Source organism: Dipodomys spectabilis, unplaced genomic scaffold, assembly GCF_019054845.1.
Source record: "Dipodomys spectabilis isolate Male_0828 unplaced genomic scaffold, ASM1905484v1 ptg000140l, whole genome shotgun sequence".
Taxonomy (NCBI): Eukaryota; Metazoa; Chordata; class Mammalia; order Rodentia; family Heteromyidae; genus Dipodomys; species Dipodomys spectabilis.
In genome coordinates, this window is record NW_024870817.1 from 8,529,649 (window position 1) to 8,601,737 (window position 72,089).

A 72,089-nucleotide genomic window follows, 5' to 3' on the forward strand; every position below is an offset into this window, starting at 1 on the left:
AAAAAACCCTATTTCTTCTGTATTTTAATGTCTCATTTTTAAAGGGACCATTGTTTCAGAACAGAGCATTTCCTAAAAATTATATAGAGACATGAATATTGCTCATCTTTTAAGCTTCCACCTTACTTATAAAATGAATGTTGAGTTTATGATTAAAATGATCTTTGAAGATGATCTAGAAAGCTTTTACCTGTGAAGAACAGAGTTCAAGACCTCAGAAGGTTCTGTGTTTTTCCAAAACCAGATTATATTACCAATGATAAGCTAGAACATTAAGTCATGTAGGCTTTTCCTCTTCAATTTTGGTATTTTAGGTGAAATTTAGAAAGGATTGAAATAATGGAAAAAAATCTCAAGATTAATCTTGGGTTGTGGATATTGTAATTCAAATTTCATCTGTCGGACAAATGTTTCTAGTTTCTGGTTTTCTTTCCAGATCCCTATAGATAGATAGATAGATAGAGAGATAGAGAGAGAGAGAGAGAGAGAGAGAGAGAGAGAGAGATTTGTACATATATATATGCCATGAGTTATTATCCTATATGAGCTATATTTTTATAATCTTGGTTATATTGAAATATATAAGTATAACTCATTTTCAGAACATTTCCCCTTCATGCATATTTTAGTTCAATTGAGTATTCCTAAGGAAGAGTATAACTCATCTTTCAATGTTCCTGTTCATTCCAAGTTAGAGTTCTAAAAGTTGTTATGACTCAACATAGCAGTTACCAGCAGACAATGTCTTCAAGCAGACCATAAAAGTGGCAGTCCAGAACAGGTCAACTTGCTGAAGAGAAATTGATGTTGTCTCTGGCACTAATTGACTTTCTGGCTTTGGTATGACAAATCAAGAGATGAGTCATTTTCTTCTTTTTCTAAAGAACTTTACATGCTTAGGATCAGAAACTCTTCAAAGACAAAACTAGCTTTATAAGTACAAGCTGATGAGATGTCACAGTGATTCATTATAAAGGTGGTGGCTAATTTCAAACAACTGCTAAGAGTCCTTGCTGTTCCCTGAACTTGGAAGACTGGTTCTAGCACATGCACAAATTCAGCTTGCCATATGAGCAAAAGTGAGATCATACGAATTGATCCTGGTAGAGCCCCTGAGAGTGCAGTAATTCATGCTGTCAGTTACTGTTAGCAGCAATGTGCTTCTGGATTGGTTCCCATAAGCACTCATGTGTGCATTCTGCACAAAGGACTAGAGTGCAATATTCTCTTGGATTTCAGGGACTTAGTGTGGTTTCAATATAATCAAAAGTGCCATGTAGTTTACCACCTCATATTTTGTTTTAAAGAGACAAAGGTTTAAAAGCTGTATTCTTTTCTTCTCTCCCAATATAGGAAGTTACTTATAATTTGGAACTCATTTCTAGAGCAATCAGTGTTTCAGTGAAACTTACCCTGTTGGTAAAACACACAGTAGTTTTTTAAAGCTAAATGTAATTGTACCATCTCAATAATAATAGTAATACAACTTTTTAGGTTCAACTCATTCATATATGTGAGCAACTCTGAATTATTACAAGGCAAACACTTAAAGAAGTGGCTATTGATCAAGATGCATTGATATTGAATTGAAACCCCTTTGTACAAATACTTAAAGATTATTAAAATAAGCAAATAACCAAAGAAGAAAAGTGCCTCAAATTCGTGTTATTATATTCCTGCAATTTTGGAAAAGCCCTATGGCAGAGAACTTTATGATCAATACATTAAAAAATATATGGAAAATACATATCTAAATATTTTTCATATATATTGGAATATCTAGTCAAAATGTACTATTTTCCTATTACTTGATAAGAAACCATCCATATCAATGTGCCTAGATAAATCTTAAATGAATAGAAAAGGAAGGTAATTCCTTAGAGAGGCAAAGTCAAAGTTCAGCATAGTAAAACACCAGGAAGCAGATGCTTGAAAGGGGTTGGATGGGGTCAAGGGAGAGGTGTAGGCTGATGAAGAGAAGAGAAGAGGGGAGAATTCAGTCAAGAATTCAATGTATATCCCATAAAATGAAGAAAAGCGAGAGAAGGGGTAGGTTGGGAGGGATGAGTGAGAATGTTTGAAGGGGTGGCATAGATTAAGATACAGTTTATTCATAAACTGCTTTGGTAAATGGCAACTCCTTTGTACACGTACTTCAAGATAATAAAAATAAATTTATAAAAAAGAAAAGGAAAGAAGAGATGAGGAGAAAAGCCTTTGAATTAACTAAAAAGTGAAGATAAGTGAGCATAGTCATTCAGTTCATTATTATGTTTCTAATGACTCAGGGCGGGGAGGTGAAGCAAAAGGCCAGCTCACAGACACAAAACGTTTGCAAGATCACATCTAAGAAAAGAAAAAAATGAAGAAAAAAGGAAAGGAAAGGAAAAGAAAGGAAGGAAAGGGGAAAAGAGGAGAGGGAGGAAAAGGGAAGGCAAGGAAAGAGAGAGGAGGGGAGGGGAGGGAAGGGAAGGGAAGGAAAGAGAAGGGGAGGGGAGGGGAGGAGAGGGGAGGGGGAAAAAGTGGGTGAGGTAGGGCATCCCTGTCCTCATATCCACAGTAGGAAACAAATCGAATGGTTGTCATCCAGGTGGGCTCCTGCAAAAAGTGAGACCCTAGCCCCAAGATCACCAGAGTAAAAAGAACTGGAGATGTGACTCATATGGTTAGCAAGTAAAGGCTCTGAGTTTAAATGTAAGTACTGCCAAAAATCTGAAAATAAACTATGTTTATACTTTGGTCAAATACTAAAATACCACACATTTACACAATCATGTAGAGACTGAATTCTCAGACCCTATTATTTCTATTGCAATCTATTATAGAGGTACAGTTTTTATCAGAATGAAATGAGAAGATGAATGCTATCATAAATAATGACCTGGAAATGAGAGGGGAAATGATAAAATTGTATTAGCTCTATAAATTATTTAACAAAGCAAACAGAAGGTTTTTTTTTAAGTCTTAATATGAAACTACTAACTCCTACAAGAGAAGGAAATACAGAAAACTAAAATTGATATGGGACTTTAAGTTAGAATATTAAGTAGATTTGCCATATAGATAATTGTGGCTTGAATTTAGATCACCTCACAAGCAAGAGGAAGAGTGACCTGCCACAAGTCTATGGAGGAGGAAGGATGGGTGATTGTGGCACCCACCTGGGATTCTGCTCACACCTCAACAAATATCTCCTGCTTGTTTCTTCCATGGTGACTTTCTAAATAGGAGGAGATCCTTCATGACTTGACCTAGATACACATGCTCCCAGAAGAATCAGAACTGATTTAATTTAGTGGAATAAGACCAGACAGTCAGCAAGGAGGAAACTGGCAAGTCTGGACAGCCCCAAAGGCTCCCAGGAATCTGCACAGATTTCTCAGTGCACACGTGATAGGATGCCCTTTCCCTAGATGGGCTGGAGTGACTATTTTGATTAAATTTAGAGTAAAATAAAAGCTCAAGATCTATATATCACTTGGTAGTCATATGACTAGAGTTCATCTAAGAGTCCTAGACTAATATAGCAATGAAGACAACATCCCTAGAACAAGAATGTTTTAGTTTTAGAATAACTAATATGTAACACTTTGGATATCAAAAACCTCCAGGTGATATAAATGACTGTTAAATGTGCCAAATAGTTACTTGCATCCTGTAGGTACTCTCATACAACTATTTTAAACACAGATATCATAACTTTAAGGATATTCTATCTGGGCTTCTGTACTATTTTATTACAAGTGATACACTTTCAAGTTCCAATAAAATTTCCTGTAAGTACCATTTTTCTGGTGATAATTCTTCCTGCAGTTTTGAGATTTATGCTCTATGCCACAGTACATAAAACCTTGGACAATCATGAGAACTATACCTAAATCCTTAAAATAAACCCAAATTGAAAATAGTATAAAATTCCTACTCATTTATAGGCAACATTACTATTAACTATGTAGTATAGGAGCACTGTGATGCTTTTTATACATATATTTTTTATTGTGAAAATACCGTACAGAGGGGTGACAATTACATGGGCAAGGTAATGAGTACATTTCTTATCAAACATTGTAGCCTCCTCCTTTGTTTTCCCTTGCCATCCCTTCCCATCTCCCCCTTCTCTCCCCACCCCTACCCCCCTCTCTGCGCCAAAGTTGTAAAGTTAGTTTTTCGATATAACGACTTGTACATCTCCTTGTTGCAATGGGTCCACCTGTATCCCGATTTAAACAATTTCGTTTTTCCCTTTCCCTCCCCAAATTATACCAAATCAAATACAGTAAAAACAAGGGTTATATTGTGGGGGAAGGACATACAAAGCCACAAAGAAATCATTTTATAAATATGTTAGAAACAATAGCAAGAAAGAAAAACCATTTGAGTCCTTACCTTGGGGTTCATTTCACCTGTGCTTTTTGTATAGATCTGCAATCTTTTGAATGTCTTTCCTCACCAGGCAACACTCAGTCTTTGTAGTCATATCTCCACAAAGCGAACGACAGAAACTCAATTTCCCAGCCAGATGATATTTATGCCATAGGTGCTAGGTCTATTAATGAGAAAATTTCATATGCAACTAAAAAGATCATATGCTGGCCAGCATTGTGCTACGTGTGTCTGGCCTTTGGTAACATCAGGGACATCCATTCTGCCACCCTTTGATTGAATCCAACAATGATACTATGGTACTTTTGTGGCACTGGGAATTTTGCTGGAGCAAAAATGACAATAGAAAAAAAGCATTATTCTTGGTTACATAGGTTCTAAGCCTGATAACCTGATTCTCATAGAGAATTTGTACTACATAGCATATGATAAGTTCCCTTTCTCCTAACACTTACAAGAGAGGGATCTGCTGTTTGCAACTCAAAACACTGTCTAATATAATGTCTTTCTATTTCATTATATATTCTGAAATATTTAAAATGCACAAACAGTACATTTCTTTCTCAGCCTGGTAACTTTCCCACATACATCCAACACTACTAGTTGCAGCTGGTGATCTTTGTGGAAAATAATTCACAATGTAGACAAACTGCTTATTATCACAACTGCATAGTGCCACACATCATCTTCATTTGGGATCACTACTGAATAATCTATAATATTATAGATAATGGCACTGGTCTTGGTGACTTTTAAATGCCTATCCTTATGTCTATTTTATTCAGCCATAAGAAATATTGATACATGCTGTGAAATGGAAGAATCTTGAAATCATCACACTAATAAAGGCAAACACAAAATGCTACATCTTGTATGAGTCCACATAAGTGTCCAGAAATGCAAATACATACAAGAGAAAGTCATTTAGTGGCTTACAAGGCTGAAGAGGTGAGAATGGATAGTACTAATATCTAGTTGATTTCTTATTGGAGGGTTTGAGATGTCCTCAAACTGATTTCTGGTGATGGTAATACAACTTGCAGAATATACTAAAAGTCCCTTTATACTTTGTATGGGAATTGAAGTCATTAAAAATATTTAAAAATTAAAAGAAGAGGAAGTTAGGCACCAGTGGTTCACAAATATAATCTAGGCTACTTAGGAGGCTGACATTTGAAGATCTGCATTCAAAGCCAGTCTGTGCAGGAAAGTCTGGACACCCTTACTGGAGACTCTTATTTCCAATTAAGTACTAAAAAAGCTGGAAGTGGAGCCACACTCAAGTGGTAGACCATGAGCCTTGAGCAAAATCAGAGCTCAAGGAAAGGAAACAGGCCCTAAGTTCAAGCCCTAAGAGTGGCACAGAAAAAAAAAAATTGGGGGGGGGGGGGGTCCGGTCATGGGACCTGAACTCTGGGCCTGGGCGCTGTCCCTCAGCTCTTCAGCTCAAGGCTAGCGCTCTACCATTTGAGCCATAGCACCACTTCTGGCTTTTTTTTTCTGCTTGTGGGGTGCTGAGGAATTGAACCCAGGGCCTCATGCATGCAAGGCAAGCGCTCTACCGCTGAGCCACCTTCCCAGCCTCATACACAGAAAATTTTTTTTAAAGCAATTTATTGTAAAGATGCTGTACAGGGGGTTACAGTTCCATGAGTAAGGCAATGAGTACATTACTTGTCCATCAATGTTACCCTTCCCTTCCTTGTTGTTGTCCCACTATCTCTTCCCTCCCCCACCTCCCACAGTCCTCCCCTCCCCCCACCCCAACCTTCCTCCCTTCACCCCTCATCACCCCCTATCCGAAGTTGTAAAGTTCCTTTCCCCAATATATTGTTCTGTGGGTATCCTTGTTGCAATGGGTCATCCTGTGTCCCTGTTTCAGGATTTTGTTATTCCCCTTCCCCTCCCCAGATTAGACATATGTATATACAAGATGCAGGATATACACCATAGGGGAAAGAACATACAAAGGAAACAAAACAACGAAAACTAAAATTTTTAAGAGTATAAAGTAAAATAAAAGGAAAAGGAAAAGAAACAAAAGCAACATTAGACAGATATTAAATAAATCCACCAAAAATTCTACCTAATGGCTTGTGTAAAGGTTATGTTTTGCCCCCTAAACTGCTATAGTGTATACACTATAGTGTATAAAATGTATTGCTGTGTTCATTATCTTGTACATTATCTTTTGTAAAATGCGAAATAAAAATCTGCGTGTGTATACATCTACTGTGTTTACACGAGTAGCAGAAAGTGCTGAATAAACAGCAGAACAGGGCACTGGCTTTCTCAAAGTACAATGCATGGAAGTTATTAGCTTGATCTTTACATATCTTTTCAATATTCTGTTTTATACAAATTGATATTGTTCTGCCCACTCTGGTACAATCCCCCCCCCATGTCAGGAAAGGGTGCTCAATGGTGTCTCCCAGGCATTCAACCTGCAGAGAGTTAGGATGGAAAAGACTAGACCATGTTCATATCCTCTCTGATTGCTTAGCCTTGAAGGTCTGTGGGCATTTCATTCAGCATGATAAGGACCATGTATTTCTGATGGTGGAATTTGATAGTTTAGCTTTTTTGTTATTATTAATTTAAAGGAAAATCTACCTCAGATTCCATCTGGCTTCCTAGACACTTGCCTTCTATCCAGTTTGGTCTCATCTGGCAAGCAAAAAGTTGTGTGGAACAACTTATGGGTCACAAAATACAAAATGAGTGGTGCTGTTAGGTCAGTGTAAGCATTACTCACCTTATCTGGGTAATTAACCTAACTCTTAGCATACAAACATGGCAGAAAATAAAAGCAAATGACATTTATTCTATATTCTTGTAAGGACAGGGAGCACTAGCCACTCAGAGAAGTGCTGGTGATGGTTTTCCTAAGTACATTGATCCATTTTTTTTCCAGGGAAATCTCCCTTTCTGTTTAACCGCAGCATCTATATCTGCTTATATATTTGCTGTCAACGTGGATGGCACATTAACACTTTCTGCATCACAAATATAGCATCTTTTACATCAAACGGGTTATTACCACGATGGTAATAATAGTCCTTTGGGAAAAGGACCTGCTGCATTGTATTGTAATCAACAATGTTTCCCTGAGCCTGAAGTAAAAGATTCTTGATTTTAATTTCATATGTAATTACTACCCCTCCCATTTTTAATTGTGTCATACAGATACAATGTATCACTAAATACAGTATCTGTGAGTAGAGAACTTTGGTACTGAAAGCACCACGGTGATGGTGAGGGAGGCTCAGAGATGCAGTTATTAAAAACTGGTTAAACAAGGGTCCTCCTCGCCTTTTGCTACAGTTGAAGAAGTCATCAAAGGCTATTGCTGACAGATACAGATTGCATGATTAAAAAAAGAAACAAAAGGCATTACAATAAGGCTTTCTGTAAGTCTCCTCTTAATCAGTCTGTGTTTATAAATTAAAGATCCATGACACAATGGAAAAACTTGGAAAAAATTATATTAAGTGAAGTAAGCCAGGTGCAAAGAAACATAGGTCCCATGGTTTCCCTCATTTGCAGTGATTAGTATATATCTGAGACAAGCAGAAAAGGTCAGATAAGATGATGTTAAATGAAATGAACCCCAAGATAAGACCACAGTTGGTTTTTTCTTTCTTGCTATTGTTTCTAATGTATTTATAAGGTATGACATGATTTTTTTTATTCCTTTGTATGTCCCTCCCCCATGGTATAACTCCTGTTTTCACTGTATTCATGTTGGTATAATTTGGGGAGCAGAAGGGAAAAAACAAATTGTTTAAATAGGGATACAGGTTGACCCATTGTAACAGTGAGATGTACAAGACACTATGTTGAAAAACAAACTTTACAATTTAGGCGAGGAGGGGGGCATGTAGTTGTGGAGATGGGAGGGAAGGGATGGCTGAGGAAAAACAAAGGAGGAGACAACAATGCTTGATAAGAAATGTACTCTTTACCTTGCTCATGTAACTGTAGACCCTCTGTATAGTATTTTCACAATAAACAACTTATTTAAAAAAATTAAAATAAAGATCCATGACACATTCTTTTTCATGATTTTTCCTCTTTGTTTAGTCATAAATCTTTCCAGGATAGAGTCTGGATATGAGTGGCTGCCTAGGTGTTATAAGATCTTCATAAATTGTAGTTTAGCTTGCTAGGCAAGTTCTTGTGTTAAGGTTTTGTTTGGTTTGTATTTTGTGTTTGCCTTTTGTTTTGTTTCACTAGCATTACATTTTGAATGCTGTGTGTTTGGGTTTGTTTGTTTTTTTTTTTTTTTTTTGCAATTTTGTCCCTGGGAAAACCAACAAAGTAAATATTATATACAGAATCCATGAGGGAGACTTCCCTAATCAAAATCTATTCTTCAAGATGAATGCTTATTATTACTATCATGTCTCAAATCTACATACCTGAATGAAGAAAACCCCTAGCACAAGTAGGCTATACTCTATTTCCATTATGTTTACATTTTATACATTTTATGTATTTCCATTTTGATTTCCATTTTATGCATTTTGACATTTTGATTTACATTTTTATGCATCTGTTTTTTCTAAACCTCATTGCTTACACACAAAGTTTCAGAAAATCAAATAAAGTGTTTTTTTTGGTTGGTTCTTTTTTTGGCATAATGTAACTGAGAAAAGTGAAAAGGCCAAATGCTAGCTAATTAAGCTAAAAATTACTGACCTCAGCTCTCAGCTAATGTCCTCTTTGTGAATAATGCTGTTGCTGACAGTTCCATGACTAATGTGTAACCAGCCCCCTGCTATAATGATGCCACTATGGGTGTGGCATTTTACAGTGGCACTCCTGACACACTATAAGGGAGAGCTGTTCTCCTCTTTGAGGAGTTTCCTAAAAAAGGTCTTTCCAGCCAGGTGCTGGTGGTTCAATGCCACCAGCAGAGATAGCCCCTCTGCCCTGAGTTCAAGCTCTATGACTGAGACAAAAAGAAAGAAAATTGTTCTAAATCCATAATTTCTGTGGTTAAATGAGGACAGACTTCTCAAACACAGAGAACAAAATTTTGGGAGATTTGCCAGATCTAATTCTGGCATCCAATTATAAAGCTCCAAGGTCTTAGAAATCATCTGGTCCAAACCCTTCTCTTTCCATGGCCCATAGAACTTAAGTGGCTTGCTAGTGAATACCAGTTAAAGGAAAACTAGTCAAGTTTGACCCCATATTATTCTAGACCAAAAATGTAAGTCACATAAGTGAAAGAGGATATTGCTTTAAAAAATAAAACAAAAGAAAATCTTGACCTTGTTGGGTTTCACTGGTTCTTGCCTGTAATCCTAGCTACTCAAAAATCTGAGATCTGAAAATTGTGATTCAAAGTCACCCTGGCAGAAAAGTCTGTGAGATTCTTATTTACACCAAAATAGATGGAAGTGGACCTATGGCTCAAGTGATAGAGCACTAGCCGTTAGCAAAAAAAGGTCAGAGACAGTACCCAGGCCCTGAGTTCAAGCTATAGGTCTCTCTCTCTCTCTCTCTCTCTCTGTCTCTCTCTCATTTCTTTCTCAATCTCTCACCCTCTTTCTCTCTCTCTCTTCCTCCCCCTCTCTCTGTCTCTCTGTCTCTCTTTTACACTCATGCACATACACACACACACACAAGGTCCAGACCCCGAGTTAAAGCCCCAGGAACAGAAACTTAACAGTTTAATAAATCCATTAACTATGAAAGTGAAAATCAAATTAGAAAATAATTCAAGATACAATGGAAGATTTTTCACAAGATAATATGCAAGAAATTTCCATATGAATGCTATAAACATTATTACAAGATACATATTACTTAAAAGTAAATGTATAAAATATGAGACTTAAGCAGTTGAACTATTTTATGGATAGAAAATTCTCATTTAAAAATTCTGGAAACCTTTGCAGGCAGTTTTAACATGTCCTAGAAACTAGGTTTAGAAGGGTTTTGCCCCATAATGGGAAGTTTTAAAAGAAAGTCTCTAAGAAACTCCAGTTAAGTCATCAAGTAACATAATAAGATAAGGAATAAACAATTTATTTATATAGTCCATCGTTATGTTTAATTTTTGGACTTGGAAAAAGAGACATTACCAAGATCAGAGGGAGATTTGAAATACTCATTTATTTAATGCCAACATGCTTAATTATTTCTCCCTAATTGGAGCTCAAATTCAGAGAGTTATTTGAAGATTATTCATCTTCTAAATTACATATAACGTTTTTTCCTCAGAAGATTGTACCATTTCTAACACATCCACATTATACTTTTAAGTGAGGTAGAAGAGATAGGATCTTCCATCTTATACCAAAGACATGCTTGTGATTGTAGGCAATGATGTCATAGACTGGAGAAGGATCAAGTGAGGTCCATAGAAGAGAAAATTTCCACTGGAAAAACTGAAGTAGGAGAAACTTTATTACAGGTATAATCCTATCCTTCAAGTCTTCACAATTCTGGGGTTGCCCAGACCTTGTATTGTCCTGAGCCCCAAATATTTTTGGATGGTAGACTTCATCAGTAATTTAATTATACCAATATTACATCACACTATTTATTTATGAAGTGATTGCCTCCTATGGTTTTACTGGGGCTTCCCATTCAATTTGGCTGATCATTGGTCCTTTTCTACCTGAACAAGGACTGCCTGGCAAAGTTCAGCCAGATTTCTAGGGCAGGGTGCTAGACACTTTCCCCTAGGTAGAAGCAAGTTGTAGAAGCCATGTAGAAGCCACAGAGGGGCTAGATTGAATAACAAAACTGCTGAGAGTCTCACGCAGTTGGAAGGGAAGTAGAGAGAGACGAGGTGAGGAAAAAAGGGACTGGGCATGTAACATGTGACAAATAGGGCTAGCTGCCCAAGGGTCAGGAGGGCCTTACAAAGGACAGTAGGAGAGTGGAATGGGAAAAGACTGTCAAAGTCCTGGACAAGGACTTCCTAAAGTTCTATGCATATACCTCTCTCAGTGCTGAATATTAATGTCATTTTTGAGAGGTTTTATGTATCTGGCATCCATGGTTCCTGCCTATATTCCTAACTATTAGGAAGATGATGGTTTGAGGCAAAACTGCCCCCTAAACAAAAACTTTATAAGGCCCTGTCTCAACCAATAGTTGGGCACAATGGGACATACTTATTGTAAGTATAGTAGCTATAAGAATTAGCATAAGGAGAAGAATTGCAGTCCAGGCCAGCCATGCAAAAATCAGACATAGCCAGAGAAAAAAAGGACTGGATATGTAACACAGAGATAAAGCACCTACTTAGCAACTGCAAACCCCTGAGTTCAAACCTTAATACTAAAATTAAAAAGTTTATGAAAATATGTAGTTGAAAATGCATGAAAAGTAAAAACTTGTCTTACCTTTTTAAGCTCTTCAATTTTCCATCCATCACCACCTTTCTTGTATTTCCCTCCAAGCCAAATGTATTTAAGAAGATGTGAAAGAAACCAAACCATGCATACACTGGGAACCATCTGAAACTCCTATAAGAGAAGTACATTCCAGACTTCATTATCTTGTCCTACTAGTCCTCTGTTATTCTCTTGATAAAGAATGGTCACTCAGTCCCTTCTTTCACCAGCAAAGAACAATGGATAGAATCTCTCTCTCTCTCTCTCTTTCTCTCTCTTTCTCTCTCTTTCTCTCTCTCTCTCTCTCTCTATATATATATATATCATATATATATATATATATATATATATATATATACTTTTAAGATCTAGATAGTATGATGGTTCTGGTAAATAGTCCTTTATCCACAAAATATGGAACTCTAAAAGAAAACAAAAAGATTTCTTACTTTCAGCAAAATGTGATCCATAGCAAGAAGAGATAGATCGGGATCTCTCATGAAGAACTCCAGTCTTCCACTGCCTATGATCAATGTGTGTCATGTACAATGACCCCAAAAATCTTCACTATGAAGAAGGAGAAAAAGAGAATGTTATAGTGGGGAAAGCTGACAGGTACCACCTCAGCCAGTGGATTAAAGTTACTATCAACACCATGTCATGTCAATAGCTTGTTCATTTCATATGTGATGAAAGTGGCTCTCATCTCTGCTGTCTTCCAGTCTAAAAACTATATTATCAGTCTAATCACAAGGAAAAAGAACATCAGGCATACTTCATTTGAGAGGCATTCTGTGAATTACCTGAACAGCATTCCGCAAATTGTCTAGGACATCAAAAACAAGAAACGTTTGAGAAACATAATAGCCAATCTCACTGTAACAATGTGACTACTAAATATAATGGGGTATCCTGGAGGGAAACCTGAAATAAGACATCTGGTAAAAATTAGTGAAATTTACTATTGACTTCAGGTAATATATTAGTGTTGGTTTATTGTAACAAATATATCTATTAAATGAAAGATATCAGTAGGAAAAACTGTATGTAGGATAGATGGAAACTGCATTTTTTTTGGCGGGGGGGGACGGGGGGGGAGGGGGTCCAGTCATGGGCTTAAACTCTTGGCCTGGGCGCTGTCCCTCAGCTCTTCAGCTCAAGGCAACTGCAGTTTTCTATACACCTAAAACTGTTAATTTTCTTTTTAAATACTACAATGCAGGGCTTGGAAGGTGGCTCAGTGGTAGAGCATTTGCCTTGCATGCATGAGGCCCTTGGTTCGATTCCCCAGCACCACATAAGCAAAAAGAAAAAAAGCCAGAAGTGGTGCTGTGGCTCAAGTGGTAGAGCACTAGCTTTGAGCTGAAAAGCTGAGGGACAGCGCCCAGGCCAAGAGTTCAGGCCCCACGACCAGACACCCCCCCCCCACACACAAAAAAATACTACAATGCAGAGAGGCAAGGATTGCAAATTGTGGCCAACCAACTTGGGCATAAAAGTTAGCAAGACTCTATCTCTAAAAGCAAGCCAAGAACATACATGTAATCTTAGCTATATGGGAAGCATTAGTAGGATAATCATGGTATAAAAGTGACCCAGACAAAAAAAAAAAAAACAGAAGACACTATCTGAAATTGATACCTAATGGAGTGGAATTGCTGGATAACAGGGTAGTTCTATATTTAAATTTTTGAGGAACCTCCAAAGTGCTTTCCAGAGTGCTTGAACAAACATACATTCACACCAACAGTGTATTAGAATTCCCTTTTGGCCACATCCTTACCATCATACTTATTATTTGTCATCTTAATTAATGGTCCTTCTAACTGGGGTTAGGTGGAATTGCAGTGTTTTTCCAATTTGCATTTCCTTTATGGCCAGAGATGTTGGGCATTTTTTCATGTGTCTATTGACCATTTTTACCACTTCTTCAAAGAAATTGATCCTTAAGTCATTAGCTCATTTATTAATTGGGTTGTTGTTTCTTTGAGGGTTTAATTTTTGAGGATTTAATTTTTTGAGCTCTAGATATATTCTGGATATTAGGGTCTTGTCAGATATATAGCTGGTAAAAATCTCCATTCTATGATCTTGCTATTTAACTTATTAGTTGTGTTCTTTGCCATGCAGAATTTGATATAATCCCAATTTATCAATTCTTTCTTTGATTTACTGTGTTCCTTTGTTTGTACTTAGAAAGTTTTGACTTGTGCCTAGGGTCCTAGTGTTTCCCCTATCTCTTCCCGTAATAGTTTCATGGTTTCCAGTCTTACATTGAGGAGACAGTAAAGCCATCAGCACACCAATGTTCACAGGTGAGCTGTTCACCATAGCTAAGATATGGAATCTTCCCAGATGCTCCTCAATAGGTGAATGGATTGAGAAAATGTGATATATACAAACATCGATTAGAAAGAATGATATTGGGGGCTGGGAAGGTGGCTCAGTGGTAGAGTGCTTGCCTTGCATGCATGAGGCCCTGGGTTCAATTCCTCAGCACCACATACACAGAAAAAACTGGAAGTGGGTGCTATGGCTCAAGTGGTAGAGTGCTAGCCTTGAGCTGAAGAGCTCAGAACAGTGCCCAGGCCCAGAGTTCAAGCTCCACAACCAGCAAAAAAAAAAAGAAAGAAAGAATGATATTGTACCTTACATAAGGAAATGGAAAGACTTGGAAAAAATATATTAAGTGAAGTAAGCCAGACCCATAGAAACAAAGGTTGAATGGTTTCCTTTATTTGTGGTAGATAGAATGTACCTATAAATCTAGAAGTAAACATGATGGAATGGGCCTTATGAAAATGGGGACAAATGAATTAACTGAAGTAGAATAGACTCTACAGAGAGCTCAAGTAGTATAATCTTTTAGAAAGACTAAGTTAAAGGTCAACACCAGGAAATGGGCACATCCAAGGGAGAGGAGAAGGGGAGAGGAGTAGACAAATGAAAAGGATAAAGTAAAAATTCATTGTATATACCACACAATTAAGAATAGTAAGGGAGGAAGTGGTGCTGTAGCTCAAGTGGTAGAGTGCTTGCTTTGAGCTGAAGAGCTGAGGGACAGCGCTCAGGCCCAGAGTTCAAGCCCCATGACCGACAAAAAAAAAAAAATAAAACAAAACAAAAAAAAAATAAAACAAAACAAGAATAGTAAGGGAAAGGGTGTGTCGAAGGGGGTAAAATTGTTGAAAGGGGTGACATTGATCAAGATACATTGTATTGATAAACTGCTTTGTTATGTGGCACCTCCTTTGTACAACTACTAAAAGATAATTTTTAAAAAGAAAGAAAATTACCTAAAGCAAAAAGTGGTGTGGGCATGGCTCAAATGATAGTTTCCCTAGCAAGCACAAAGCCCTGATTTCAAATCTCACTTGCTGAAAGAAATATCTGACCAGAATCAAGAAGAAACTATTTATGGTCTTTACTTGTCACATATATACATTCAATAGGTTTTGTGGAAATATGAATATATTTGACAATCTCAAATAAAATACATTGAATCTTTACCTCAAGTTTTCCAAGAATAATATAATGTATGGCTTACTGATATAGTTTGGAACACTCAGATTTCTAAAGGTTCTGAAAATATCTGGCCCTACAGGTTGCAGAAAAAGGGATCCTATGTGCCTGTAGCACATTAGTAATGTATTTTTTGTTTGATGGTGGCTGTAACAGACATTTTCAATATACCCTGAAATGAGGCAAGATTGATACAGGTTATTTATTGTCTATAATGAGAAATACAATTATGTTTATATAGTAATCTAATTTGACCTTTAAAATCTATAGGGCAGAAATTCGTATACATATTTGCTAAAGAAAAACATTCTTCAAAAAAGCCATAACCAAGCATCCAAGCTACTTGAGAGGCTAAGAGTGGAAGCGTCAAGGTTTGAGGCCAACATCAACAGAAAGGTTCTTAGGAACCTATCTAAAAAATAACCAGCAAAACACTGTGCTGAAAGCATGGCTCACATGGTAGAGTGGCAGCCTACCAAATGCAAGATCCAGAATACAAACATCAGCACTGCAGAATTCTCTTCTCTACAAAATATTCTTTATAATCAAAAACAATATTTTTACCCTGTACTTTTCCAGTTTGTTGTGTATGTGTTTTCTGGAAGGCAAATAATTAAAATTAAAAGCCAGAGTTATGAAAATCTTAGATAATTTCTATTCTGATCTCTTTTCCTGGTATTCACAGAAAACATCTTTTACCTGTCTTCACCCCCTGGCCTGATGTGACAATAAGATACACCAATTCTGTCTCCCAAATAAACAAAGCTATTGGAAAGCAGGAGCTAACAGTCAGCCCACCTCTCCAGCCAGACCACCCAGACCATAGTGCAGTGTTCCCTACCCTAGAATTGTCCATTTCTGTGGAGACCCAGTGCCAGAGGAAAACCCAGAAAGCCCTGGGAAAGTGCCACCCACATGGGTGCTGGAGATGTTACTGTCTGCCTCTGTCTTACTTGGATATAGGCATTCCATGGATGAGTTCATATTCCTACAGATCCTTTCCTCGCCACCTGTGCTAGGCCACTAGTCCATCTTCCACTCTTTTCATTTGCCAAGTGAGCTAACTTATGGCAGTGAAAGCAAACCTGTCTCTTTAATCCATGTGCCCATGCAAGGAGCTATATTTGCTCCTATTAACAGCACTGTTGCTATCTTTACCTCGATTATTTGGGATGGCATACTTCCAACAAGTTGTCTTTTCTCAGCCTTATGTACAAACAGGACCTAAGAACAAGTAAGAAGGTTGTCCCTCCCTCCCTCCTGAGATGCCAAAGGCACTCTGTGCTTCTTCGTTGCTGTCTACTTTCCATAAAAGGCACTTAGCATGTGAGGAGAAGCTACTAAACACGGAAACATTTGAAAGAGGAGAATCTTTATCTGAGGCCATCAGAAGCTTGAGGCATTTCTTTGGCTCTTTGTAACCAGTAGATTTTACCTTCTTTTAAAGTAGTTGATTAGTTAAATCCCATGCCTCACAGGAGGAGGAATTAATCCTGTTTATAAAACATAGCATATATCTCAGCACCTAGCATAGAGAGTGAAAATATTTATTTTTTTGGCTACAATCAACCAAATATTTACTGGATGCTATTTTCATGTACTGATTTTATTTACTGGTCATTCCTTGTGTCTGGACCCTGAAGATTCCCCTTTCACTAACTCTCACCAAACACTTTGCACACATTGGTCTTCATTCAACTCATTCAATACTGTTTCCCAAAGATCATCTTTATTGCCCTGTCTAAACAGGCACCCATCACTATTACTTCTTTCTTTGATTCTTTAAGAGGACAGTTTACTTTCTAGACAGCATATTGTTTACTTACAAGCATAAGCATGGTATGCCAGTGAAGAGTATCAGCATAGGGATCAGTATAGACAAAGAAATGCCAATTTACTTTCCCTACTTCCCCAGCTTTGAGTCTGTTGATTTCATATGTTCTTCTCTGTCCCTTGATGGAAACCTTTCCCAGTCCCATAGCTCTCCCAGTCACACCCAGATCAATACCAACCAGATCTTTCTGTCTGATTATTTTAGTATTCAAACTCCAAATCAAAGTTATCCTACCCTTTCCCTTCCCCCAGGTCAGATCCACGCCAGGCCTGGAAACTTGGGAAGGCAGGCTTGTCAGCTTTTTCCTTGCTCCACTTCCTTTCATCTTTCTGGTTGTGGATTTGAGACTTCTGTTGTGGGTTGAGCTAGCTAACAGAACAGGATGATAGGGTTAATTTGTCAGATATGACTGTAACCTAGGGTCTGTGCTCCTGTGACTCTTTATTTGTTTGGAATGTGTGTGTATATGTATGTGTGTAAGTATGTGTGTGCACCAGGTCTGGGCGTTGTCCCTGAGCTTTTTTTATTTTAATTTTTTTGCTCAAAGGTTGAGCTCTACCACTTGAAGCACAGCTATACTTCTGACTTTTTTGGAGATAAACTGAAGATAAGTCTTATGGGCTTTTCTGTCCCCTCAGCTACAGGTAGCAATCCTCAGCTCTCAGCCTTCTGAAAAGCTATAATTACAAGTGTGAGCCAATAGCATTCATCCTCTTTGGGCTTTTCGAAGACATGACCCTCAGCATAGTGGATGTCTTAACCATAGCTTCCTTGATGAGCCATACTCAGGGGCCATGCTGTTGGGTCCTGAGAATTTTCCTCTCTTCTCTCTGCAATTTCAAGAGCTGACCTCTTACCCTCCCTTCTTTATCAAATTGATTTCCAGATGAGCTAGTTTGTACTTCCCTCAGTCAGTTCTTACACAATCAACAGAATATGGCCAGTACTCTCAAAGCAACACCTCTTCTATGTGGCCTTTGCTTTACATGCCTCAGGTATTAACCTCAGGACTCAAGGAAACAGCTCTCAACATGGTTCCCTAGAAGTCTAGTTCCAATTTGGTTGACTAAGGAAAATACACAGCCCCTCTCAGCAGGGAGGGGAACCACACAAGGCAATGGCAACTTTCCTCAAGAAATCCTCCCTCCAGCTCCTCTGGGAGACAGCAAAGGCAGTACTTACAGGCAAGTTTATAGCTCTGAGTTCCTACATCAACAAATTGGAGAGATCTGAAACGAACAATTTAATGAGACATGTGAAGCTCCTTGAAAAAGAGCAACAAGCTGAATCCCATTCAGTAGATGGAAAGAAATGATTAAAATTAAATCAGAAATAAATTAATTAAAGACAAAAAAACATACAAAGAATCAACAAAACAAAGAGTTGATTCTCAAAAAAATTAACAAAATTGACAGATCCTTAGCAAATCTTATCAGAAAAAGAAGAGAACACATCAAAATAAACAAACTCAGAGATGAGAATGGAAACATCACCAAGAAACAACCAAGATTCAGAACATTATAAGGGAACACTTCTCAAACCTTTATGCTACTAAGTCTGAGAATCTGGAAGAAATGGATGAATTTTTAGCAAATATCAACATGCCCAAACTAAACCAAGATGATTTAAACCAACTTAACAGACTTATATGAAGCATTGAAATAGAAACAGCAATTGGAGGCCTCTTACCCAAGAAAAGCCCAGGAATGGATGGATTTGCAGCTGAATTCTACAAGGCCTTCAAACCAGAGCTCACACCAATACTCCTCCAACTCTTCAATGTAATTGAAAGTGAAAGTTCACTACCAAACTCTTTCTACAAAGCAATCATATCCTCATCCCAAAACCAGGCACGGACTCATCAAAGAAAGAGAACTATAGACCCATTTCTTTTTAAAAAAATAAGTTTTTTATTGTGAAAATACTGTACAGAGGGGTCACAGTTACATAAGCAGGTTGTCTCCTCCTTTGATTTTCCCCTACCATCCCTTCCCTCCCACCTCCACAATTACACTCCCCCCCCCCCCGCAAGCCACCCCCCACCCTAGCCTAAATTGTAAAGTTCATTTTCAACAGAGTGTCTCATACATCTCATTGTTACAATGGGTCAACATGTATCCCTATTTAAACATTTTGTTTTTTCCCTTCCCCTCCCCAAATTATACCAACATCAAATAGTGACAACAGGGATTATAGCATGGGAGAGGGACATACAAAGCAACAAAAAAAAAAATCACATGGTACCTTATTAATACATTAGAAACAATAGCTAACATGGTACCTTATAAATACATTAGAAATAATAGCAAGAAAGAAAAACCTCTTGTGTCTCTATATTGGGGTTCATTTTGCTAACTTCATCTTATCTGGTCATATGTACATAGCTTTTAAACTTTTCTACATGTCCCAGATATATACAGTTATTGCAAATAAGGGAAACCATGAGACCTGTGTTTCTTTGGGCCTGGCTTACTTTACTTAATATAACTTTTTCCAAGTCTTTCCATTTCCTAACAAATGGGGTGATATCATTCTTTCTGATGGAGGCATAGAATCCACATATATATATATATATATATATATATATATATATATATCACATTTTCTTGATCCATTCATCTACTGAGCAGCATGTGGGTTGGTTCCATATCTTAGCTATGGTAAATAATGAACATCAATGCAAAACTTCTCAACAAAATTTTGGCCAATCGACTTCAATAACTCATCAAAAAAATCAAACACCATGATCAAACAGGATTCATTTCAGGGATGTAAAGCTGGTTCAATAGATGCAAATCAATCAATAGAATTCATCATATCAAGAAGAGCAAGGATAAGAACCACATGATTATCTCAATAAATGCAGAAAAAGCATTTGACAAGATCCTACACCCTTTTATGATGAAATCTCTGGAAAAACTAGGAATCCATGGAATTGAGGAACAATATAATAAGTGCTGTGTGTGATAAACTTACAGAAAGCATTATATTTAATGGCAAAAAGCTAAAGCCATTTCCTCTAAATTCAGGAATGAGACAAGGATGTCTACTCTCTCCACTTCTCTTCAATTTAGTATTAGAATGCCTAACTAGAGCAATAAGACAAGATGCAAACATAAAGGGAATAGAAATAGGGAAAGATGAAGTAAAACGCTCCCTCTTTGCAGATAACATGATCTGTATTTAAAACACCCCATTGACTCCACTTCCAAGTTACTCGAGCTGATCCAAAACTTTGGCAAAGTAGCAGGGTATAAAATTAACCCTCAAAAATCAATGGCTTTTCTGTATGCCAAAAAGGAGAACAGCACAGCTGAAATCAGGAAAGCAACTCCGTTTGTAATAGCCCCACACACACACACACAAAAAAAGCTAGGAGTTAACTAAAGAAGTGAAGGACCTCTATTATGAAAACTTTAAAACCTGACAAAGGAAATTAAAACAGAACTAAGGAAGTGGAAAAACCTCCCATGCTACTGGATTGGGAGGATTAACATCATGAAAATGGCAATACTGGAGAGGCTATCTACAAATTCAATGGGATACCTGTCAATAGTCCAACCTCATTCTTCAAGGAGATAGAAGAAGCAATCCAAAAATACATATGGAACAAAAAAAGACCCTGAATAACAAAAACAATCATAAGCAGAAAGAACAGTGCTGGAGGAATATCAATACCAAATTTCAAGCTCTACTACAAAGCCATAGTAATGGCACAAGATCAGGGCTGAGGACCAATGGAATAGAACTAATGACCCAGAAATGAGCCCACAGACCTATAGCCACCTTATCTTCGATAAGCAAGCTAAAAGAATAGAATGGAAGAAAGCCAGCCTCTTCAGTAAATGGTGCTGGCAAAATTGGTTTAACACCTATAGAAAACTAAAGTTAGAGCCTATATATCACTCTGCAACAGAATCAACTCCAAATGGATAAAAGACCTTGAAGTCAAAGCAGACACTCTGAACACATTACTGGGAGGAATAGGAGAAACTCTAAGGCTTCTTGGCACGGGCCAAAATTTTCTTAATAAAGACATAGAAACACAACAAATCAAAGAAAGGTTGGACAAATGCGATTGTATGAAATTGCAGAGCTTCTGTATGGCAAAGGACATAACTAGCAAGATCAATAGAAAGCCCACAGATTGGGAGAAGATCTTCACTAACTATATAATGGACAAGGGTCTCATATCTAAAATATATTTAGAAGTCAAAAACTTAAATTCTGCAACAGCAAATCCTCAAGGAAACAACCACCCCATTAATAAGTGGGCTAAGACTTAAAGAGAAACTTCTCTGAAAGAGAAATAAGAATGGCTAATAGACACATGGAGAAATGTTCAATCTCTCTAGCCATAAAAGAAATGCAAATCAAAACAACATTGAGGTTCCACCTCACCCCAGTTAGAATGGCTATAATCAAGAACTCTAATAACAACAGATTCTGGAGGGGATGTGGATAGAAAGGAACCCTACTGCATTGTTGGTGGAAGTGTAAATTTGTTCAACCACTTTGGAAAGTAGTATGGAGGTTCCTCAAAAGACTACACATAGAGCTCCCCTATGACCGAGCAATCCCACTTTGGGGCATTTACCCAAATGATCACAAACAAGACCACGCTAAAGCTACCAGCACCACTATGTTTATTACAGCATTATTTACATAGCTAAGATATGGAACCAACCCAGATGCTCCTCTCCTCAGGAGATGAATGGATCAAGAAAATGTGATACACACACACACACACACACACACACACACACACACAAAATGGAATTCTATGCTTCCATCAGAAAGAATGACACCACTTCATTTGTTAAGAAATGGGAAGACTTGGCAAAAATCATATTAAGGGAAGTAAGCCAGGCCCAAAGAAACATAGGTCCCATGGTTTCCCTTATTTGCAATAATGAGTATCTGTGTAGGACAAGCAGAAAAAGTCAAAAGCTATGTACAAATGACCATATAAGATGATGTTAAGAGAAATGAACCCCAAGAGAGGGACACAAGAGGTTTTATCTTTTCTGCTGTTGTTTCTAATGTACTTGTACTTAGTGATTTTTTTTTTGTTTCTTTTGTATGTTCTTCCCCCATGGTTTATAACTCTGTTTTCACTGTATTTGATAGCAGTGCCCTGCATCTTGTATACATATTTTTCTAATTTGGAGAGGGGAAGGGAAATAACCAAGTGCTGAAATAAGGATACAGTATACATGTTAACCCATTGTAACAATGGGTTACTACATTGTAACATGTAGTAATGGGACACTACATTGAAAACTAACTTTCCAGCTTGGTAGAAGAAGGAGGTGTTGGGGAGGAAGGGAGGTAAGGGATGGTAGGGGAAAATCAAAGGAGTGGGTAACAATGCTTGATAGAAATGTACTCATTACCTTACTCATGGAACTGTAACCCCTTTGTACAGTATCTTTACAATAAAAAATATATATTTAAGGGGCTGGGAAGGTGGCTCAGTGGTAGAGCGCTTGCCTTGCATGCCTGAGGCTCTGGGTTCGATTCCTCAGCATCACATAAGCAAAAAGAAAAAAGCCAGAAGTGGCACTGTGGCTCAAGTGGTAGAGTGCTAGCCTTGAGCTGAAGAGCTGAGGGACAGCGCCCAGGCCCAGAGTTCAGGCCCCATGATCGGACCCCCCCCCCCAAAAAAAAAGAGTATATATATATATATATGTATATATTTTTTTTTTTTAAAGAAAGAAATCCTTCCTACCCACATTTGAACTTCCAACATCACTAGACCTCTTCACTGCCCTAGGTTTAGACTGGCAGAACCCGTTCTGAAGTATCCTGTCTGCAAGTCCTGCAGAGGTAGTCAACTGGCATCTCAATTTAGAAAGCCAAGGAACTTGACACCTACAGCTTTGTTCTTCAGTGCCTCAGCCGAAACTGAGACAGAAAGATCCTGTTACTCTTGTTTGTAGCCAGTCTTCCCTCTTAAGCTATAAACTCCAGGAGGTAGGGCTCCTGGCCATTCTATTCACCAGCTTATCAGCAGAGTGCCCTGCATAGCTCCCAGTGGGCACTTAATAAATATTTCTTTAAATATATAGCAGATTAAAAATAGAAACCATGCAGCTACCACTTTACTGAAAAACAAAAAAAAAAATGAAACTATCAATTAAAAATCTTAATTCCTTGAAATTAAGTAACATAATTCTTTCTCTTTAAGAACTTTTTATGATACTTGCTAGAAAAGTAGAAGGACAGTATTATTAACTCATATTAATTGTATACTGAGAAGAGGTCATGGTGATATTTCCATACATGCATATACTTTGACTATATTCTCACTTTCCCTGTTACTCTTTATAACCCTTCTCTCCCTTCCTATGAAGCCTTCTAAAAGTCTAAATCTTAGACTTAAAATTTTCATTTAAAGTCCAAAATATGCCTGGGGCACATAGAGCAAATGCTTACACAAGAGTTAGCAGATTGGATGCTGGCTGATGATGCTAATATCAATTCTTTGTCTAGACATGCAATGCCAGTTCTGCTGACGCATTCACTTAGAGAGCTTTTGCAGGATGTGAAACTGGCCTGTGGGTCAGTGATATTCAGAAGCAAACCTGGACATCTGCACAGAAAACCCGGCAAAGAGACTCCAATCCCCCCTTGGTGAATCTGATCAATCTCACTTCCACAATGTTAGAGAAATAGGGAGTTGGATTCACATTTTTCCACAAGACTGAAGCCACTTTCTTCTCATTTGGCAGAAGAGTGTGCAAGTTTTTAAAAAGCTGGAAAAGCAAATTTTCCCAGATTACTCCCATGGTAAACTGACCAAGTACATAATGGGGGAGGGTAGATAAAAGACCTGCTGGGAAAATCATCTAGCAAATACCCTCTCCAAAGAAAATTTCTTCTATCCATCAGTAAAGCACTGCAGAGTGAGAGGTGGTGGTTTGGAATTTGCCTCTTGTCCTGAAAGGAATTGGAAGCAGGGTTACAGGAAGATCCAGGATTACAAGTGGATGCCTGCTCTGTACTATATCAGCCTCCACACATTTCACTCTCTTCTGTGCTCTTCTGCAGAGCCCATAACACAGAAGACTCACTATGACAAACCAGAGAGACTGTAACCATCTCCTGTAATCACTGCCATGTAAAAATAAATGTTTAAAATAATGAAAAGTTCAGCTGGGTAAAAATTCACCTAAGGAGGACCTTTCCAGATGCAACTAAAAGTTCAGATATTTTGCAAAAGAAAATTTAAGCTTTAGTGAATCTTACTCTGAATGTCTTATATACTTTATAAGCCGACATAGGGAGTTTTATGAGCAATTAAGTGACAAGATCCAAATCACCCAGCTCACACTAGAAAATAAGGGAGCTGTGCACTGCTTTTCCTGCAGGCTTCTGTGTATGTGTACAAAAGCATTTCTTCATCCAGTCAAAGTAGGTTGTTGGGGCCATACTTTCAAAATGGAAGACAACTGGATTTAAATAGATTTCCAACTGTATCCTCCTATTGTTCTAGCAAGTATCAAACCCACAAAGTAATTTTGCCTCTCAACACAGCCAGCAAGGTGCTCTGGCCTAATCATACAAACTGAAGTCTGTTCCTGACTCTGCCCAGGATTCATCAGAACATATTGGGATAGTCCTGAAATTGTCTGGTTTCCTTATCTTTTCAGTGGGGCGTGGTAATGCTGATTTGTCATGCAATCTTTTCAAGTAGTGGCTTGTCTAGTAACTACCAAATAATCAAGGGAGAAAATCCTATGAATATCTTAGGTACAAATGGAGTCTATATAATATCAGGCATCAAAGTAACTCAGAAGCTTTCTAATAATCATGACTTAACAATACTTTAGTTCACCGAAGTCAAGTGTCTGCTGCCAGTCACTCATGTTTGTACTAATAATATCTTATTATCCTATAGCTTCATCATATCTATTGAAATGGTTGGAATGGTTATTTGACTCAAATATGGTGCAACTGAGTACTCATCATGTTTTTGAGGTTTTTACCTGCCAAATAATGTCTTTTATAAGCAAAGGAAAATGAAGGAGTGACTTCCCATGACCAAAGGGTACTGATTGACCAACAGTCTTACTCACCAGTGTCGATTTTTATGAAGGTAGCATAAGAAAACATGCAAAGCAGCTGGGCATGATGGCACATGCCTATAATTCTAGCACTTAAGGGGCGAAAGCAGGAAGACCACAAGTTTGAGGTCAGCCTAGGCTACAGAGTAAAATCAAATATAAAACCAAAATCAGATAAAACCAAAAACCATACAATATAAAACAAAGATTAGACAAAACTAAAAAACATACAATAGAATAAAACTTCCAAAGGTAGGCAACAACAGTAAGGGAGCTGATGAGGAAACAAAACTGAAATTATACTCTGTTTCTCACTGACAGTTTTCTGAGCCACATTTTCTAAAATTGAGTTAACAGTGGAATTTATATGGATGGGACAAAAATAAATTTCATTCTTTTCTTTAAAAAATGCTCACAAGATGGTTTTGAAGTCCTGATAATGCCCTGTCACTAGTTGGCACAAGCTGTCTGGACTCCAGCAGCAAAATTAATCACTGCAATAATTATCTACAAACTTATGTGACTGGCAAAATCAGAAAAAGAAAAGGAGAGGGTGTTTTATTCAGTCAGTTTTCAAATAACCTGATAACAAAGGCTCAGCAAATTATTTGTAAGCAGTAAAAAAAAATAGCAGATCCTGATGTAGTTAGGCATTCTGTTAAATGTCACACTGAAAATTAGAAATAAAACCATAAATCTCTCATAGAAGTTAACATTTTAAAGTAATAACACTGATGATGGCACAGTTAGAGGCATGATTGTACAAATAGTTCTGAGGACTCATTTTGAAATTTGTGTCTCAGGCCTGTAATCCTAGTTACCTAGGAGGCTGAGATCTGAGGATTTCAGTTGGAAGCCTGCCTTTCCTAAGACTGTGAGACTCTTTTTTTTTTTTTTTAATTCTTATTGTAAAGGTGATGTACAAAGGGGTTACAGTTACATAGGTCAGGTAATGACTATATTTCTTTTGGAACAGCATCATCTCTTTCCTTATTTTCTCACAACTTTTCCTCCCTAACCCCCTCCTCCACAAGTTGCATAGTTCATTTTCAACGTAGTGTCTAGTGAGTATCACTGCTGAATAAATTCACCCTTTGTTCCACCATTTCTGTGCTTCCCCTTATCTTCTCCAAAACAGATAAACTTATATACAAGACAAAAAGTACAGAACTCAAAGACAAGGGGGTGGGGGGAATCTCAAAAAGTAAAATTAGAAAGCCTCTTTTATCTCCACTAAGTTAGCAAAAGAGCTGGAAGTGGAGTTGTGGCTTAAGTGAAAGAGCACTAACCTTGGGCAAAAACAAAACAAATAAACAAACAAAAAACTCCTGGACATTGCCCTTGGCCCTGAATTTAAGCCCAGGACAGGCCAAAAAAAAAAAAAAAGAATGTAAATCCCTAACCTGGTCTTATCCAAAGGCCTACTGAATCAAAAATCTTACTTTAGCAGGGCTGGACATTGTCCCTGAACTTTTTTGCTCAAGGCTAATGTTTTAACACTTGAGCCATGGCTCTACTTATGGCTTTCTGGTGGTTAATTGGAAATAAGTCTCAAAGACTTTCCTGCCACAGCTAGCTTTGAACCACAATCCTCAGATCTCAGCCTCCTGAGTAGCTAGGATTACTGCCTTTCTTCTAGTGATTCAAATGTGTGATTCACACATTTGAAAACTACTTGTCTAAGGTAACCTTCCCTTGAGGCCACCTAAAAATAGTCATCAGGAAGAAATTTCTCCTCAATATCACATATATTCAAGATCAACCTTAAGCTCAACTTCCTAACCATTTTATGTCTCTGTTTCTCTCTCTGTTTTCAAACATCAGCTTTTTCAATAATTGCTTACACATAGCCTTACTATAGATTCAAATAAATATATTGCTTGCAGCCTTTGTATCACTTTCACTTTACTTTTCTTTACATTTAAATTAGTTATATATTTCCATACATGCACATTAGTTTTGATATTTATTATATTATATTGCATTATAAATTGTGATATTTCCATACATGTGCACAATGTACCTTGATCAAAAACATACCCTCAGTCACTGTCCCTCAGTCCCCCTCCTCCTAAAACCATTTAGCATATTTCATTATTCTATTTTCATACTTGTATATAAATTAATTCAACAATATTTACCCTCTGTTGTTCATTATCACCACTGTATCTAAAAGAATCTGTTTTATATCTCTGGCATTCATCTAATTTAATACATATTAATTATACAAAGAGATTTCACCACTGCTCACATGGAGAAGTAGAGTCTATTTCTCTCCTCCTTTGAATGCAAGTTGGGCCTATAATTGCTTTTCAGAATAAAATATGGCAGGAGTCATGCTATTTCTAATCTTAGCCTTGAAGAGGACTGACAGCCTCTATATCCTGTCACTATAATATGAAGATATTTAAATGGCCATGAGAAGGAGCATAGGAGTTTGCTAGGAAATCAAGTTACTCCCTCACCTCCCCCATACTAGCTGAGCTACTCCCAGTATCAACCATCAACTCTGCAAGGATACTATCTTGGATGCTGAACAACTAGACAGCTGCAGTTGTCTTAGTTCTTCTGAACTAACTAGAAGATCCCAGTTATTCTAGAGAATTAGAAACTATGTTAGCCATTAAGTTTGAGGAGAAAAGAAGAAAATATAAAAAAATAAAGAACTGAAGCATTTGCTTTTGAAAAGTACCATCAAACCCAATTTTTTTGGGGGGGAGGTCCGGTCATGGGGCCTGAACTCTGGGCCTGGGCGCTGTCCCTCAGCTCTTCAGCTCAAGGCTAGCACTTACCACTTGAGCCACAGTGCCACTTCCGGCTTTTTTCTTTTTGCTTATGTGGTGCTGAGGAATCTAACCCAGGGCCTCAGGCATGCAAGGCAAGCGCTCTACCACTGAGCCACCTTCCCAGTCTCAAACCTAAATTTTAATAGGTTCCATTGACCTGAAATAATCTCTTTGGTTCAAAAATAAATTAATAAAGTAAATAAATACTTAAGGCTTTTTTAGAAATGATATTGTACTCATATGTTCACCTCTTTTGACTTAGATGCATCAGTAACTACAAGTTGCTTTTTCACCCACCTCCTGTAAACAATTATAACCATCCCATAAACTTAAACACCTGAGTCCTTTGTCTCCTGTGAACATAACTATTAAGGAGAAAGAAAAAGAAATGGAAGCTAGAAGTACTAATCGTATCAGAGGGATTCAGCAAAATTTAGTTAAGGGAGGGGAATCAAACTTTCTAGCCCACATAAAAGTTTTCATTTCCATCTCTACCCCCAAGTGTAGTAATCAAACACAAATATCAGAAAGTATAAAGCTGCAAAGGCATTATCTTAGCTTTAAATTTCTTTCTGAAAAAAAAAAAAGAAACAGACAGTGAAAGAATGAAAGACAAACTCATATTGAATTACTTTATTAACTGGGAGCTGGAGACAACGATAAGTAGGCTGTTACAGATAGCTAACTAAATTTAGGAGCCAAGTATTTAAAGCTAAGAATTCCAATAGTCTGCAACTAGAAAAACAAAAACCCTGCCCCACAAAATCCCTGCTCAACTCCCCCAAATTGTATGGTATAATAACTTTTAGAGGGTGAAGAGCATATTTTCATCTCTTCTTCTGCAGAATTCAATGTCTGATATAGGAAAAATATGTAATATGTGTTCATGAATGGAAGAACAAATGAAGGTCATGGCAAAGAAAGAAGCAAAAGAGGCCAAAGTGTAAATAAAGGAAAGGTATGGAAGAGTTTCAGATATAAATACCTCTAGAAATACACATTATTAAATATTTCAGAGGTACTTTCCCAAAAAGTTCCAATAAACAGTTGAGACACACGCCCTGATGATCACTTGTAAACAACAACAAACAACTTAACAGTTAGACCTGGGAAGAGGAAAAGCAAGGCTTTCAGCACCTTAAAAGGCTCCCATAAAAGGGAAAATCTCACAGGGCTACCTAGCAGTCCCTCACATCTTCTAAACAATGGATTCTCATAGTCTTGTAATAGAAGAGTCATCCTGACATTAAGAGAATTTCAACTCTATATGTATGGATTCCTCTGTAACCCTGGAAAATTTAACACAAAACTCTTGCTAATAACTTTTAAATATTAAAATTACTTAGGACAATAATTATACACTAACATAGCTGGTTTTTGCAAGCCATCAAGAGAGTAAATATGTTTTATTCTTTTGATTTTTTCCTAATTTAATTTCGTGTCAGTGTCTCATTGACATCTTTGATCAATTTAAGTATTAACCTTTGATCCTATTCACTTATTTACCATTGTAATTATTTATTTCTTAGTAAATCAGTCCCCCAACATGGCAATATCTGAGTTACAGTCAGAAATAATAGTTTTCTTTTCCCCCATCTTGAAAATGGTGATATCTCAACAACTTAAAAGTAAGTTGGTATAAAAGAAAATAAGCATGAGTAAGGCAAGAAATAATTAGAGATGTATGTAGACTATATATATACATATATATATATATATATATATATATATGAATGTAATAATAGAGTGACTCAGTATTTATCTCTACATGACTCTATCACAGGCTTGATCTTTCTTATATAAGCAGTGACACTCACAGTCTTACCTCTTGATTGACTGCAATGGGTTTGTTGAGTTCACTTAAGTTCCCCTTGAATAGAAATCATGTCCCACAGATATGTACTTTAGTATATGGCTAAAATTTCCTCTGTGAAACCTTCTCTAACATCTCCCCTTGATCTCCAATCTCCTGATCTATTTGGATTTACTTTCCTGTTCGTGATACCACTTAATATTTCTTACAGAAGCTGTGACCCCAAATCACATATATATTTATTTTTACATGGGCCTATTACTAAACTGACTTTCTAGAGGCCAGGATGCAATTTATTTATTTTGTCCCCATCAGGCAAAAGTATCTGGCTGCCTTCTCAGAACATAATTACTGAATGTTTGCATCTACCTATTAACAATGGTGCTTGGTAACCCATTACTCTACAGACTTCAGACTTCCATTCATGAAATGAAGACTTGGACTAACTAGTAGCCAAAAATTCTCTTAGAGACATACATTTGGACTCTATGATTTTATGTGTTGGAAAGGTGGCAGACATATAACTTAAAATGTTCATGGGAGCTTGGTTTAGATGATGTGGGAAAACAGAAAGATCTGACATTGACTTACTGTAATCCTAATTATTCAGGAGGCTGAGATCTAAGGATCAAGGTTCAAAATGAGCCTGGGGAAGAATGTCCATGAAAGTTTATTTTCAATTAACCATCAAAAAGGCTGGAAGTGGAGCCATGGCGTAAGTAGTAGAGCAGAAAACTCAGGGACAGCACTGAATTCAAGCCCCAGGACTAGCAAAGACTAGCAAACTGGCCCCCTAAAAAATATTTACAAGCCCTTGGTTCCAATAACTGGGATGTGATATGAGTGTCTGCTTTTGTTTCTTCAGGTACATCAGTTCTTCTAATATTCTGTACTTAATCTATACAACCCAAGCACATTAAGAGCTTATTATTTTAGTGAAGAATAGATCTAATTGGAAATGTCAACCATATCTCTGCAGCAATGAAGGTTTAATATTGCTGGTTCTCTAAACTTTTCAAGAGAACAGAAAATTCAGTTTTGTTGTAAATACCCCTGACCTATTTGATCACTAAAAGACCACACAAAACTGCTCCACATACCTAGTATGGTCCATTGGCCACTGTCATATCTTATACACACAGGAATTTCCATTTATGAAATCAAAACTGTACCAAATATACAATTATCTGGTCGATTCTCATGGATAGTTGATTATCACTATGCAACTTTAATTCTCTTCAGTTTTTCTGAGACAACCAGTTACAGTTCCACTAGGAAATAACTGAAGAGAATCTAGCTATGAATAAGATAACATTTGTGATATCGAAGAGATACAGTCTAATAGTAGATTTTAAAAGGCAGGAAGTCAGTGGGATACAATGTAATAGAGAACTACACTCAGAATTAAGAAAGGGTGAATGTATTGAAGTAATAATGATGGCAGATGAGGTGGTAAAAACCAGCTAGCAAAGGCCTCATGCCTTTGTAATATACTTGTATTTACAGATTATTTCCCATTTGAACTCTTACAGCAACTCTTATGAGGAAAGGACTATCATTATCTCCATCTTATAGATAAAGAAACTGAAACTTCATAAGGTCAAGTAAACTGTCCAAGACCATGGCTGTAAATGGCAGAGTCAGAATCTGGGCTCACAGCATCTGTCTGACTCCAAAACCTATCCTTCCAGCCACTATGAGATTGCTAAAGAATTTGGATTTCAGCCTATACGTAATGGAAAACAAATGAAGAACCTTAGACCCACATTATTCTTTTCTCACAGCATTCTGAGAGCTATATAATGGAAAGTATGACTGCGTGTTTTATATCTGCAGATACCCAAAAAGGTTAAGCAATTTCAGGCAAGGGAAACAATGGGCTGAAAGCACCCAAATACCTCACTATCTAGCCGAGGACTCATGCTGATTTTACATGGTTGGCACAAATTAGTTTTTGAATACTTGGTGTGCTTTCAACAATCATACTGCTTCAGATTAAGAAATTCCAATAACACATTCCCAATTAAATCCTCTTCCCAGCATAACCCTAGCCATTTCTAGCCAAGCAGTTCCTAATTTGTGATGTCTAAGAAGTACAAAATACCTACTGTGACAAAGAAATAGGGCACACTAAACTTGTGAACACTAAACTATAAACTTTCCTGAACATTAATAATGAAATAATAGCACACTAAGAATTCTTTTATTGGTAATTACTTAATAACATTCCTTGCGTTCACTTATAAGTGATACAAAGCATTTAAACAAATCTTAACTTTCCAGTGTACAACCACATTTTATTCATGTCTGATAAATGTTTACACATGCTGTCTCAAGTTTTCCTGGCACTAAAATTTAATACCTCTGCTATTGTTCAGGTCAAGACCAATAATTAGAAGATGTATTACTTATTTATAACAGTGCTTTCACTTGGATCAACCTAAAGTATTACAAAGATGTTTCCTTGCTCATTGAGGAAAAATGGCATAAATGTAACTACATTCTGATAATATGTTCTTCAGATATCCTATTTATGCATTACACATACTTAATGTTTTACAGAATAAAAAAATCACAGCTTCCTGTATAACAGAGGTAATAGTCATGTGTTGACTATATACATAATTTGTGTGTATGTGTGTTATGTATATGTATATCTATCTATAGGAACCTTTTAAAGAAGTTGTCTGAGACAAGCAGAAACGGTCAGATAAGTTGATGTTAGGCGAAATGAACCCCAAGATAAGGACTCAAATGTATTTTCTTTCTTACAATTGTTTCTAATGTATTTATAAGATGATTTCTTTGTTGCTTTGTATGTCCTTCCCCCACAGTATAACCCCTGTTTTCACTGTATTTGATGTTGGTATAATTTGGGGAGGGGAAGGGAAAAAACAAATTGTTTAAATAGGGATACAGGTGGACCCATCGCAACAATGAGATGTACAAGGCGTTATGTCGAAAAACAAACTTTACAACTTTGGTTGGGGGTGGAAAGGGGGAGTGGGGGGGATGGGAAGGGTTGGGAAGGGGAAACAAAGGAGGAGGCTACAATGCTTGATAAGAAATGTACTCATTATCTTGCCCATGTAATTGTAACCCTTCTGTATGGTATTTTCACAATAAAAAAAATTATAAAAAAAAGAAGTTGTAATATCCCAACATTTTAATTCCAACCTTTTCATAAGAGGAAACTGAGTCTCAGAGAAAGTTAAAATGTTTCAACATTACAAAACAGTAAGTATAGTTTTAGAAACTAAGCTATAAGTGAGTCAGGCATTAGAGGAAGAAAGAAAGAAAGAATTAAAGTTAGTGATACCTTTGTGTCTGAAAGTGTATCTCACTGATTTATGTGGATATTCCAATTTATTACAACAATCAAGTGTAAAATGTGTATACAGAAAAAGTAATATAAAATATAAAGGGAAAAAACTAAAGAATGAAGTAATACTAGCAAAATATGTGAGAAAGAGAAGCCAGAAAGAGACACTAGAGCCAGTATATCATTAGAAAAATGAGAGGTCAAAGGTAAACCAAGAAGCAAAGACTAGAATTACCCATGTGCAATGGATTAGAATTAAACATATCATTATGGACTTATGTTCAGCACACCAATGGTTATTTGTAGAAAATTTATTCATGCATGTATATGCACATATGTTTCTTGTTCTGTTAGATGCGAGGGCCTTGAAGCAAAAATATTTCCATACCTGTAGTATATAGATTTGTTTTTCTAATATATTTTCTAATAAAAGAATTTTGGCTCCTTGGAGATATGGTTGATTCTAGAATTGGGGCAGGAAATATACAAGATAAGCCTGGAGCATCTTCTATTCCCTGAAAACACACACACACACACACACACACACACACACACATACACACAAAGAAAAAGGATGAGGAAGAGAAGAAGATAAAAGCACATGATGTCAAAGAAGTTTTCAGCCCTATTAATGGATACATGGGAACACTTGTGAGACAAAATAAATAATATCAGATTATAACCAAAACATAAGGTTTTACCACCTTGGATGTCATAAGTACCTGATGTAATAAATACATAAATAGAATTCTAAATAATTTATATAGATAATTCACCCTCAAATGAGGTTAAACAGAGCTTCCCCATTTCTTTGATTGGGCTACACATAAGAATTCCTTCCAGAGACAGTGTAGAGATGTAGACAGGAAAGAATAACCTTCAGTGCAGAAATGCAACAAACAAGTCCCTGCAGCCATTAACTAGTAATATTAAATCATATTGAAAGAATTGGCTTTGACATGACATAATAAAAGTGGCGGTTATCTCTGTAGTCTTCCTTCCAAATACTCCTAACTCTCATGTAATCATGAGAAAAACATATAACATTACAATATTGTAAAACATTTTCAGTGGTGAAAATTAGATATAACATTAATGTCTACCCATAGGTCAATGGTTAAATAAATTGCAATATATGCAGGCTGAGGAAGATTATCACGCAGCTGTCCTAAATGGTATAATATGCCATTAACTTGGAAAGATGCCATATATCATTTTAAATGATAAGAACACATTGCAGAGTAATATGTGGAGTATGGTGGTATATTTAAAATTCTATGTTTAAGTATTTTGAGAAGCTTTCACCCTACTAACATGAGTTACCTACAATAGGAAAATGGGATGCTGCTTTAATCTCTTTAATCTTTCATCTTTAATGCACTTTAATCTCTTGATACTCCTTACATATGTATAAACTAAAATCAAATAAACTTCAAGTGTGACTGTCATGTTACATTTAGCAAAGGAAGGTTTGGAAATAAAAATCCTGAGCTGCAACTGTTGACTTAACGTGATCACTGCCTAGCTGCAATACTGTAACACAGTAAAACAAGAAGGTACTCTCCTTGGGACCACAGTAACCTACTTTCTGCATCCACAGAAAAAGCTCCAAGTTGTTTATTTTTGTCAGTGACCTACATGAGAGAAATGAGCCCAATAGGTTTGTGTTTGATCCCATGTGGTAAGATTGCCAACTTCCTAGAAGTTGAGCGGAGTTCACATGATCTATAATAACTTAGAGTAAGAGCATTTTGGAAAATAAAATGAGATTCTGCATCTCTAAGTACTCAATCGTACATAGGAAGAGGAAAAACAACAAATTCAACTCCAGTAATGTGAGAACCATGGAAAAATCTGAAACCAGCAGTGCAGTCGCAAGAGTACTCAGGCCAGGCACTGGGGAATCATGCCTCCTAATTCTAGCTACTCAGAAATCTGGGGTCTGAGGATGACAGTTTGGAGCAGCTCAGGCAGACAAATCCAAGGGACTCATTATCTCCAATTAACCAGTTTAAAAAAAAAAACAAAAAACAAACAAAAAAAAAAACCCTGAAAGTGGAGGCATGGCTCAAGAGGTAGAATACTAGCCATGAGGAAAAAGCCAAGCAAGAATATAATATTCTGAGTTCAAGAGTTCAAACCTCAGTACTGGTGTAAATAATAATAATCAGGAAATTTTCATTGGTTAAGCCTGAAAAGAAAAAGTCAGAAAATAGAAAATTTAGCAGAATATTTCAAAACTGTTCCTTCCCATGCAGCACTATGCAGTAACACCAACAATTATGTTCAACTATATGACAAACACTGACTCAAAGCATGGCAATAAATTCTGTGTTGAAATAAGGGAGGGGAAGAAAGAGGTAGGCAATTAAAAGTAACTAAAGAGAATGGTGACAGTCTCCAAAGAAATATAACCTTAAATCTGCATAGTTATACGCATACAAAAGAAGACTTTCAATGGAGAAAAGAACAAGCAAATATAGTCATAACATTCAGTGTGCATATATAAAAAATAGAACCAGGTAACTTGAGAGGATGAATAGGGTTGGGAGAGATGGGAATAACAATAGAAGGAGCAACATTGGTCAAGATGCATTGTACGCATAGAGTGACTTGTTGAATTGAAATCCTTTTGAATAAACATTTAAAGGGTTGTATTTTTTATTTTATTTTAAAATTCTTTATTGTGATTAAGTGATTACATAATTTCCTAAATTTCACAGTATTGTGGGATAGTGATGCTTAGTTAAAGTCACAAATGCATTCTAACTTTCATGGGGCAAATTGTCTATCATGATCTATGACATTTAGGAGTCCTATGAGCTTTGCAATACAGTTATTTCTTCCACACTGGGTAATGTGTACATTTCTTTTGTTTTGCATAGCATCAGCATATTGCATAGCTGTTCCCTCTTTCCCACTTGTTCCCTCCCTCCCATTGCTGCCATTAAGTTGATCAGTTCATTTTGATCAATGTCCAGTGCAGTTGATGGGTCTCACTGTTGTATGTTTTTCCCTGATTCCCTCTAGTTCTGTGTCATCCTCCTGGTTTCCCTCTGGTGTGCACATTTTTAAAAAGAGGATTTCTAGCATCTTCATGGACTGAAAGAACAAACAGATGGAAAACCTCAAGAACTCTTCCATCCTACCTAGTAACACAGACCTTACAAGTGAAAGAAATGATGTCCTGGTTGTATTCAACCCAGAGAATATGAGCAAGCTTGAAACACACCCATTCTCCGTACAGTAAGTTCTTCTATACATTGAAACCAAAAACAGCATGCTAATAGAAACAGCACAAATGAGTTCACATACCAAGTAAATGTATCAGCATGCTTCTGATTACTGCATAAGAAATACTAAGCAGGCAGCAAGCAATAGTTAAACCCTTGAGATGGGAGGTGGCAACATTATAGTGTTTTCTTTTGTAATCAGCCCTGTCACATAACTCCAATATCCTCAGAAAGGGAAAGAATATGTAGTAAAAGCTTTACTTATTTCCATTTGCTATAGCAAAAAGAATATAAAAAAGAATACCAGACTGAAGAGAAAATACAATTAAGAAAATCACAAATATACCCACACTGATTTAAAGGATGCTTATTTTCACATAATAAGCTCCTAAAAATGCTCTGGAGGGAAAAACATATCTCTAGACATATTAAGTCTCTCTCAATAAGGTAATTTCTAGAAAGAGAGGGGTGAGGAAGAGGCAGAAAAATGAAGAGTACCTTAAAAAAGAGTCAAGAAGGCTATAGCTTAGTCAGCAGTTTCTGCCCCATGTGGTTCCCATCTTACACATCTACCCATAAAGTGTTAAGGGTAAAGTTGCCCACTCTGATACTGTATGTGCTACAACTGAAATGTGCTTTCTTTTGCTTTCAGTGAAAATTTACTCATGCTTGTGGTTCTGAGTTTTAGCCAGTTTCCCATATTTTACTTCTAAAAATAAAGGATATAATCAAATCTTAGCCAATTGTTTCCATTACAAATTCTTGTAATATTTGAGATTCTTACCTGGAACATCCACGGTCTACTCCCGTGGCTTTCAAACTAGTTTTGCAATGCTCTTTGGTCAACTGGCTTGTTACTCAGAAGAAAGACATCATACAAAATGAAAAGGGGAAGCTGCTTTGTTAAAGACAGGAATGGTTGTAGTGAGAAGGGGAGAGAGGGGTTGAAAGGAGGGTGTTCACTCAACTTCTCTACTGGGACTTCTCAGGGGTCCCTGAAGACCAACCAATTAGAAGGGGATGCATGCATCATCCTAGGCAAAGAGATTACACCAGTGACAAAGCTTCAAGTATCTACCTTTGTGCCTCCTCAGACTCAAAGTGAAAGTCAAGGTTACCACACATAAATAACACTGGCAAACATATTGGAAACAAAGGTTGAAGAACATTCCTCTGTTTAAGCTACTAAATATCCTCTATTTCTACAGTGAGGAAACTAATGTCATTTAGCACTCACATGGTACAAAATAATTATAAACAAAAATACATGTGAAGGCAACCAATAGTCTGTACTAACCTATTATAACCTGATTTTCCTGATGACCCCAAATATACTCAAATGTGTTCAGAATATTACTAAAACCAAAACAAATCAGAATTACAGACTTATGACTATGCTACTCATACGCCAAGAGTTCCTTTGATTAAAACTGATTTCAAGAGGACCAGATTAATCTCAGTCTTCCCTCTCAGAAGTAAAATATGTACCATATCTTGGAAATCACTTTACTTTGGAGGTAAAGAATGAGTAACAAGAACTAACTCTAAGATGGTTTCATCAAGAACCTAGTTTCAGCCTAGCCATTATCGCTACTGGGACTCAGCCATGTCTAGGCTTATAGGACAACTGAAGAGGTTACACACACACACACACACACACACACACACACACACACACACACACACACACACACACACACACACACACACACACACACACAGGTTGAAACCTTTTATGTAAGTGGATTTAGGGAAGGTTTGTTTGATGGGAGGAGGGAGCAATATGAAAGTGATACGGAGAAAAGTACATCATATGGTTTTCTCTAAGCCATAGGAAGAGAGTGGTGGTGAGCCAATGATATCCAAAAGTCAGAACAACATCTGCTAGGGTTTAGATATGGTTTGAGTTAGTGCCCCAAAGGCTAATGTATTAGAAGCATGGTTCTTTTAACATCATCTTTTTTTTGGGGGGGAGGGGTCCAGTCATGGGGGCTGAACTCTGGGCCTGGGCGCTGTCCCTCAGCTCTTCAGCTCAAGGCTAGTGCTCTACCACTTGAGCCACAGCGCCACTTTCGGCTTTTTTCTTTTTGCTTATGTGGTGCTGAGGAATCGAATCCAGGGCCTCAGGCATGCAAGGCAAGTGCTCTACCACTGGGCCACCTTCCCAGTCCCTTTAACATAATCTTATCTGATGTTTTCTGCTTGTCCCAGATATATATATATTAGTTATTGCAAAAAAGGGAAATCATGGGACCTATGTTAAGTGAAATGAACCCCAAGACAGGGACACAAGTGGTTTTTTCTTTCTTGCTATTGTTTCTAATGTATTTATAAGGTACCATGTGATTTTTTTGTTGCCTTGTATGTCCCTCTGCCACAGTATAACCCCTGTTTTCACTGTATTTGTTGTTGGCATAAAATTTGGGGAGGGGAAGGGAAAAAACAAGTCGTTTAAATAGGGATACAGGTGGACTCATTGCAACAATGAGATGTACAAGTTGTTATGTCGAAAACTAACTTTACAACTTTGGTGGGTTTGGTGGGGGGGGGAGGAGGATTGGGTGGGAGGGGGGAGGGGGGAGGAGGAGGATGGGAAAGGATGAGAAGGGGAAACGAAGGAGGAGGCTACAATGCTTGATAAGAAATGTACTCAGTATCTTGCCCATGTAATTATCACCCCTCTGTACAGTATTTTCACAATAAAAAAAAGAAATGTACTCATTACCTTGCTCATGTAACTGTAACTCCTCTGTACAGTATTTTCACAATAAAAACCTTATTTTTTAAAAAAGAAGCATGGTTCTTATGGTAGAAATATGGGAGGGTGGTAGAATATCTAAGGGAGGGGATCTAATTATATCACTTGTGAATCTGTTCCTCAGAAGAGATTAAGGTAGTTCTTGTGGGACTCCTGGGTTCTCACAAACAAGATATTACAAGGGTGACACTAACCTCTGAATTGATCCCTGAGTTCTTGTTTGATGATGCAATATCTGCTTCCTACATATGCTTTCACTGTTAAGGTCCACTATGAGGTGACAAAGCCTATACCTGTTTGGACTTCTGAGCTCCAAAACTACAAGCAAAATAAATACCTTAAAAAAAAACTTAGCTTGCCTCTACTATTTCAGTATTGTAGCAATACAAAATTGAATAGTACAACAACATCCAAACAAGAATTTTATTAACCTAGTCAATATTAATGGAGTGCTAGCTATATATCTAATTGTTCTAGGTCATGACAGCACAGCAGTGAAAAAAACACAAGTTCTCACCTCTGGCAAGAAGGGAAATAGTATGCTAATATGCATTTGATGACAATGAGGGCTATAAGAGAAATAAAACAAGAGAGCAAATGGTAACTTTAGATACTATAGAAAGAAAGACCCTCTCAGGGAGAAACATTTGAAGCTACATGGGCAGAGGGAATGAGCAACTGGGATGAGAGGAAAGACAGGCATGTCCAAGAAACAGTAAGAATCAAAACTGTTGGACTGGGAAGGTGGCTCAGTGGTAGAACACTTGCCTTGCATGCCTGAGGCCTTGGGTTCGATTCCTCAGCACCACATAAGAAAAAAGAAAAAAGCTGGAAGTGGCGCTGTGGCTCAAGTGGTAGAGCGCTAGCCTTGAGCAGAAGAGCTAAGGGACAGCACCCAGGCCCAGAGTTCAGGTCCCACGACCAGATTCCCCAACCCCCCCCCTAAAAAAAAATCAAAACTGTTGAGGCTGTTGGGACTTAGTGATAGGATGCTTGCCCAGAATGCATGAAGCCCTGGGATGGATTCCTCAGTACTACATAAACAAAAAACAAAAACTGTAAGGCAGGAAAAATGTTGGCCCTCAAAGGACAAAAGGCAGGTAGCATGGCTGGAGTCTATTGCGACCTGTAAGAGCACAAACGCCAGAGGAGTTTGTTTTCCTTCTACTTCAGAGTTATTGAAAGCCACTGGAGGAATTAAAACCAGAAAGAGAGAATATTTTATTTATTGCTTTAAAATATCATTGTGCTGTGTAAGAAAGGAATATGGCAAGCAAAAGTTCAAAAGAGGTGATTAAAATGGCAATTAGAATTTTCTCCCTATTGGCAGGAAAGAAAATGATAGTGACTTGGGATCAGAGGTGCAGTAAGAAGGAGACAAGTAAATAGTCTCAAAGTTGATTTTGGAATAGAACTGCAGAATTGCTGCTGGGTTAGTTATAGGAAGTAAGTAGTTATAGGAAGTAAGGGAAAATGTGCAATCAAGAATAATTCCTGGGGCTGGGAAGGTGGCTCAGTGGTAGAGCGCTTGCCTTACATGCCTGAGGCCCTGGGTTCCATTCCTCAGCACCACATAAGCAAAAAGAAAAAAGCCAGAAGTAGCGCTGTGGCTCAAGTGGTAGAGCGCTAGCCTTGAGCTGAAGAGCTGAGGGACAGTGCCCAGGCCCAGAGTTCAAGCCTCACGACCGACCCTCCCCCCCAAAAAACAAAACAAAACAAAGTAATTCCTCCTAGGGTTTAGCTTTAGTAAATAGAACTGGTAGTGGTTTGAGTGAGGGAAAACTCAAGGAAAAGCTGGAGAAATCTTGAGGAAAAACTTGAAACATTGAATATTGTTACCCAGAAATACTAGAGGTTTCCAAATGTGTGTGTATATTCGTATGTATATATATGTATTTATGTGTTTTTTCCAAGAGCTACACTCATTTATTTTTTATAAGTTTTTTATTGTGAAAATACTGTACAGAGGGTTTACAGTTACATGAGCAAGGTTATGAGTACATTTCTTATCAAGCATTGTTGCCTCCTCCTTTGTTTTTCCCCTACCATCCCCTTCCTCCTACCACCTCAACTATATCTCCCCCTTCCCCTCCCCAAATTATACCGACATCAAACACAGTGACAACAGGGGTTATACCATGGGGGAGGGACATACAAAGCAACAAAAAAATCACATGATACCTTATAAATACATTAGAAAAAATAGTAAGAAACAAAAAAACCGCTTGCGTCCCTATCTTGGGGTTCATTTCGCTTAACTTCATCTTATCTGACCTTTTCTGCTTGTCCCAGACATATACTAGTTATTGCAAATAAGGGAAACCATGGGACCTATGTTTCTTTGGGCCTGGCTTACTTCACTTACTATAATTTTCTCCAAGCCTTTCCATTTCTTAACAAATGGAGCGATATCATTCTTTCTGATGGAGGCATAGAATTCCATTGTGTATATTTTTCACATTTTCTTGATCCATTCATCTACTAAGGAGCATCTGGGTTGGTTCCATATCTTAGCTATGGTAAGTAATGCTGCAGTAAACATAGTTGTGCTGGTAGCTTTAGTGTGGTCTTGTTTGTGAACATTTGGGTAAAGGCCCAAAAGTGGGATTGCTGGGTCATAGGGGAGCTCTATGTGGAGTCTTTTGAGGAACCTCCATACTAGTATGTATGTATTTGATATTGGTTTGAACTTTGACCCTAACAGGCACTCTTTCTGCTGAGCTGTACCTCTGGCCCTGATTTTTGCTGTTTATTTTTGAGATATGGTCTTATTTTTACCTCTGCGCACATGCCTAGCTACAAACCATCTATGCTAGGCTTCCATGTACCTAGGACAACAGGTATACCACCACATCCAGCTCTTCATTGAGAAGAGGTCTCTAGAACTTTTCTGCCATGGCTGGGCTCTAACCAAGAGCCTCTCTATCTCAGCTTCCCAAGTTGCTAAGATTACAGATAAGACCAGTTCCAGGTCTCAAATTCTTGAGACTTTAGAAAAACAGCTCTTTATCATGGGGAGAACTAGATCTCCCTCAGGGTTTCTATTTTTCCCAAGGGTTTATAATCTATTATCTTTTGTCTCCTGTTCTCACTTCCTTCCTCAACTCACCCCCATCAACCTTTCACCCATTTTCCTTTTCATCATTTCATTTCTTAAAGTTTATACTCTTACCTGGTACATTTATTTATAACACCAATCATGCCACTGTATATTGTGTCACATGATTGGCATACTGATGTCAATAAGATTAATTTTTAAGAGATGTATTATAATATTATATTCTGGATTTTTAACAAATGACATCAGGACAGTGCCACTATAGTAGATACTACTTAGGATAAGCTTCATAGTATCTAAAATTGCTGGGGGGGGGGGGGGGGGGAGTTCACTTGTTGAAGACAAGTCCCATTTTCTAAATAATTTTAGATCCTCACTGCAGTCACTGTCACCAAAGTCAAATTGTTCTTACATATAACGGAGAGAAACATTTCTGATGTCACTTTCAGTATAATTATTTTCAAATGGATCTGGAAATGGTACCAAGCTTTTCATTTAGACATTGCTGTGCCAGTTGATGATCACTTTTGTTTCAAACTCTTCATATGACTGAACAATTTCTTTCCAATAAAAGCAGTGATTCATGACAGCTTCTTGTGAGAAGTGTGGCCTCATGTAATCCCTCTTGTCACATTTAATGTAGCATTAGCCAATGACCTAAAAACCCAGGACATCTTGGCTTCTTGCCATAGACCTACAGTGAAAAAAATGCACTGCCTCTCTCACCTACCACATTTATAGAACAAATCCCCTCAACCTGGCATTCCCTGAGTGTTTATCTATTATAATATAGGTTGGGGAAGGCCCCAACCTTTTAAAATGAAAGTATATAAAACTACCTTAAATATTAAAAATGAATAGGTATATCAAGATATATAGATTACACATTGTCCAAGAAGGATTGCACTCATCACCTGTCCTATGGAATTGTAACCCTTTGTATAATACCTTAATAATAACAAAAAATCATACTGAAAAATAAAAGGTATCTATATTACATCTTACTTTTTGAAAAAACTTATCATGTACCCGCCATAGGCCAGAAACTATAGGTGCTAAGGATAGGGAAGAGAGCAAATTGCATGGTCTCATCATCAAGTGGCATAAGGCCTCAAGGGTATTGTTATGTTATTCCCTTGCAAGATCAACCAACCAATGTTGACCTAGCTCATTAGCCTTCAAAATAAATAAAAGGCATGAAAGACTGTATTAACCCATTTGAATTATTACAGTGAGACACTTAAGGCAGTTAAGTTTAAAGTGGAAGATGTATTTAGCTCACCATTTTGGAGGTTCAAAGATCACAAGCAAGTGAGGACCCCAACTGTTTGTCCTATGGTGAGGGCCGTGGATGGTAGTACATTACAGTGGTAGTATGTACAGAGTCAAGTGAACACATCTCCAACAGGAGAGGAGGATGAGTGTGGCCAATTTGCTTTTTTTTTTAATAAAAATTCTCTGGTAAAAACTACTACACGGTTTGCAGTACAACTAACAAAAGTGTCCCATGAAAAATGCCTTCCACCTCTCATGATTCAAGAATCTCTCACAATGTTTCATTCTGAAAATGTTCCACTACCTCCTACCAGTGCCACCCTAGGGATCTAGAATTAATCATTTTATGGCCCCTAGAGAAATATTCAAACTATACCAGAAGCTTAATTGAAGCTCTACCAGGTGACCCTATATTAATAAGATATTCTATCTTAAGGTGACTGGCACATTGTAGGCACCAAAAAGCATCTCCTGTTAGTATATATTTAAAGTACATTTTATTGTCCTAAGCCATAAAGAATTAAGTTCAAAGTCCCAAAGGAATCTATGCATCCAGAAAGAAAATACCTCCATGCCAATCTCAAAAGACTTGTAAAAACTACAACTATTTCAATCATTTTCAGTAAGGCTAACTTCTCTCATGTAAACCTCAACTGAGAAAGGTTAGAGCACACTGTCACCATTTATTTTAAAAGGTAAGGTTAAACTGAGGAATAAATCTAATTTTGGTGAAGGCACATAACCTAGACAATAATAAAAAATAAACTAGAAGCCAAAACAATCACTTGAGAACTAAGGGAGCAAAGAGAAAAGTCAGACTTGGTGAAGGTGAATGCTCTAAGCAAAATAACTGTACAAAGGCCAAGGCCAAGGCAACAGTAATCCAAACCAAAATCAAACACTGCAGCTACAACCAAAACAAATACCCCCATTCACAGAAAGAGACAAACCAGATAGGCTTAGAAAATGTTATGATTCTTAGCATTCCTCTAGGGACCCCAAAATATCTAAGATAAACTGCTAAATGCTCATAAACTACAACGATCTAATTAAAGCCACAAAGGCAACTGGGAGGCCACTAAAAATATCAAGATTGAGAAGCTACTTAGCTATCTCAGAAATTAATTTGGAATTCAAAAAAAGTGCCTATTATCATTTATTTTAATTGCTTGGTGTCTTGTTCCCAGACAGGAAATTACCTAATTCAAGGACAAAGAAACTCATCTTGGCCTTATTCAAAGCTACAAGACAAAACAAAAATTCATTTGTAAGAAGTTTCTAATACTTTAAAAATTAAGGTTTAATTGGCTAGTTCCATATAGTTGAACTGTATGAATTACAAATGCAATAATTCATAAGCCAAATCTCTCATAACCATTGAAGGATTATCACAAATTAAGTTTAAGCAAGTGATATAAAAATTAGGTTTATATTTAATGCACTATTGCAAATTGCACCAATTGCCAGTGTTAACACTGGCAGTACCATATGCCAAAAAAGCTTTTAAATACCTGGAAGGAGCATGCTCTCCAAACCTATTAGGGAAAGTAATTTTAAAGGGAGCTAGAAACAGAGGTAGAGAGACTGTGTGTGTGTGTGTGTGTGTGTGTGTGTGTGTGTGTGTGTGTCTGTGAGAAAGAGAGACAGACAGACAGACACAGACAGACAGACAGACAGACAGACAAGAGACAGAGAGAAAAGAGACAGAGAGACAGAGATTGAGACAGAGAGACAGAGGTTGAGACAGAGAGACAGAGGTTGAGACAGAGAGACAGAAACAGAGACAGAGACAGAGTGACATAGAGAAATTTTCCTCTTGTCACGTAACATTTCATAGGAAGACCAAAAAATATACTCTAAAGAAAGCATACATCTTTGGACTTCCCAACCAAAAGGAGAAGAAAACAAGCTATATTTCCCTCTTTACTTTTATGCTTCATCAATACAAGCAGAAAGTATGGCTGGAATAATTTACTACAGTTTTCAGGAACAGCAAATGGCAGTACTCAAAGATATTAGCTCATTTTCAAGTAAATTTATAATTTGCTTCAAAATGAACAGAAATGAAAGTTGATTCTAAGAGAATGTGTCTTGACACCAGCAGTGACTGAATTTTACAATTTCATAAAAATCCTAATGTGTAATAATACAGCGAGTTATCCCCTCTGCCCACTTTCTATCCATTTTGTTCATAGTGCTAGAGATAGGAGCCAAAGACCTCCCATATGCTAGGAAAGTGTTTTGCCACTGAGGTGCATGCTCAGTTCTACAAGTTTTAAATCAATTAGAAAAAAAAGTGTCTTTGAGCTGACTGCAAATGAAAAAAATGTCTATTAAGCCTCTCTTGATCTGTTATATGACATTTGATAACAATGCTAAATTATTCCAACCTTATTTCAAAGGGTTAGGCCATTGAACTAATCAAATGCCATTGCAAATTTAATTTTAGATAGCAAACATACTTATGTCCCAAACATACAAAAGACAGAAATCAAAGTCTTTAGAACTGGAGGACTAATCCATTCCATCACTTTTTTTTAAATTTTTTTCTTTTTTTTTATTGTAAAAATACTGTACAGAGGGGTTATAATTACATGGGCAAGATAATGAGTACATTTCTTATCAAGCATTGTAGCCTCCTCCTTTGTTTCTTCCCATCCCTTCCCATCTTCCCACTACCCCCCAACTCAATCCTCCCCCCCACCCCCACCCCCGCCACCAAAGTTGTAAAATTCGTTTTCAACATAATGACTTGTATATCTCATTGTTGCAATGGGTCCACCTGTATCCCTATTTAAACGATTTGTTTTTCCCCTTCCCCTCCACAAATTATACCGACATCAAATACAGTGAAAGCAGGGGTTATACTGTGGGGGAGGGACATACAAAGCAACAAAGAAATAATCTTATAAATGTGTTAGAAACAATTGCATGAAAGAAAAAATAATTGAATACATATCTTAGGGTTCATTTCCCTAACATCAACATATCTGACCTTTTCTGCTTGACTCAGACATATACTAGATATTGCAAATAAGGGAAACCATGAGACCTATGTTTCTTTGGGCCTGGCTTACTTCACTTAATATAATTTTTTCCAAGCCTTTCCATTTCCTAACAAATGGGGCAATGTTATTCTTTCTGATGGAGGCATAGAATTCCATTGTGTATATATACCACATTTTCTTGATCCATTAATCTACTGAGGGGCATCTGGGTTGGTTCCATATCTTAGCTATAGTAAATAGAGCTGCAATAGATGACATAGTTGTGCTAGTAGCTTTAGTGTGGTCTTGTTTGTGAACATTTGGGTAAATGCCCAAAAGTGGGATTGCTGGGTCATAGGGGAGCTCTATGTGGAGTCTTTTGAGGAACCTCCATACTGCTTTCCAAAGTGGTTGAACAAGTTTACATTCCCACCAACAATGCAGTAGTGTTCCCTTCTGTCCACATCCTCTCCGGCATCTGTTGTTATTAGAGTTCTTGATTTTAGCCATTCTAACTGGGGTGAGGTGGTGTCTCAATGTTGTTTTGATTTGCATTTCTTTTATGGCTAGGGAGGTTGAGCATTTCTTCATGTGTATATTGGCCATCCTTCTTTCCTCTTCAGAGAAGTTTCTCTTTAAGTCTTTAGCCCACTTATTTATTGAGCAGTTGTTTCTTTGAAGATTTGTTGTTGGGGGATTTAATTTTTTAAGTTCCAGGTATATTTTAGATATGAGACCCTTGTCCTTTGTATGGCTAATGAAGATCTTCTCCCAATCTGTGGGCTTTCTATTGATCTTGTTAGCTATGTCCTTTGCCATGCAGAAGCTCTGCTGCTTCATAAAATCCCATTTGTCCAACCTTTCTTTGATTTGTTGTGTTTCTGGGTCTCTATTAAGAAAATTTTGGCCTGTGCCAAGGAGACCTAAAGTTTCTCCTAGTCCATCCTGTGAGGTTTTCAGGGTGTCTGCTTTGACTCTGAGTTCTTTGATCCATTTGGAGTTGATTCTGGTGCAGGGTGATATATAAGGATCTAGCTTTAGTTTTCTACAGGTGATTAACCAATTTTGCCAGCACCATTTACTGAAGAGGCTGTCTTTCTTCCATCCTATTTTTTTTTTAGCTCCCTTATTGAAGATGAGTTGGCTATAGGTCTGTGGGTTCATTTCTGGGTTTTCAATTCTATTCCATTGGTCCTGAGATCTCTTCTTGTGCCAGTACCATGCTGTTTTGATTCCATCACTTTTTCTTAGGCTAGAAAGCTACAGTATAAGCCTTGGGTCTGAGTTCAAAAATCTTACTATGTAATTTATTAATTTTATGGCCTTTGCATCTTTGTCTTTTTTTCACCTATATAGAGGAAGTCCTTTGCACAGTGCTGTTGTGAAAATTAACACAGATGAATTTACGAAGTATTTTTTGCCCATGAGCTAAAAAGAGCTGAATGAGTCCCTGATTCAAGTCCTAGTACCAGCACATACTAACACATGCAATGCACACTTACACACATACACGCACATAGTCATCAAGTACAAAGTATAGTTTCTGGTACATAGAGATAAACAAATGATAACTATCATTATTGTAAAGAAATAAAGGATTTAAAATGTAAAAGGCTTCATAGACTACCACTGTTAAGATAATACTGGAGGAAATTTACAAAGATACTTAGAATATAAAATAAATAAAAACACAAAGAAAGAAGAAAAATAAAGTAAATATGCAAAAATGTCATAAAGGTAGCTTTATCAGTTTATATGCAGTAACCAAAACAATTACTCAGGAAAATAATTTGATAATCAACTGATACTAAAGCAAAACTGGATTTTTTTCCCCCTGAGAGCCCTTCAAAGATCACAAATAGATTGAAAAACATTTCTAACATAAAACATATTTTACAGGGCATTTTTAATATATACTCCCTGAAAATGGTAGTAATAATGTTTTGGTAAAATCGAGAATTCTACACTAAAGCAACCAAAAGCATTGTCTCAATTTGAGAGTTTATTGATTAAATGGGTTTTGTGCTGGGTTTGTAAAAAGGAACCTCTCCTGTGTACAACAGGAATCAATAGTTACCCCAGCAAACGAGCTTGCCACCTTCTGCACTGATTCTCGGGAATACTGTCTTCATGGAGAACAGACAAAGTATGTAGTTGTGGAATGAAAGAATAAGAATCATACCAGAGATTGTAACTGTACAAATTATAGAATTTAAGTTTTATCATTTCCCTATACTTGTCAAACTCATTTTTTTTATTCTGTAATATCAAACCTGAAAATTCAAGGGACAACACATTAGGAATACTGCATTCCACACCATTGCAAATTCAGGAAGAGGAAAGGGAAGAAGATAATGAGAGGGGAAGTTCTTAGGAGCAGATTCTGACTTAGTCCTCTGGGCCTGGTAATTCCTAGCAAAGTCAAGCAGATGTCTAAAAAAAAAATTAAAAAACAGATGTAGCCTGGTGCCAGTGGCTCAGTCTGTAATCCTAGCTACTCAGGAGGCTGAGATCTGAGGATGTCAGTTTATAGCCAGCCTGGGCAGAAAGTCCATGAGACTCTGATCTTCAATAAACTGCTCAGAAAAGGCCAGAAGGGGTTTGTGGCTCAAGTGGTAGAAGGGTAGCCTTGAGCACAAAGAAGCTCAGGGATAGCACCCAGACCCTGAGTTGAAGCCCAGGACTAGGAGGGAAAGGTACGGGTATCTTATAGAAAGAATTAAAAGAAGAATAAATATCTGAATTTGTGTGTTAACTGAGCAGTTTAACCTGAGTATCTTATGTTAAGTTTGAAATGACTATATGTGGGAAGTACTACTATTGCTTCTTTACACATAGAAGGAAACAGATACAAAACAAAACAAAACAAAACAAAAATGTTGGAGTCATTTGCTTGCATTTCCCCAGAGCCTACAAGCAGCAGAGGCAGGATTCATAGCTAGACCCTGTAAGAGCCCTTTCCCAGTGGGTGAAGGATCCATTCACACATCTGATCTAGTGGCTTGCCATGTAGGTTAGCTTAAGACTTGGAAACAGGCTGTCTCATGATCGAGAAAAGTCATTAAGAACACTGTAAGTAAGTTATAGTTTTCATATTTACATGAAATATGACATATACAGAGTTCTTAATCACTGGCTAAGCAACCTAAAAAATTCACTCTTTAAATGTGAGGACATTTCAGTTATCATTTAAAATGTTAAGTAAAAATTGACCATCAAATTTGGAGAATACAGTCCATGTTGCTTTGCACCTACAGGTTTTGGAATCCTCATAGTTAAGTAACAGGTCCAGAATAATCTGCACAGAATCAGAGCCTGATGTGGTAAAAATATAGCCACCTACAAACACATAAACACAGTGTCCTCTTGGGTTAAAGTATCTTTGAACCAATGAGGCAGGGATACTTTGTTCTAAGAATAAAGCTGGTATTTAATAATTTAATCAAGGGGGGGGGAGAGATAACTATGTAAGATAGTCATTGAAGTCAATTGGTGTCGTTATAAAATTATATCCAGATAAAATTACTGTTATCTTTCATACACATTATTATGCATTAATAGCTGTTGTAACCTTAGGTTCTATAAAAAACAATTTGCCTTGTTTTATTATCTCTTACTGACTTAGCTCACATTTATATGAGATCAGTGTTCAGAGTGTTTGTTGTCACTATTAATAAACACTGGAATGGCCTCCTATAGCCTTATTAAGCAAATAATGCAGAAAACATTTTCTATGAATGCACCAGGCACTATCTATAGGATAAAAATGTAAAGATGGGTATGGAGCAAAGAAAGAATCCTGTCTTTAAGATGTTTATGTATTTTTCAAAGATGAACACTTCAAAAGTTCTTTGAGTTAATTTCAATTAATTATGATATTCCTAGTGTGGGAAGGAATCAAGATATTTAAAATATAAAGAATTGAAAAAGAAGATGAATAATAAGTATTTAAAGAGTTGAGATTAGATTATTTAGAGAAAATAAACAACTGTGTAACTTAATTGCCTTAAATTATTGCCTTAAATAAAATTGCTGCAGGTGTTAGTAAGTTCCATCTTTATAACAAAATTATTAAAATGGTCAGAATGATTCAGTTTTGCTGAGAAGACAATTATTTACCAAATCTAAAATTCTGAAAAATCAAATATATAAATGTTGATTAACATATTGATAGAAACAACTGCAAAAATTATTTTAGTAAGAAGAGGTAACCAAATATAATGTGGATCTTGCAGCTCTGAGAAGGAAATATCAGTTATTATTCCAATCATTTGAAACTTAAAACTTATGGCAACAGGGTAAAGATGTCAGGAACATTTTTTTTTTTTTATTTTTGGGTCCGGTCATGGGGCCTGAACTCTGGGCTTGGGCACTGTCCCTCAGCTCTTCAGCTCAAGACTAGTGCTCTACCACTTGAGCCACAGCGCCACTTCCGGCTTTTTTCTTTTTGCTTATGTGGTGCTGAGGAATCGAACCCAGGGCCTCAAGCATGCAAGGCAAGCGCTCTACCACTGAGCCACCTTCCCAGCCCAGGAACATTATTTTTGACTTTTCCATCATTGTTTTAACCACTCCCAATCAATAAGTCTTTAGGAAGAATATATCCTATTAGAAGTACATGGTGTGGTCATTTGGATCATTACATGGTTAGTAAAGAACAATAGAAAACTGGCCTAGGTGTCAAAAACAAGTGATAACAAAGAACAATTACCTCACTTCTAGGTTCCTAGGCCTCCAGGCTTCACCAAGACACTAAACTATTGAATATGAGCGTTTCTCATAAAAGTATTCTACTTCAAGGAGCCATCATTAAAAGCCCAGTGTAAGTACCTAAATATTTGCTAAATGTTATAGAAACAAGACTAGAGCATACCAAAGAGGTCATTTAGAAAATGAGTATGGGACTGAAGGAGAATAGAGGAGGAGGAATCATTGATGGAATTTCTGGAAGTCAAAAGAGTAGAGTACAGCTCATGCTTGCAATCCTAGCTGTTCAGGAGGCTGAGATTTGAGGATTCCAGTTCAAAGCCAGCACAGGCAAGAAAACATGTGGCACTCTTATTTCCAATTAACCATCAAAACAGGAACTATGGCTCAAGTGGTAAAATGCTAGCCTTGAGCAGGTCCTGAGTGCAAGACTCAGGACTGGCACACACAAAAAATCTAGATTATAGTAAAATATTATCCATTATTCAATTAACTCATATAAAGGACATAGAGAAGGCAAACTACTCTGTCCTGAGCAATATGGTAGGCTCTGAAGATAGCAAAATAATTGAAATGGTACCTACTATCTATAAATCACAGTGGTTCCATTGACTGCAAATGCATGTTATCTGATGAATAATAAAAACCATACAGTCAGAATTGGATGATTATTTGACTTATGTGTACAAAAGCACTTTTCAAAACACACAAAATAAAAATAGCAAGTTGATTCTGCCATCTGTGTACTCATTAAAAACCCATATAACCAATTCCACCTTTATAAATATACAAACTGACTAAAACAAAAACAAAAAGAGTAAACTATTGTTTAGAATTCATCATCTTCAATGATGTGGTCACATTCAATCTGAGTCAATTCACCATACCCATGAAGTTGGTGGGGGGAACCCTTATTTCATTCCTTAGATTCCTGAATCCAACAGAACCACCAATGGCCCCAGGTGGCTTTGATTTGAGTATCACATCAAGCAAGTTGGACTTTACTTTAATTGGGATTTTATCTAACTCAAATATTGCCAATGTCATTTATTATTTTTATTAAGAAGAAAAAAAGATTTAAAGTAAACTTGGACTGTGCTCCTGGGGTTTGGAAGTCACAATCCCAGGAAGAAATTCTTGAGTTATAATGGAAAAATGAAAATAGCTCAGCATTTCAAAATTGCTAAAACCCAAGGAAGAAAAGTTCTTTTCATGTTACAAAAAAGTTTAACTTAAGCAGTATTCTCTCAAGTTTACAACAAAACCTTCCTCTGCTTCTGATAAGAAAGCGAGTTAGTGTTGTCTGGAGCTAAAAAAAAAAAAGGAGTTTCTAAAAACTTATATTTTTGGCTATGGATTCTTTTTTCTAAATTGAAACAGACCAGTAAGATTTTGAAAAAAAATAAAATAAAATAGAAGTAGGTTCCAATAGCATCTTATAAACATAGATGTTTTTATTAATCACTAAACTAGCTTAAATAATTTGACATTGTTATTACTACCATTTGAAGCCCTGCCAACCTAAAAGACACAATTTTGGAATGGGAAAAGAAAAATTCAAATGATTAATTGCAGAAGGGGGGGGTGGAAAGAAACAATATTCTGATTGAAAGAACAGACTAAACTTGGATTAAAATTATATTTATCTTTTCATCACAATACCACACAATTTGGTTTCACTGGTGGCAGAGATAGTGGAGAAGAGAATAGTGTCTCTGGGAACATTCACTGTCAGCCCATCTCACACTGGTCGGGGCAAGCACACACACACACGCACACACACACACACACACACACATATTTTCCTGTCCTGGAAATCTTTGCCTCTGAAAGAACCAATGACATGATCCCATTTCACTTACACTTCAATTGAACTTGCAAATGAAATTTGCAGACTAGGATGATCAATTGTATTTCTTGGCTTGGTTCAACCTCAGAGCTTCACCTCCAAAACGCTGACTACGTAAACTTGTTGAAACGAATCTGGGCCCTTTTTTAAAGCAAGTTCTGTCCTGATCAGGTTGCTTCCTCCCCTCACCCCCATCAAAATGAATACCAGCTCAAATACTGGGTGGAGTTAGTCCCTATGATTAGTAATCACTTAGCCATAGTGAAACCATACAAGGATTAAATCCTGTGACTCTGCTCTTCAATACTTACAGTAGCTAGGGACAGTAACAGAATCAAAATTTATTATGTGTCTATTTTGTGCCAAGCACTGTGTTAGATTATAAAGCTATAAGTAAAAGAAAACAAAAACAAAAACAAAACTATTCTCACTGCCTGTACATCATATGACTGACAAGTTAATGTGCCAAACACTCTTCTATGTGGAACACACACAGCAGCAAACACTACATTTCCTTTTGAAGGTTATGTTGTAGTGAGCATAAATAAGCAGTCTTTAAAAAAACCAGTAAGAAGGGCTGGGAAGGTGGCTCAGTGGTAGAGTACTTGCCTTGCATGCATGAAGACCTGGGTTCGATTCCTCATCACCACACAAGCAGAAAAAGATGGAAATGGTGCTGTGGTTCAAGTGGTAGAGCGCTAGCCTTGAGCTGAAGAGCTGAGGGACAGCACCCAGGCCCAGTGTTCAGGCCCCACGACCGACAAAAAAAATAAAAAATAAAACCTCAATAAGAAAAGGCTGATAATGCAGCTCAGTGCTAGAATGCATGAGGCCTTGGGTTCATTTCCTAACATTAAAAAAAAGCAATATGAATATAAGCCAGGTACCAGTGGGTCACACCTGTAATTCTAGCTACTCAGTAGGCAGAGGTATCCAGGAAATTACAGCACAAAACTAGCCTGGGCAGAAAAGTCTGTGAAACAACATTTCAAAATAGCAACGAGCTAGTATAACTAATATAAGCTGGGGAGTGTGTAGGAAAAGCCTATACTGGAAATGTCTTGACATTTAAACAGGATCATCAGGGAAGTTCTTCCACCAAGTAGGTACCATTAAACAATGGTGAATATTATCAGTGAAATAAAGGTAAAGACCAGAGGGTGAAATAGAGCTGATACCTTTGATAGAAAGTAATTGAGGCAATGGAAGAGCCAGAGAAAAATGTTCTGCAGTATACTTGCCAACAGAGAATCAGCAAGGAGATCATGTAACAAAAGAGTTTTAGGAGATGAGATCCCAAAAGAAAGAGGCAGTCAAGTCATGTGAAGCCTTCCAAAGCATTGTGAGGCTGTGGGCATTTATTCAACAGTTAACTGAGAAATGAGTGACTCAATTTAACTTCAAAATGTTTTGGTATGTATATGTGTTTATCTTCTTTGATCAGAAGGAGGAGGCTGTGAACAGTATTCTTTGGCAGCAGCCAGGAAGTGGTGAGAGTCAGAACTTGAGTGTACTCAGAGTTCTTTGATCATATGCAACAGGAAACCACTCTATCAGAAAAGAAAAAAAAAAAAAGAAAATTAAAGACTATTGTGGAATCTCATATAATTGATAAGAAACGCAATGAACCAGACTTGAGAAACAGGATAGAAACAAGGCCAGGAACTTAATTATCCAGGCAATAAGATCTTCAGCCATTGCTTTTGAGCCACATTGCTCAAGGTTCAATTGGTTAGGAAAGTATGGCTTTCTAAGCATAGGTCACTTGCCCATTTCTAGGCCTATGCTTAACAGTAGAAAGTGAGAACTCCGGAACTTTTATCTAATAAGAGTGCAAGTGGCTTGATTTTACCACCCTCAGGTTTCTAGGATTGTGCTTTACAGAAGACAGATTACATCCTAAAAAGAAATTTGGGGCTGGGAAGGTGGTTCAGTGGTAGAGTGCTTGCCTTGCATGCATGAGGCCCTGGGTTCAATTCCTCAGCACCACATAAGCAAAAAGAAAAAAAGACAGAAGTGATGCTGTGGCTCAAGTGGTAGAGCGCTAGCCTTGAGCTGAAGAGCTGAGGGACAGTGCCCAGGCCCAGAGTTCAGGCCCCACGACCGGACTCCCCCCACCAAAAAAAGAAGTTTGGATGCTAATGGGAAGGAATAATGAATGTTAGAAAATCTAGCCTAGGAAGTTCTTCTCTATAAACAATCTGCTATGAAGTAGATTAGGGCAGAATTATAAATAAAACATATCTGAAAATTAAACCTTTTCATGAATAAGCCCATACTTTTCAGTAAAGAGGGGTTGTTGTTCTTGTATTCACTTACTTAAACTATAAATAAAATGCTGACACTCACCAGTCTACCATTAAGTCTAGCTCTTTAGCATCAATTCATCATATTTACAAAGTTTTCCCTTAAAAGGCCCTTAATATATGGCTACTCTGTTTTGGAAAATATTTAAGCTGGGCACAGATGGCACATGCCTATAATCCTAACTACTCAAGAGACTTGAGATCAGATGCATAAGTCTATGGGACTCTTATCTACAATTAACTACCCACAAGCTGGAAGTGAAACTGTACTTCAAGCAAAAAAGCTCAGGGATAGCAGCCATCCCTGAGTTTAAGCCCCAGTTCCATATGTGTATGTGTGTACACATAGGTATATATGTATGAATATATGTATGCATAAACATATTTTTTATGTATGTATACATACATACATATATACATATGGGCACATATATCTGTTTAAGCCTATATAATAGAACATATCCAATGCATTTTCCTTTTGGAAGATTCAGAGGAAGGGTATATGAATCATATAAGGCTTATTTATATGTGGATTGCATTATGAAATGCTTATATAAACAGTTGAATATAAGTACATAGCTCAACTTAAATCATTCCTTCTACTCTTTATAGATAGTGCCTTTCCTTGAAATAGTAAGTATGCAACATGATAGTCGCTTGTCCTTTTAGCAACAGACTATGAAAACCATACAGATTCTAACTTCAGGGAACAAGCTGGTGACATGCTTTTTTAAACCTTCCACCTGTACACTTGCAGCCTCAATATAATCAATTCTGCCATTAAGGAATGGCAGATGCAGTATCTTCCCTTTTTTTCAAAAGAAGCTTAGATTTCAGATCTTTATGTAAAATATCTTGATTTTAATTTCTGTAAACTCTATAGTTTCACATTTTTCAGTCCTATTTCTGGTTCTGTGAAACACTGAGCTAAAAATGTTTTATTTTGCATTTTTAATTTTTGAGCAGTGTATAGGTTAAATAAAACACCTACCTATCACCTCTGATGCCCAAATTCCTTCAAGGTAAAAATCAAACACCAATAGCAATCATTGGATCTCTTCATTCCTTTTTTCCTATCTCTGACAACACCACAATTCTCATGAGAACCAGATGAAGCCTATAACAGAAGTATATGAGTCTCTGACAATTCCCTTTATTCTCCAGCAGCAAGCAAAATGCTTCCAAGGTAACATTTTCCAGTGAAGATAGGGAAGTGTCCTGGCTTGCTACTCCAGATGTCGAGAATTGCAATGGAAGCATTGTGAAACCAGTTAAGGGTGAGATGGCCAGGAAGACTGGAGCAGCTGATGAGGGATACATGAACTCATCTAAATGAGGCACTTAAGCAATGAAGTATCTGACTCAAAGGGAAAAAAAAATAGTCTGCTGAAAAAGCTCCACGGAGATTAAAAAAAAAAATGCAAACAGTAAAAAGGAAGTTCTTCTTCACTAGCCTTGAGCTGACGAGCCGAGGGAAAGCACCCAAGCCCAGAGTTCAGGCCCCATGACCAGAACCCCCCCCAAAAAAGGAAGCTCTTCTTAATTATTCAGCCCTTATCATTGCAGCCCACCTTACTACATCTTTCAGCTTCATGGCTTTGTTACTTTCAGTCAAGTAAGCATCATGAATTCCAAGCTTCATGTAAAATGCAATGGACATGGGCTGCATATGTGTGAATTTCCTGAAACAATTGAAAACAAATTTTTAATGGACTATACTCAGAAAATTGGTTACGCAGTGCAGATTTATGTAAATATTTTAAAATGTATTTATAAGTAAGCTATTCCAGACAACTGGACTTCCTTTTGCATTTTCCCCTTCAAACTCTAGAAACTTTATTCACAAACTTTACATGAAGGACACATGTTTTTCTATCCCTGGTTAAAAATCTAGAGAATCATTTCCTTTCTTCTATGCAAACCCACTTCCGGTGACTAGAAAACCACAATCATGGCGGGGAATGATAGGGCACTTCCCTAAGAAAAAGCTTTCCATCCTCTCAAAACATTTAAACATTACCAATTAATTGATAGGTGAAGTTGATCTTTAAAAAAAAAAGTGAAAATTGAAGCAGAAGGTATTTTTAAAGCATTCTCTACAAAGAGATTCAGTGTCTGAGTCTGACTTAGAACTTGGACCTTCCTAAAGCAGTTCAGAGATTCAACTCATGTAAACACTGGAAAGGTCAGCTGTTCATCAAATACTTTTCCAAGTACAGCAAATGTATCCTTATTAAGTTTCTTTTGCAAAAGTTCCAAGGTGCTGAACACTCATCCATTGCCACCAATAATTAACAATCCCAAACAACCTAAATACAGAGGATTTTTTTTGCAGGCATTTTGAAACTGTAGACTATCTCAGGATCAGAGAATGTGGGACTGGTAATAGGCAAAAGGCAGGCTAGGAGAAGAGACATCAAACTCGGAATTTTCCCAAGAGCACCCCTTCCCTTTCAAACAAGTTTGCAACAGTAAGAAAAGAGTGTGTTTTCAAAACAGGACTTTGTGCTTCCAGAAAATGGCCAGAAAATTATAAAACATGCCAAACAATACTACTGGTCTAATGTTGAAAAGACTCAAAAACTGGTAGTCATAAATAGGCACTATACTGAGTGATCCCTTATTTTACCTAGCTAACTTCAATTTGAACACAGCTATTCACTCAAAGTTTAATGATTTAACATTATACCCAAAATAAACTACACAACTTGAAGTTAGGGACAGAAGGCAAAAAAATGGGAGAAAACAAAGGAAGAGGTAACATTGACCAAGAAGCATTGTATTTATAACCTGACTTATAAAATTGTAGCCCCTTTGTACAACCACTTAACAATAATAAATATTTTTTAAAGTTTAAGGATAAAAATTACCTGAGCTCCTCACCTACCTTGAGATTTTGTCTCTTAAATTCTTTCTGCACAATCCCACATGATAATAATCACAACCCTAATTTCAACAATACCATTTATTGTGGTGCTTGAGAACTAAGCAGTTACCAACCATAAGTCTCCCATCCACACACTCTTACATACTAGTTTCTACATGGCTATGTTTAACCTCATAGGGATACATAATGAGCTGTAAGGTATATAAACACACAGGACTCTAGCAAGATTTAAATCTCCTTTGAGACACAGTTAATATGAAATACATGGTAGTACTAAATATTTTTTTTTATTTTTTTATTGTAAAGATACTGTACAGAGGGGTTACAGTTACATGGGTAAGATAATGAGTACATTTCCTATTGAGCATTGTCACCCCCTCCTTTGTTTTTCCCCTACTATCCCTTCCCTCCCCACCTCCCCATCTCTTCCCTCCCCCCCCACCCCTGAAGTTGTAAAGTTCGTTTTCAACACAGTGTCTTGTACATCTCATTGTTACAATGGGTCAACCTGTATCCTTGTTTCAGCATTTTGTTATTTCTCTTGCCCTCCTCAAATTAGAAAAATGTATATACAAGATGCAGGACACCAGAATCAAATACAGTGACAACAGGGGTTACACCATAGGGGGAAGAACATACAAAAGAAACAAAAAAAATCACTTGGTACATTAAAAACAACAGCAACAAAGAAAAAAACAACCTCTTGTATCCATATATTTGGGTTCATTTTGTTTAGCATCATCTTATATGGTCATATGTACATGGCTTTTGACCTTTTCTCCTTGTCTGGTAAGAGTATCCTAGACATATACTAGTCCCAAAGAATCATAGGTCCCATGGTTTCCCTTATTTGCAATAAATATTTTTAAATACTATTAACAGACCAAAGAAACTGTTTGAATGAACAAAGTCATTTTGATATTGAGTAGAAAAATCTCTAAAAGACAACATTAAGACAATGAAAGTGAAATCATAAAGTATAAGAATTACCACAACAAATATTTGGTGAAGAGCTTATATACAAAACATAAATTTTAAAAATAGATACAATTCAAGAAGCAGATGCATCAACTACTGTTTTAAATGAGCATAAGGTTTGAATTAACAATCACAGAAGATATGCAAATAACCAATAGGCACAAGAAAGATGCTCAATATCACTAGTCACTAAGAGAAATGCAAGTTACTACTAAATATCTAATAAAATAACTAAAGTTAAACAGACTTGCAGTGGTAACTGTTGTCAAGGACAGAAGCAAGCAGAACTCTACAACATAGAGGAATGCAACATAGCACAGCCAAGTTGCAAAATAGTGTGTCAGTATCTAATACACATTTGCCATATGACTCAACAAATTTATTCCTATGCATTTATCCAACAAAAAGGAAAGCTTATTTCCATAGAAAGAATTGTTCATGACTAATTCTTAATTACCCAAACTGAGCAACCCAAATGTCCATCAGCTAGTGAGTGCATAACCAATTTTAGGTGTATGTATATGTAATACTTTTCAGTAATGTAGAATAGTTGTTGCAAAAATCAATAATACTGATAAATCTCAAAACACTTTATGTTAAAATAATCTAGAGTCAAAAGACTGCCTTATTCCATTCCATTTTCCCCCTTCAGTTCCTATCCTCAAGTTATGTAGTTCATTTCTAACATTCTGAAGAATAACTAGGCAGAATCAGGAGAGAGAAGAAAGAATAAAAAGCAAAAGGGGCCAGGGGCCTTCTAGGATGACAGAATTTCCTAATATCTTAATTGTTGTATACAATTACCAAAATTCACACAACTATATACTTAAGTGAATGGACTTTCTGTAAATTATGCCTTAATAAAGCTGAGGATATCTCAGCTCTCAGAGAATCTTTTTTTTTTCCCTGTTTGTTCTATAGATTCCTGTTCTTTGAAATAATCTGAGTTCTTATCTTTGAAGTTTCATAACAGACTTGAGGTTTCTTTACAGAAGAAACCCATTAAACATTTTACACCTGTGATTTGTTTTGATATTATTTCAAGGTAATAAGACGTATCAGAAAACTGAACAAAGATTTGACTTCATTGTCTTTGGAACACTGAATTTAAGAGAAGGAAAGCTTCATCTGAAGTTGACATCTCTTCCATGTGATGCAATTCAACAAGCATTCACTGAACATCTGTTGCCTGGGACTCTGAAAACAGACTGCTGGGTTCAAATTAAGGTCTATCTCTTAAGTGGAGTGACCTTGGGCAAATTACTGAACCTAACTATGCTTTTGTTTCTTCATCTATAAAGTGGGAATGATGGCAATACCTACCTCATAAGGTTGTTCTGAGGATTCAATGAACTAATATATTAATGGCATTTAGAAGTGCCTAGCACATAATCACCTCACCTTTATTGTTATGTGTGAGGTACTAAAACTACAAAGGGATTAGCCAGGGTTTGGTTTTGTTATTTGTTTTGGTGAGATCACAGTTCAGTAGAGAGAAGGATAACAATTTCATAACAACCTGTGGAAAGAAACACAAAGAGTAATGGTAATGAACCATGACAGCACAGGCGCATGAACAATTCTTGGAGGTAGCACGGGGAGCTTGTTAAGGAACCCAACAATTGAATAAGTCTTAGAGGAAAAGAAGTAGTTCTTCAGCCAGAACATAGTGCTAACAATTATTGTGATCATGTGCTCAAAATGTCTGCCAACTGCTGTAGACCGTGCTATATATTTTCTACAGGTCATTTCTCTTGTAATGATTGCAATAACTCCATAAGACAGGTACAACAGTAGCTATTTTACACATGAGGAAACTGTATCTCAAAGGTTATGAATCATTGGCCTGGGGTCACAAATCTAGGACTGTATGTACCACAAGCTCAGATCCAAACTCTGCCTTTCTGACTGAAACCCAAGCAGAGAAAACTATATGAAAGCAACTGGTAAGTATGAAGAAAGAGTGAAGCACTCAGTGTGACTAAATCAAAGATAAAGTTAGAAAGATGAGTGCTTCAGACAAGGAAGCCCTCCACTCTACTCCGAGGCAAGAAAGCTTAACAATTCTGCTGCCTCAATAGGTTTTATTCAGTTAAAATATGGTCTTCCTTTGCCAATCCTTGGTTTCAGTGGCAGATGTTTGTGATCCACGTGTGTCAGAAATCCTGGGAAGTTTATGAGAACTACAGATGTTTGAGGTACCATGCAAGCCTGTGGAATCAAAATGTCTTTGATCTGGATTTTACAATTGTATTTTTAAGCACTTCAGATTGTGATTCAGTCAGTTTGGGGGATGAGAAAAAATTAAATTCTTCTGGGTACTGTGGTTAGCATTGCTCCTCAGTACATATTTAGTGACATGGGGTTTTAGAATATCCTATCCAGATTCCCTCTCCAATTTGACTATTCTGTCTACTTTTATGTTTATCTCCAGACTACTTTTCTAGGTTTACTGCACCTTAAAACAACCTTCTATTTATTTACTGTCTAAAAATTTTGTACCTTTGCCGAGAAGTAATGGTCAAGCTGTTATGTTTTTTTTTCCCCATAAGCTGTTGTTAAAATACACTACTTTCAAAAGTTTTTTTTTTCTTTGAAGTCTGGAATTGCTCCTAGAAATGTTAGGAGGCCTAAGAAGGTAGACTCATAATATATGAAATAGAGGAATTGATGATAGATAACATAAGGTTAAAAAAATCTATTCTTTTGCTATAATACATCCATTAGGAGAATATTTAAACATTTTCTTCACCACGCTGTTTTAAAACAAACAAGGCTATCATTTCTGGAGTCATCAAGGATAGACTATGCAGGATTCTAAGTCAGAATGAGTCTCCTTATGTAGAACTTAAAGAATCTGAATGTGCTGGTCTCCTGCACAGACACGCTCTACAAGCCTCTCCTTGCTGGTGCTTCTGCAGAGAAGAAGCTGTGTGCAACTGGCTGCCAAGGCTTCAGCTCCCTGGCACTGGCATTGGTGAAAGTCACTCCGGCTGAAAGGTGTCTTTTGCACTCTTGTTGAGAATAACTATGCTAGAAAATGACTGTAAGCTCCCCATGCTCTATACCCTGGGCTATTGTATTTTCAAAGCACTAATCCCTATACTTCTCACTTTTACAATGTCTTTCCTTAGTGTGGAGTCCACTAACCTGGACTCATTCTTGGCTTTTCAGTGTAGACCATTTTTTTTATCTCTGTGGCTAAACTTCTTCTGTCTGTTATTCCCACTTAATTCAAATGAATTAAATAGAAGCTTTCATAAAGGGGCTACATTATCCACTCTCACATGGACAGGTCAGCAGGCTGAGGGTTCCCTGGAGTCAATAATCTTACTTGATTTGGTGCATTTTAGATGATGAAAATCAACATATAAAATCCCACATCTTTGCCCTGAACTCTCAGTTCTAAGACAAAAACAAACCCTACCATTTAAATTTCTAACACAGTTATAAAGAAATATGATGGGCAGCACAAAGGACAATGTCCAAAGGATTCAGTAAACCCAGCTCCCCATAGAGCAGACAACACTTGTAAAATGGTAACCAAGCAAGCCCTGGCTCTGCAACTTGGGGCCAGTACTAATTGTAACCGGAGAATCTTACCTTTATTGGGCACTTTCTGCATCATTTTCATATATTATCTCATCTAATCCTTAACGTTCTATGAGGTGAATATGATTATTTCTGATCCTCTAAGTAGTTAATGTAAGAAAAGAAAGTAATATAAAGAAACTAAGGAGGGGTTAGGTCTCTTACTCAAACGTATTCAGTTAGATGGTTCTTAAGTCAGGAGCTATTGACTCAGTCAGAGGTAGAATGCAGGCAGCAGGCCACAGCAGGAAAGGAGCATGAGCCCAGCCTGGAGTCAAGGTGCTAGGATAGTGGGCTAAGATAGAGTAGGCTCAGTGTCAGTGACAATTGGAATGTTAAGGCTGGTAAACTGAGGCAGAAACAAGCATGTTAGTCAAAGGAAGGAGAGATCTAAGATAGCATTTGCTCCTAGTACACCAAATATAACCTGTGTGTAGTAGATAGAGCTGAGTAGGACTGTGGCAAGGAAAAGGCTGAGCCCACAAAAAGGTCCAAGGGAAGTAAGATGATCAGGTATTTCTATAGATCTCACAGTCAACAAGCCCAGAGCTTAGAGATTGAAGGTGACTTACAAAGACCTTGTTCTACCTCAAAGTCCCAATAAATATGGGGTGTTGCCTATGAACTTCATAGTCAGTGTGTCTCACTCAATAAGCACAAATAATGAAACAAAATCAAAGCCCCATAAAACAAGTTACTTTTTTAATTAAAACTCAAAGACTTTCCCCATTTATTCAGGGTCAATCAGTTCTGTGGAGAGGCTCAGTTGTTTAGGTCAAAGTCTCTTAGCACCCTCTACAAATCTTTAAAAATTATTCCTGGGTCTCACATCAAACGTATAAGATCAAAATGTCAGGGAAGTTCATAGCTAGAAGCTATGAACAGGAGTCTATTGGGAATTGTCTCCTGACAACAATGCCACTCTTTAGAGCACCTAGTATGAGGTTGTCACTTCATTTTATGTAATTCAGATACTCTAGGGCACTAGCCAGGTATAACTCTTCTCTCAGGTAGTATAGGCCATGTGGATTCAGAAACTTTTTCTGGTAATGGAAAAGGGTCTTAAACTTTGGCCTTCAAATGAGACAATCTGAGGATGAGGCAGTAAACTGCATAAGCAGGAAGCAGTATGCTGAGTGGTGAAATGAACTGAAAATAACACTGCTGCGTTACACAGAGATATGTTGGATAATGACAGCATACTCTTCCCTAAAATACTGACAGGTATTCAGAAGGAATGGTTAGATCCTTTGGTTTGCTTCTTTCTCCTTTGTCCTTCTATCTTCTCTTATCCTTTTCTGTTGATAGGATTAAAATAAGTGGAGAGTTGACTTTAAGCTCTGGGACTGATTTTTCTCAAGAATAATAAATAGTTTTTGAGGCACTTGGGATTTAATATAGAGTCTGGTACTTGTTAGGCAAGAATTCTACCACTTGAGCCACAACCTCTAACCTTTTTGCTTTAGCTATTTTCATGCAAGGTCTCATGCTTTTGCCAGAGGAAGACTCAGGACATGATCCTCCTGTCTTTGCCTTCAAATCTGTAACTGGGATTACTGATGTTTGTCAGCATTCCCAGCCTCAAACAATAGTTACTTTTTATCAAACCTTAGAACCACTGGGATTTGACTTGTTATTTATATGTATTATTTCATTTGATGAGTAACTGTGGGCCGTTGGGATAAAAGAAGTCTCTGATGATTTACTCTAAGAATCTAGTTTCTTGTCCTTAATGTGTCAGTATGTAGAGAGATTTCTTACTTAGTAAATGACCAGAAGCTATTCCCATCTCTATTTAGGGCCTCTTTAGAGGATGTTTACTGGAATTATACCTTCAATAATTGTGATTTGTTAAGAGATGAAGTTACTGATACAAAGTTAGAACTTTCATTGTGACCTGAGTACCACCAAATCTATTCTGATATCCTTCTGTCTACATTATTGGTTTAATTGGCTATGTATTGGCCAGGAAGATGGCTAGATAACTATCTGTATTTTTTCTGATAAATACAATCTAAGTTGCTAAGCCCTAGAATTAATAAACAGAACTTGGATTTTACATAGGGAATTAATATATGTAATGACATTTCTGAAAAAAAACAGTCTTAAATGGATCCATGTCAAGAAGTCAGTAAAAGGTAGAAATAACTAAAGTCTTTTCTCATAAAGGAATACAATGATTATATTACATGGGGGAGAAACAACATATTATTTTGGTTCCCAGTGTATTATCTTGGAATTTAGAAAAAAGAAAAAGATTGATGATTTTCTACATGCCCCAGCAAGGAATATACCACCTTTCAAACAGCTGTAGTGTAAAGCAACATATGGTCAAAAGACAGGATGATCAAGGAACTTCAGTAGAGAAAAACCCTACCAAATGTATTTGTAAACCAGTAATTCCTTCAGCTACATGGCTATATTTTTCTCAAAATGCTGCCTGTGTCAAAATGGCTGACACTAGACACAGCTTAAATCCAGCCACTGCACCCTTCTCTTGCACAACAGTATTGGCTTTGAAGTAAAGCCCCGAAGAACACATAGAAGTACCACCCTTGACATCTTAATATAGTGAGGAAAAAAATAGAAGCCCCTACCTTTTGTTTGTTTGTTTTCAGGACAAGCAGGACCTTGCAAGAAGAAAACAACATTTTGGATTTACTAGATGATTTAAACATCTGAAAGGATGACTTTTGTAGCATACTTAGCTCATAAGAGCTAACAGCCAATAGAAAGCAATACATAATCTTCTGAATTGCTTGTTGTGGTAGACAAGTCCAAACAATCCATAAAGAACCAATGTCACATAATTTAAAAATAAAACATGTAAACAATCTGGCAGCGGCGTTCAGCCTGACTTCTTGCCCAGGTTCTGCATAGCAGAGTTAAGAAAAAAAGGCAGGACTTCAAGTCCAATGTCTGGGATTCAATTTCTATCTCACTTTTACCTCTCTCATTCTTTTCCTATATCTGTACTCATAAATGGAAACAATCACTTTGTCTTCCTTGCAAAACTACTATGCAGATTTAATAGTAACAATAACATTTTTACTACCTAAATGTTTGCTGCTTTTAGGAAACAGTAGGACAGAATTCTTGTATTTTTTTTCTTTTCAGTCTCTTGCAGGATGAAGAAAATAAGGCTAAATTAGCTCTTAGAATAGAAAAAGAAGTCACTATTTTACAATAAGGCCTGCAGGTCTCTGTGCCTAGAACCTTCTAAAATTTCATGTGTTTTCTTTTGTATAGCCAAGGCCCCCCAACTGGCTTTCTTAATCATATAACCAAACCATTCCTAATGCCCCTCTTCTCTATGCCAAAACCTTTGGGAACTTTCAAAGTATAGAGGGTGGATCAACATGACTACTTTATTAGTCAGAGAACAAACATTCCATGTAAGCAATTTTGTTTTCTCCCAAAGATTAAATTCATTCCCACCTGTGGAGACTAATGGGCTCCAGGGATCTTTCTCTATGTATATTTAACAATGAGATAACTAAGTAGCAAAGTCAACAATAATCAGAAGGCAGGTGCAAGGAACCAACCCAACTTTCTTACAAATATTGTTTTTCCTTAAGGGAAATAAGACACGCCTTTAATATAACAGCTTTGTAACTTGAAGCATGAGGAAGGAAGATTGCCAACCAGGAATCAGTTCCATTACAGCAAACAGCTCAAACTCTGGTCTTTGTAGAAAATGGACTTGAGAACACAAACTTCTTTAGCTTGGTCACCCTGGCAAAAATTGGGGGTCCCAACTTTGAGTAATTTCTTTGCTCAGTCCAGACATTTCTCCTTCAGTTCCATTTCCATCTATCTTTGTCATTTTACCATCTCTGGTCTAGATTCTCAAGGGCCCTAAAAGTAGTCTTCTAGACTCTCCCAAACAATATACAAACAACTGTCAAGTGATAGTATCAGCCTGGAGATTCAGAGTCATGCTTTAACGCAGAATGCAAGGTAAGCTCCCTGTGGTCTTCTACCCTGTTCTTAAGGTTCTTCAAAATCTGGTCACACCCAGCAAATGAGTTATCCAGTCAGACTGGCTTCCTCACCAAGCTCCTATGAATAGACAAGACACACCTCTGCACAGCGCACAGCTCCGTTGCTCTTCCACTCCGTCACTCATTTTCTGGGTTCTTGTATGGAATGGCCCTCTTTTCCAAATGCAAACCCAAACTATCCTCATTCTCCAAGAGGGGGAGTTTGCCTTTCTTACTTTGTATTGCCCAAGAAGCATTTTCTCTCTTCCACTTACTTTATCCTTTAACAAATTAGCTACATCTTACTCAACATTTGTTTTGTATATATACTAGACTTGTCTTCATAACTAGATAAGAAGTCAAAAAGTTGGTCCTAATGTCTTACATGACCTCAAACACATCTAGTTAGAGCCTTCATTTTTCTTTCTTTAACTTGAATAATTGGAAAGAACTCTACCACTAAAAATGGAAATTCCTTGGTGAAATCAGTTTTCCATCATCAATCTTCAAATTGTGTTAATTCAGAATTTAGATATAAGAATGTGCATCAGTAAAACATCTTGAGGGTAACATTAAAGGTCTGAGGCAAAATTGTCAGTGACTGGGGAGATTTGGCTGCTAGGCCTAATTCTGATCCTGTTTAAGCTACACAGTATCTATACAAAATGAAGGTGTTAGACTAGTCTCTTCTCACTCTTTCTTCTAAAGCTATCATCAAAGGATCCTAGTTTGGTTATCTATGGAGGATGGAAGTTATGAAGTTTCTCTTCAGGCTCCTATTGTTTTCTGCCTGAAGAGAAACTTCTTAATAAAGACCAGAAACAAATCAAAGAAAGGTTGGACAAACGGGATTACGTGAAGCTGCAGAGCTTCTGCATGGCAAAGGACATAGCTAGCAAGATCAATAGAAAGCCCATGGATTGGGAGAAGATCTCCATTAGCCATACAATGGACAAGGGTCTCATATCTAAAATATACTTGGAACTCAAAATATTAAATCCCCCAACAACAAATCCTCAAAGAAACAATTGCCCAATAAGTAAGTGGGCTAAAGACTTAAAGAGAAACTTCTCTGAAGAGGAAATAAGAATGGCCAATAGACATATGAAGAAATGCTCAACTCTCTAGACCTAAAAGAAATACAAATCAAAACAACATTGAGATTCCACCTATCCCAGTTAGAATGGCTATAATCAAGAACTCTAATAACAACAGATTCTGGAGGGGATGTGGCCAGAAGAGAACCCTACTGCATTGTTGGTGGGAGTGTAAACTTGTTCAACCACTTTGGAAAGTAGTATGCAGATTCCTCAAAAGATTCCACATAGAGCTCCCATATCACCCAGAAATCCCACTTTTGGGCATCTGAATGATCACAAACAAGACCACACTAAAGCTACCAGCACAACTATGTTTATTGCAGCATTATTTACTATAGCTAAGATACGGAACCAACCCAGATGCCCCTCAGTAGATGAATGGATCAAGAAAATGTGATATATATACACAATGGAATTCTATGCCTCCATCAGAAAGAATGATATCGCCCCATTTGTTAGGAAATGGGAAGATTTGGAGAAAATAATATTAAGTGAAGTAAGCTAGACCCAAAGAAACATAGGTCCCATGGTTTCTCTTATTTGCAATAACTAGTATATGTCTGAGACAAGCAGAAAAGGTCAGATAAGATGATGTTAAGCAAAATGAATCCCAAGATAGGGACACAAGCGGTTTTTGCTTCCTTGCTATTGTTTCTAATGCATTTATAATGTACCATGTGATTTTTTATTGCTCTGTATGTCCCTCCCCCATGGTATAACCCCTGTTGTCACTGTATTTGATGTTAGTATAATTTGGGGAGGGGAAGGGAATAAACAAGATATTCAAATAGGGATACAGGTTGACTCATTGCAACAATGAGATGTACAAGACACTGTGGAAAAACGAACTTTACAATTTAGGGGGGGGGTAGGGGGTTGTAGTTGAGGAGGTGGGAAGGAAAGGATGGTAGGGGAAAAACAAAGGAGGAGTCAACAATGCTTAATAAGAAATGTACTCATTACCTTGTTTATGTAACTGCAACCCCTCTTTACAGTATTTTTACAATAAAAAAATTATTAAAAAACAAAAACCAAAAAAAAAGACATTTCTCTTCAGAAAATAGAAGGCCTTCACTTTATAATCACAATATTAACTGGGGAATTTGGTATCAAGTTGTTCTTATTTATCCCTGTATATTATAGTAATTGTCTAATCAAATACAAAAAAGGCAATGAGGTAATTTCCATTCTTTGAAAATCCCCATCCATATATTGAACCAAATCAATGGTCTATCTTGAGTTTTGTTGTCATGAAGCTACATGATGAAGCTAGATAAAAATTGAAAAGAAACCCAACTCCAATTTGAACAGGAAAGAATGAAAGGATGCATATTAAATGTCACACTATAGACCTAAGAGAATTTTATGCATAAATTCTGAGAAGCAAATATGACTCCTACTTTCTAGCCAAATGTATATTTTAAGAAATATACAATGTATATTTTAAGAAATATATAAGAAAGACTATCTGTCTGCTATAAGTCTCTGAGATCTATTTCTTTTATATTGGTCCTGGGGAAGACCAAGTTTCTCTGAAGGAGAAAGAGAGAGAGACAGAGAGAGAGACAGAGAGACAGAGAATAAGTTACAATAAATAACCTATCAACAATATTTCTTTTTTGGGGGGAGGGGTCCAGTCGTGGGTCCTGAACTCTGGGCCTGGGTGCTGTCCCTCAGCTCTTCAGCTCAAGGCTAGCACTCTACCACTTGAGCCACAATGCCACTTCCGGCTTTTTTCTTTTTGCTTATGTGGTGCTAAGGAATCGAACCCAAGGCCTCATGCATGCAAGGCAAGCACTCTACCACTAGCCACCTTCCCAGCCCTCAACAATACTTCTTAAAGAAATGCATAAATATTTTCTAAAGCAAAGCTTTTTAATGGAGAGAAAGAATAGATGACAAGAAAATAATGTCAAAAGTGGATCTTCTAAGGGTCAACTAAGAATGATAAATGTGTTATGAAAATTAGTTACATTGTCACTCGCTTTGGTCATTTCTTTCCTTCATTTATTCTTCTCATGCTTATATGTAGGCACTTTTGATCTAACAGAGCAACACAGTGTCTGTTCTTCAGAAACTGACCCAATCAAGTTTAAAGACAGCTGAGATCCAGTTAGATTATACACTGACTGGGCACTTGCCATGTGTCAGTGACTCTGATAAGCCCATTGGTTCTAGTAGGTTGGAACCCTTTTCAGTCCTGTATCATAGATGAAGAAACAAAATCTCTGGAAGATTCAACAGTTTGTCTAAGGCTAGACAGCCCTGTGTCAGTCTAGTTCCAGCTCTAGTGCCTTCTCTTCTACACCTACACTAAGCCTGACACTGACCTGTAATATAGCCAGGGTAATGGAGTCTTATAGGAGTCCTATGCGCTCTGCTCTTCTCATATGTCTCCATCCTCATCACAGTGAACCTAGAAACCTGCAAACCAGAATAAATCTGAAAGCTAGGAATATTGGGTGGGTATATGATCTCTTAGTAGAGTTCCTGTTCTGTGAGTTCAGGTCATGGCCTCAGTCTTCAATAGCATGTGAAACTGATGTGTCTAAAACTCCCCAACATGTGGTATAGAGCAAGTAGAAGGATGCCACATGAGAACCACAACAAAACACTGCAATTGCTTCATATTCTCTGCAAGTCTCCATACACACACACACACACACACACACACACATGTACACACAGAGTCCATTGTCATAGAAGTTTCCCCAGAGAGTCTATTAGTTTTAAATAAAAATGATTTTTTTTTTGGTCAGTCATGGGGCTTGAACTCTGGGCCTGGGCGCTGTCCCTCAGCTCTTCAGCTCAAGGCTAGTGCTTTACCACCTGAGCCACAGCACCACTTCCAGTTTTCTGGTAGTTTATTAGAGATAAGAGTTTCATGGACTTTCCTGCCTGGGCTGGCTTTGAACCATGATCTTCAGATCTCAGCCTCCTGAGTAGCTAGGATTACAGGTATGAGCCACTGGCACCCAGCAAAAAAAATGATATCTATTTATGGGATGGGAATTTGGCTTGCCTAGCATGTATGAAGCCCTGGGTTCAATTCCTCAATATCATACACACATACACAAAAACCAGAAATGGCAATGTGACTCAAGTGGTAGAGCTCTAGCCTTGACCAAAAAGAAGCTCAGGGACAGTGCTCAGGCCCTGAGTTCAAGCCCCAGGACTAGGGGGAAAAAAATGATATTTATATCTATTGGAATAAGCTAACAAAAGGATGAAAACCAAAAAAATCCTGTTTTAGAAAGTAAAAGCCTTAAGAGACTGAGGAAAATCACTTTAGGTAGCACCATGACTGTTTGGTTCTCCTGAGCTGAGCAGCTGCCAAAGCTAAGAGAACCCCAGAGAGGCCTTAGGGTCACAGACACAAAGAAGTGTGAAGCTTTGAGGCCCTGGGGAAGATGCAGAGCTCAAGGGGAAACCTCCCACCTGCTCTAACCCGGCCTGGAGGCCCACTTGGAGACTTGTTTTGAATCACAACACTGGTGTGGAGATTTTGTTTACATGCTCTGTGCTATCTTTTTGTCTTTTACTTTAAAAAATTGTTTGTTTTATCCTGATAAACCTTAAACCCTTTAGGAGGCTCTAAAGGAAAGATATACCCTCCAAAATTGAAGATAAAGCTTTGGAAGTACTTTGCAATCATTATCTTAGAAAGTTTGAAAGAGGATAAGAATTATCTCTCATCAACACCTCATTAAGGATTATAGCCTGGGCATTGTGGTTGTGCAAGGAACCCTAATATTTAATCTTCACAAGAGGTCTTAAGATAGTATTAACTGCTTTTACAGGAATCTGGACGACACTAATTTCCTGAGTATCACAAGGCTAGCCTGTGGGAGCCAGAATTAAGTGTCTATGCCCAGAAAAAGAATTCTTTCTGTGCAAAGCAAGCAATGGGAAGAAATTCTAAGGAGAATATGAAGATGTAACATCTTTATTTACTTATTACCTGCATCTTTCAATAGGAATTATGAAGACAAATCAAGCATTTTAAGTTTTACAAAAAGTCATGTAGCAAAAAGCAAGATAACTTTGGCCTCCCTGTCTCTCTGTCAATTTCATAATTCCTGTCATCTGAGACAAGTGCTACTAATAAGATGCCAAGAAAAGCTACACAACTTTCCTGGTGCTCATACCTGTTAATCCTTGTTATTCAGGAGACTGAGATCTGATGATTGAGGGTTGAAACCAGGCTGGGCAAGAAAATCCATGAGACTCTTATCGCCAATCAGCCATTAAAAAGCCAGAAGTAGAGCTGTGAGTCAAATGCTAGTATTA